The 60948-nt window shown below is 33.8% G+C and overlaps 3 protein-coding genes and 2 long non-coding RNA genes across 6 annotated transcripts; 1 reads left to right on the top strand and 4 right to left on the bottom strand.

Annotated features, from left to right (window-relative positions):
• Positions 1-8666: 8666 nt before the first annotated feature.
• Positions 8667-12369, top strand: LOC114400491. The gene is made up of 2 exons (XR_003663970.1): positions 8667-8850; positions 11746-12369. It is a non-coding gene; the product is annotated as an uncharacterized LOC114400491 (long non-coding RNA).
• On the bottom strand, positions 10892-12166 carry LOC114400489 (early nodulin-like protein 1). The gene is made up of 2 exons (XM_028362960.1): positions 11938-12166; positions 10892-11309 (listed from the first exon to the last, which is right to left on the bottom strand). The coding sequence occupies exons 1-2, from the start codon at positions 12128-12130 to the stop codon at positions 10990-10992; spliced, it is 513 nt and encodes a 170-aa protein (XP_028218761.1). The 5' UTR covers positions 12131-12166; the 3' UTR covers positions 10892-10989.
• Positions 12370-12819: 450 nt separating the features above from the next.
• LOC114400486 (uncharacterized membrane protein At3g27390-like) lies at positions 12820-19158 on the bottom strand. 2 transcript variants are annotated; one of them, XM_028362958.1, is made up of 10 exons: positions 18367-19158; positions 17534-17686; positions 17234-17429; positions 17018-17145; positions 16075-16363; positions 15041-15147; positions 14815-14959; positions 14492-14687; positions 13234-13474; positions 12820-13126 (listed from the first exon to the last, which is right to left on the bottom strand). In XM_028362958.1, the coding sequence occupies exons 1-10, from the start codon at positions 18426-18428 to the stop codon at positions 12895-12897; spliced, it is 1749 nt and encodes a 582-aa protein (XP_028218759.1). In that variant the 5' UTR covers positions 18429-19158; the 3' UTR covers positions 12820-12894. The 2 variants fall into 2 exon arrangements, with proteins under 2 accessions (XP_028218759.1, XP_028218760.1); XM_028362959.1 differs by having other exon boundaries at positions 17534-17642; positions 18367-19156.
• An 18967-nt stretch (positions 19159-38125) lies between these two features.
• On the bottom strand, positions 38126-39202 carry LOC114398579. The gene has a single exon (XM_028360760.1). The coding sequence runs from the start codon at positions 39200-39202 to the stop codon at positions 38126-38128; it is 1077 nt and encodes a 358-aa protein (XP_028216561.1).
• Positions 39203-52924: 13722 nt separating this feature from the next.
• Positions 52925-53393, bottom strand: LOC114398406. Its single transcript, XR_003663594.1, has 3 exons — positions 53248-53393; positions 53050-53145; positions 52925-52968 (listed from the first exon to the last, which is right to left on the bottom strand). It is a non-coding gene; the product is annotated as an uncharacterized LOC114398406 (long non-coding RNA).
• Between the last annotated feature and the right edge of the window lie 7555 nt (positions 53394-60948).

Raw genomic sequence — 60948 nt, 5'->3', positions numbered from 1 at the left:
AATAATCTTGTTTCCTTTAATTCATAGAAAATCTTTAATTATCTGTAAATATTTCTTTCAAGAATTAATACATGATTTATTGTTTTTATTTCCTTTCATGAATTTATGATATTTTTATTTATGGGTGCGATATTTAGTTGCCATAATTTAATTATAAATCAATAATAACGTTAAATATAATTTTAAGATACGATATTTACTTGTCGTAATTAATGTTTTATACTTTTTTACTACCATGATTCGGTGTAAACTTAGCAATAATAGATCCTCCTCATTTATTTGCATGTCTAGTAATGTCTTTAATTGAATTGATTGACACAATATATTTCCAAAGTAATCCCTATTGTGAAAATTAATTTGATTAAAATTACATAGATATTCGTATGAGATTATTTATGCAAATTATGTTCCACCCAAAGGATGATGCTATTTGGCCAAATAATAACATGTCTATGATGATAAATATGTGACAATTATAAAGTATTTTCATGTGAATAATAGTTAGTCTAAAGATACATAATTAATTATCAATATTTAATCATTGCGTTGAGAGTACCAATTACAAATTAATTTCTCTATCCAAAGACTAGGAATTAATGTTGTGTTGGTTATTTTGTAATGGGTCTGTTATGCAAAATGCTTGCATGTCTTGTTATATATATTATATGACTTACTTGTTATTTATGAACATTTTATTAATTTTATGTTCTCTATTCAGTTAATATTGCTAGTGTTGCAAATGTATTTGCTAAAGTGAGTTCTATCCCAATGCTAATTGAGACTAACTTTAAGGTCTGGAAGGAAGCCATAGAAATTGTTCTTGACTGTATGGATTTTGGACTTGGCATTGAGGAAGGAATGAACCATTTCCACTTCAGAAACCTTTAATGAGGGAAAACTTGAGAAATGAGATCGGTCTAACGGAATGTGCCATATGATCATGAAGCACTCTATTCTAGAGGCGTTTTTGGGCTCTTTCTGAGGGTCAAAGTGCAAAGAAATTTCTCAAGAAAATTGAGCAGTACTTTTCCAAAAATGAAAAGGTAGAGATGAGTAAGCTTTTGGCTAAACTTATCTCCATAAAGTATAAGAGAAAAGGAAACATCAGGGAGTACATTATGGAAATGTTCAATCTTGCACCAAAACTCAAGTCACTTAAGGAGCTTGGTGAAGACTTGTTCATGCACTTGGTTTTGATCTTGCTTCCTAGACACTTTGTGCAATTGAGATTGTGTTATAATACTCAAAAGGATAAATGGTCCCTCAATGAGCTTATATCTCACTATGTGTAAGAGGAAGAAAGGTTACAAAGAGATAGGATTGAGAATTCTCACTTGACTTCGACCTATCAAAATATGAAAAGGGAGAAGACTAAGGATGTTATGGAAGGGCCTTATCAGCAAGGGAAACAAAGAGAAGGTTGTGGAAGGGTCCCAAGTATGCCATTTGGCATGTAAAGAAAGGTAAATTTCTTACTTTAGTTTGTTCTAAAGTTAATTTGGTCTTTTTATCTGAGGATACTTGATTGGTGGATTCTGGTGCTACTACTCACATAAGTATGTTTTTATTGGGTTGCTTGTGGAGTTTATCACCAAGTGATGATGAAAGATTCATCTTTATGGGCGATGAAAAAATGGTTGCAAATAGAAGCTATTGGAGCATTCATATTGCAGTTGAAAAGTGGATTTTATTTTGATTTATTTGAGACTTTTGTTGTACCATCTTTTAGTCAGAACTTGATTTCTATTTCTAGTTTGGACAAATTTGGATTTTCTTGTTCTTTTATAAATAATAAAGTTAGTCTCTACAAAAATTCAAATATGGTTTGGTCTGGTTCTTTAATTAATAATCTTTACATGGTTGATATTGTTAGTTCCTATAATGCAATACTGCAAATGAGTTCACATGGTACAAAATGAAATTGAATGAGAATTCAATCACCTTATGGCATAAGCGCTTAGGCCATATTTCTAAAGAGATAATTTAGAGACTTGTGTTAAATGAGATTCTTGATCCCTTGGATTCATCAGACTTTGAAGTTAGTATTGAATGCATAAAAGGAAAACAAACAAACATAAGGAAATTAAGTGCTAAAAGAGCTCAGGATGTCTTAGAACTAAGTCATACAGATATTTATGGTCCTTTCCCTATGGCTTCTTGGAATGGACAACAATATTTCATTACGTTCATAGATGACTACTCTAGATATGGCTACCTATATTTGATACATAAGAAGTCCTAATCCCTTGACATTTTTATGACCTTCAAGGCTGATGTTGAACTTCAACTTGGAAATAAAATTAAGATTGTCAAATCTGATCGTGGTGGTGAGTACTATGGCAGATATGAAAGATAAGGAGAACAATGCCCATGGCCTTTTGTGCTTTTCCTAAAAGAGTGTGAAATTGTTCCACAATACACTATGTCGGGAAAACCTAGCATGAATGGTGTAGCAGAACAGAGAAATCAAACTCTTAAGGATATAGTTAGGAGTATGATTAGTCATTCTTCTTTGCCAGAGTCACTTTGGGGAGAAGCCTTAAAGACCACAGTTTACATCCTTAATAAGGTGTGAAGTAAAGCAGTTTAGCAAAACCCTTTATGAACTTTGGACTAGAAAAAAGCCAAGCATTAAAAACTTACACATTTGGGGTTTTCTAGTTGAGGCACGATCTTATAGGCCACATGAAAGAAACCTGGATTCAAGAACAATTAGCTACTATTTTGTTGGCTATGTTGAGTGCTCTCAAGGCTATAAGTTTTACAATGTCACTTCAAGGTCCTTTTCAGAGATGGGAAATGCAAGATTTCTTGAGGAAGTTGAGTTTGGGAGGGAAAAGAACAAAAAGAATGTTGTCTTTGAGGAAGAACTATTATTTACAATGATCAAGCCCTCATACCTATTACTGCTCAAGACACAACTTTAGTAATAGAAAACAATGTTCAAACTATTGTTGATGACATTGTTCCAAAATAAGACAACAATGAGGTTCTCCCTCAAATACCTATAAAGCAACCTCAACAACCTCAAGAAGTATGCATGAACATGTTAAGGATTAATTAACATGCAAGATTTAACTCAAATCAAATAATAGGCTAAAAAAATTTCATACATTCATGAACAAATGAGTTAGACAAAGAAACAAGAAAAATAAAATTCAGCATAACATAAAGAATCTTATGTGACAAGTTTCATGACTAGACATGACTTCTATGACAAAACTACAATAGATGAACATGTCACTCTAGATTTTTGAGGTTTTCTTCTATTTTGATGTTTTTGAAAAAATTTTATGGTTTAGGTTTCAACCACAAAAAATAGCAATACAAAATTCAAAGGAACCTAAACTCGACACAATTCATGGTTCAAGAACAAGAACAAGAAATTTGAACCATAGAAAATCAAATCTAGCTTCTATAGCAAGTTTAATCGGTGGAAATTCTAAAAATTCATGTTAACAACATTCAGCACAAGACATGTGATGAGATACATGGAGAAAAATGAAGAAATAACAATGGAAGATAAGGTAAAGCTGAAAATTAATGGAGGTTTAAGGAGCACCTACTTGAAGCTCTTGTGCTCTATTACCACTTGATGGAAGCTTGATTGAGAAGCTTCTATGGAGGTTGGATCTTTGAGCTTCAATAAGGTCCTTCAATGGTGATTTTCAGTCTTGGATTTGTAGCGAAAGATCAATAAAAGAGAAGAGGTGAGAGGAGGTGTCATCCACTAGAGAATAAGCAATGGAAGGAAAAGATTAGAGAGGAAATATCAATGGAGGAAGAAAATGAGAGAGAGAGAAGGGCAGAGGGGGCATGGGAATTGAAGGAGATTAGGGAGAGAAGTTAAACTTTGAAGTGTATCTCACAAGTTTCTCATTCATCAAAGTTATGACAAGTGTTACACATGTTTCTATTTGTAGCCTAACACATGGGAAGCTTCCTTGAGAAGGAAGGAAGGTAGCTTCCTTGGGAAGCTAGAGGAAGAAAGCTTCCTTGGGAAGCTAGAGGAAGAAAACTTCCTTGAGAATACATGAAAATACAATGGGAAGCTTCCTTGAGAAGGAAGGAAGGTAGCATCCTTGGGAAGCAAGGAAGAAAGCTTCCTTGAGAAGCTAGAGGGGGGCTACTTGCACCCCTCTAATAGCTAAGCTCACCCCCATGCCAAAATACATGAAAATAATAAATAAAAAATCCCTACTACAAAGACTACTCAAAATGTCCTAAAATACAAGGCTAAAACTCTATGCTACTAGGGTACCCTTAATTTGTAGGGTACCCTACAAACCTAAAATGACCAAAATACAAGTCCCAAATGAAGTAAACATATTCTAATATTTACAAAGAAAATTAGACCCAATCTTGACCCATGGACTCAAAAATCTGCCATGTTGTTGATGAGAACCCTAGGGCCTTCTTCAGCAGCTCTAGTCCAATCCTCTTGGAGTCTTTTGCTCATGGCTCCGGTGATTAGTCCCTTCCTAGGGAGGATTGCATCACACTCTTTCTGCTAAATGGAGATGGTATGGTTTTTCACCAAAATCAAGCTTTGTGTGTGAATATCCTAAAGTCCAAGTATGGGGCGGAAAAATTTGGAAGGGGTGAGATTCCTAGTGAGGCTTCTATATGATGGGGGGACTTGAGGAAGGTTTATGGGAGGAAGTGTGAATATAATTGGTTCAATTCTATGAAGGAGTGAAAAAAGGGTGATGGAGGGGAGACAAGGTTTTGGATGGACTGTTGAGGGGGGGAATTAGAGCTTAGTTGATAGATTTCCTTGAAAATTGCAAACAACAAATGGAATTAATGAAAAATGTGAGAAGATGGGAATTAGGTAGGTGGTCTTGGGTTTTAGCTTGAAGAAATGAGTTTTTTGTTTGGGAAGCACAGTTTAGAGATTCTTTGGATTTAATTTTGCAAAATATTAAGTGCTATAAGCATGTGGAGGACGAGTGGAATTGGTTACAAGATGGGTCAGGCGCATACCCAACTTCTTCGTCATACAAGGCAATATATGCATAGAGGTTCGTAAGTCAACTTAATGAGGTGATGGATAGTATTTGGAAGGTAAATATCCCATTCAAAGCTATAATTTTATCCTAGAGAATACTTTTGGGGAAGCTGCCAACTACGGATAATTTGTTGTCAAGAAACATGGTGCTCAAATCAGAGGAAATGTTGTGCCTTTTTTGCAAAAGAAATAATGAATCTGCACAAAATGTTCTTTTAACTTGTGATGGGATGTATAGAGTGTGTTTGAGGTGTTATCAATGGTTAAACTTGTCCACTGTGCTACATGAATCAACTGCTGTTAATTTCAGGAATCATTTGGGGACCCTTAGTGATAAGGAAGGTATAGAAAGATGGAAGATAGTATGGTTTGCTACCTTAGGTGCACGTGGTATTTTCGCAACAAATGCATCTTTGAATACCTCTGTTTTGATGAAAACAAATTGTTGTAGAATATAAGCTTCACATAATGGTCGTGGCTAAAGCACAAGGAACGAAGGTTCTCGTACATATTCGTGCAGTGGATATGTAATCCTTGAGCTTGTATCAAAGTTCTATACTCTTCGTCTAGGGATTAGCCAAAAATTAGATGATAGAATATGTTGTGCATGTTGGCGGTGGTGTGGTGGCATTTTCATAGTGAGATTTTATGAGAATATGAACATGCATTTGAGATGGAGGACAAGATAGTTATGGAGTGTCAAAAGGGCCGGGATATTTATTGCTTTGTCCAACTGGCCTGCTAGGCACACAATGATTTTCTGGGGATTATAATTTTGGGCTTTTAGAATATGTTTATAATTCTGAGAAATTTTAAATTCTAAGAATTTTAAATACTTCAATTGAAATTCTTTTATTTTCAAAATTTTGTGTTTGGATAAAAAAAATTAAAATTGTGAGGGTGAAAGAAAATAAAGTGAAAGAAAAGAGAAAATATGGTTGGTGTGCTTCCAAAGAGAAAAACACTGATGCAAAATAGGAAGTAGTAGGGGAATCGGAACACAATGGTGTGTCTCATCATACTCGACCATAACATTCAGTCAACAACGCAAGATATGACATGTTTCAAAACTAAAGTAACAAGTCTAATATATTATCTAGGTAAATAGGCATGACATGTTTCAAAACTAAAGTCCAAGTCTAATATATTATCTATCAAAGGTTGTGTTTTGTTTGGCCTGACCTTTTTAAAAAGTTTGGCCTATTAATCTATTTAAAAGTTTATTTTATATTCAAATCTAAATTCTATATTTTTTCTATGTATTTGATCCAAAAGTGAAACTTACAATTCATATTAGTCTTTCAATTATGCATAAATACTATTTTTCTTTTCGGTATTTTTATTTTTTATCTATCCATATGTTCATGTCAAGATTAAAAGGAAACAAAAAATTTACATTCTTCCCAAAAACTTAACCACAAGAAATAAAAAAATTAGCATGTAAGATATTATCACCTTCACATATTACATATTTGTGATTCACGAACATGAAGTTATAATTTACGTTCATTTGTTTTAAAATATTTTGTTTATGATATGAGATTATTAATTTATGAAGATATTAAATTTATAAATGTAATATATAAATTGATTGAACTAAATAATTTTGTTTTAAAGCTTAAGTCTAATCTTTTTTATTAAATGTAGAAGCAAAGCTTCATGGTGAATCAAAGGTGATTCAAAGGTGTTTTGATGATAACAATGATGATAACAAAAGATGATGACAAAGGTGATGACAAAAAGCTCAAAGATCAATCAAGAACAATTCAAGGGTTCAAGATCTCAAGAATCAAGATCAAGATTCAAGGCTCAAGATTCAAGAATCAAGAGAAGACTTAATCAAGATAAGTATGAAAAGGTTTTTCTCAAAAATTGAATAGCACATGGTTTTTCTCAAAACATGTTTACCAAAGAGTTTTTACTCTCTGGTAATCGATTACCATATTGTTGTAATCGATTACCAGTAGCAAAATGAGTTTGAAAAAGTTTTCAAACTGAGTTTACAACGTTCCAATTATTTTCAAAAGGCTGTAATCGATTACAATGTTTTGGTAATCGATTACCAGTGCCCTTGAACGTTGAAATTCAAATTTAAATGTGAAGAGTCACATCCTTTCACTCAAAAGCTTTGTGTAATCGATTACCAGTGACTGTTTCTGAAAAAATCAAAAGATGTAACTCTTCAAAAAGGTTTTGACTTTTTCAAATGGGTTTTAAGTTTTTTTAAAAGTTATAACTCTTCTGAATGGTCTTCTTGACCAGACATGGAGAGTCTATAAAAGCAAGGCTTTGTTTTACATTTCAAATCTTGAATAGACTTTTGCTTTTCCAATCAATCCTTTACAAGCCTTGAAATCTCTTTGAACTTCTTCTTCTTCTTCTTTGTACCAAAAGCTTTCTGAAGTTTTCTGATTTTCTAAACCTTGAAAACTTGTGCTATTCATCTTTTCATTCTCTTCTCCCTTTGCCAAAAAGAATTCGCCAAGGACTAACCGCCTGAATTCTTTTTGTGTCTCTTTTCTCCCTTTTCCAAAAGAACAAAGGACTAACCGCCTGAATTCTATTGTGTCTCCCTTATCCCTTGTCAAAGAATTCAAAATGACACAATCTGAGAATTCTTTTGATTCTTCTCATTCCCTAATACAAAAGTGTTCAAAGGACTAACCGCCTGAGAATTCTTTTGTATCCCCATTCACAAAGTATCAAAGGTTTAACAGCCTGAGATCTTTGTCTCAACACATTGGAGGGTACATCCTTTGTGGTACAAGTAGAGGGTACATCTACTTGGGTTTGACTGAGAACAAGAGAGGGTACATCTCTTGTGGATCAGTTCTAGTGGAGGGTACATTCACTAGGTTCAAAGAGAACAAGGAAGGGTACATCCCTTGTGGATCTTTGCTTGTAAAAGGATTTTTACAAGGTTGAAAGAAATCTCAAGGACCGCAGGTCGCTTGGGGACTGGATGTAGGCACGGGTTGTTGCCGAACCAGTATAAAAACTCTTGTGTGTTTGTTTCCTTCTTCCCTACTTTTTACTTTCCGCTATGCATTTAATTTTTGCTTTTACTTTCTGTTAAGTTTCTCTTCTACTCCTCATTCTCTTAACAATTTAGTAAAATCCTTAAAAGAGTAATTTTTAATTAGTAAAGGTTTATGAATAATTAATTCAACTCCCTCTTCTTAATTATTCTGAGGCCACTCGATCCAACATTAAATAGGCCACACCAGGCCATAGGCTCCTATAGGCGGTCTAGCCTATTCTCTTCCTCGTGTAACCCCATATGAGGAACTTTTGGGAAGGAGCATGTTACATAAGGACATTTGTAATTAGTGTTATCATAATCAATCTGATGATTGATCTGATCGATATGCTACATTAATGGGTTAGAGGTCGAACCAATTGGCTACTTATTGGCCTGGTTGACGTGGTATATATATTAAAAATTAAAAAATATATAATATAACTAACAAAATATGATCAATTCATAGTCCATATTCAAAAATTAAATTCATTGTCATGATAAAACTATAAATACTATATAATCATTTATTATTAAAAGTTGTTTTGTTGGATATCATCATTAAATTATTAAGAAAACTCTTATTTTTAATAATTAATTATAAAAATAGACAGATATAAATAAATCTAGTGAGCATATATAAAACAGATAAATATAAATTAAAATAACTTAAGTATATTAATTTTCGCTTCCATTTAACTAGTTTTACCAGAACCAGGTTTTGCCCAGTTTGGAGCTGGTTTGATGACATCATATCTGGTCTGAATACTGACTCAGCCCGGTCATGGGTCCGGTTCCCAGCCCAACAAGTCTGGTTGAGGTGAGTTTTATAACCATATTTATAATCATTCGGATATTACTTGTACCCTCTTTATATATATATTATATACTTATCTTTACTGATACAAGAAATAAAAAAATAACTATGACCAATGTTTTAAATTCTGAAGTGGTTACGGTTTATTTGCTTGATGGCTGGTGGCGGTTTTGAAAAGTTGCAACAAATTATGGACAAATGCGGCTAAATTACCAATGTAGGATGAAAATCCTCTGTCCCATAATCCTTTCTCAGGCCATGTCGCCCAATGAAATATTGACATGTCTGTAATGAATCTGTGTCACTACTCCATCACTTTAACGAAGGATTAACAACATTGTTTTTGGCACAATATGCTGAATGATCATGTTTTGTGCTATTCTGACCCGGTTGGAGGTTGTTCAAAGCATCCTAGATATGTCTCCTCCAAATTTTGATTGATCGTATTGCCTGGAAAGAAGCTTCTGGTGGTGCCTTTTCAGTGAAGTCAGCGTATGCATTGGTTTCTCAATCTCATGTCAAGCCTGAGATAAAATTGTTCAAGTTGATCCACACTATGGCTAAACAAGCTTTAGACTGTGATAAGGGCCTTCACATTTTTGAATTTGCCCAAGATTGTATTTATGTTGCTTTAAGAGCTGATATAGCTCATAATAAATCTACTAGAGATAGTTAATCCTCTGGTTCGTATTCACCAAAAAAAAAAATGATTTGGCCCAATGTTCTCCTCTTCCATTCGCAATTCTCGTTCCAGTGCTTCAACTAACTGCAATAAAATTTCTAACAAAATATCATGATTCATTTTAACAACTCTAGCTACCATTCATTTTTTGGAGGAAAAAATGAATAAAATTCTGCTCCATTCATTCAGTCCAGCGTTGTTATCTAGAGTTTCAAGCCAAAAGATAAGATGTATGCATATTGGAAATTAGATTTTTATCACTAAGGTTTAGGTGGCTTAAATGCAAAGTGAAAGATTGCATTTTACTAGATGAAGATTATTTGAATGAATGGTCTTGATCAAGCGTTAGAAGATGAAAGACCGACTTCTATAAATGAAACTGACTGGACTAAGATCCAAACGAGAGTCGTGAGCACGATTCGGTTAGCCTTGCTCCTAAGATAAAACACAACATGTTGAAGGAGATAACACCAAAGAGAATATCTATGCGTCAAAATCACTAACCAATCGCCTTTGTCCGAAGATGGAGTTGTATCAACTCAAAATGGAGATGGGAGGAGATCTCCATGACCACATCAACAAGTTCAATTAGCTAGTAAGTTAATTGTTGAATCTAGATGATAAACTCTTTGATGAGGAGCAGGTGCTAGTGTTGTTGGCCTCACGACCAAGGTCCTTCAAAGCTTTGGTTCAAACATTGCTTGTGGAAAGATCAATTTTGAATTTGGATGAGGTGACTGCCGCTCTTAGAGAAAATGAGAGAATGATAATAACTTAAAATGTTGACGATGAAGACAATGCAATAGCTGTGGTGGAGTCTGAGCAAGGGAGAAATCATTCAAGGAAACATAATGAGCGAAGAGAAAGATTAAAATCTCAATTGCATCCGCAAGGAGATATGAGTAACATGCAATGATACTGTTGCAGTGAGAATGATCATGTTTAAGTGAGGTATAAACAAATGAAGAAGGACTTGAAGAAATTAAGAGATATAATCAAAGATGACACTAACTCTCAAGCTAATGTAGTAAAAAGTGTTGAAGATGAAAATGATTTATTTTTTGGCAACAAACGATCAGTTTTGAAAACATTCATGACATCCAATGCTTCATTTCAAAAGACAAAAAACATTCCTAGCTTGATTTCTCATTTTCAGTTGCACAACAAATGCAAAAATTGCATGGTCAGAAACATATTTTACTTTTATACTCACGTCCCGTTACAAAGTTCAGTAGTAACGAATTAACACAAGCCCCCTTAAGGCAAATCCGGTGCATTTCAAGTATAGCATTAAATAAACAAACAAGTTGAAAATAATATAATGTTCAATAACCTTAATAGAGTTTACACTACCTTGCAAGATTTATGCAAAACCATAATAATTATATAAAAACACATGGACAAATTAAAGAACACATTCGATTCCTAGCTAATACACCTATTGAATTTTCCTAAGCATTTCAAACTACATAAGAAGCAACACATGTCAAAACAAACTGAAGGTAGAGCATTTGAGAGACCCCAATTGGCGAAACTGGAACATGGTGACCAGAAGACTTGGCATGCTGAGAAAGAGACTCATCAGCCTTGACCCTCACAATCATCTTCTGACCCTTCTCACAGTGCCCTGATGCACCACTGATGAAGTAGAAGGTCCCTGAGTGGTTAAGCTTGAACACAGTGTTGCCATTGTTGGAGAAGAGTGTGGGGTGTGTGGCGTTGCAGTGTGTGTAATCTCCCTCTCCCACCTCCATCACAGAGTCCTTCTTGTACTTAAACCCTGCACACACAGAAAAAAAAGCCAACCACTTGTTAACACATGCACCAATTTTCTCATTAGGAAAAATTTGTTTCGTGAAGATTTTTTAAAAAAGGGTCCGCAACCATAAGATTTCAGCAATCACAATTGCGGCCGCATCAACATCTGTCTGCAGTTTTCTACAATATTAAAGATAACGATGAAAACTGTAACACATGTACCATGTTTTTAAACAGAAGTGCTAAATAGTAGGAAGACGAAATTCTTAAGATAATCTGATTGGTGTTTTAATTTTTTTCTCTCCTACTGATTATGTCTAACCCTTACCTATCATTATCAATGCTACTTCTTGTTGGTTAAAAAAAAATCGTGCAGATCAATTAGTATTAAAAAAGTTTATAACGAATAGCACTACTGTTTTTTAAAACATGCATGCTTAAAAATTTGTTTCTTGCAGGTTTTATAAATTGGTATGTGATCGGAATTGCAGTCGCATCAAGGATTCTGGAGTTTCTTAAGATCACATTAGCACAGCTGTCTGCAATTTTCTGTGATATCAAGGATCACGATAAGGCTATAACTGCAATTTAAAATCTTTAGTATTAATCATGAATGCGGAATTTAAGAGATCGAGTGATATAGTTCTTACGAATGGTGTCACCAGCCTGAAACCTGTTTTGGGAAGCCCAATCATTGAAGAAGTTGGTGTCGTTAGCAGGTGGAACAATCCACCCTTTTGAGCCACCAACTTCGAACTCATTGGAAGCCACAGAGAAACATAGAAGAGTCGAGGAAATGACAAAGAGAAGCACTAGTAGTGAACCGGAACAAGAAGAAGCCATTGGAGAGAAGCAAGAGAAGAAATAGAGTGGAAAAGTTTGTGGTAAAACTGGCACGTTATGGTGTAGTTGTATTGTAATGTGGATAAATGGGGTTAGTTTTTATATATAGATGTTAGTGGGGAAGTAGGATTTGAATGAGTTGGACGAGAAATGGGAGTAGTGGGGTGATTACAGTTATTTACAAGTTACACGTCTTAACTTAGAAATTTTGTTTTTTGCTAATAAATTTGACTTGGTCATTTGGGTCCAATCCTCAATTAAGTTAACTCGGTTGAAAAATTCAGATAGGAATTTTGGCGGGCAAAGCAGAAATATACACAAGAAGCAAAAGAAGAAGAAAATTGCTATAATCACGGATAATGGGTAATGGTGGTTTATTGGGTTATTCACCTCGTACACTCTGTATGGTAATTAGTATATTGGGAATTATAATTTGCCAAAAACAATGTTTTAAGGTGCTACATTTATTGCATTTCAAGAATATAAAGCACGTGGAGAATGTTCACTTCATGTATTGGTACCTTTCTAAATAGAATAATTGATCTCATAAGTGAAAAGGAAATTACATTTTGCTTGAATAATGGCATATACACACATATTGTTGATATTTTTTCTTTGTCATTTCCGTGAATAAGTGTAGGGTGTAGAACAAACAGGCAGGGTCAGTATTAATTATCAGTATGACACTATAACAAAAGCAGACAAAGTAATGATTTGCACTTGCTTTTCAAGATAAAATTATGTGACAATATACCATGATGTTCCTATGATGAAGTTTCCAAATCTATTATTGTATGTTTAGACTCTTGATCAGAATCATTAGATTTAGGTGTTTGGCATTTCAAACTTAAAATCCGAGGAAAAGCACTCTTTGATCTAATTATTTTGGTAGTTCCATGCTTCTCAGAAAGCTCATCAGATAATGTGTTTAAGATAACATCAAAACGCCTCTTGTAGGTAGGGAACCTTGTGATGAATTTGGTGATCCCTTGAAGCCTTTGTTATAGATATGAAGACAAAAATGAGAGGGAAAAATTCCTTAGTGAAAAATCAGTACAAAAATTATTAAAAACAGATAATTTGATTTGGTTTGAAATGTATACCTCCTTGCCAATGCATCAAGTTCAGCACGTTTGCGGTCAGATTCAGGGGCTGCGCCAATAAATGATTTTTTTATCCTCTCAGGATCACCATTGAAGAGGACTAATTTGCCAAAGTAATTCTCTTCTGACGGATTAAGATTTTCAGCTTTGATTTGTTCTTTAATGATTAAAAGGGGATTAAGAAACCATTCAAAAAATTGTTCCTTCGGTTTGTTTGAGGTAGTTAGTTCAGTATCTTCACCTACATGGAGGAAGTGTAAGCCTAATGATATCTTCAAGATGAATTAAAGCAATTGATCATGAAATACAGAAGCAAAAGGGACAGAGTAGAGAGAGGAGAAAAGAAAAAGAAAATGCTGACTTTTGTAAGATTGTCATATAATAACAATACATGAATCAAGGGTGAATGCTACCTAGTCATTTATAGTCATATATTTATGTTTAAAAAACCATGCACTCTTGGTATAAACTTTTTTCTTAAATATGTTTTAAATCCCTAATAAATATTTGATTTGTGTTTTTTCTCTAATCAATTTTTGTTTTGCATTAAATCTGTAATAAAATAACATTTTTTGGTGTTAGTCCTTGATATTTTGTTTTTATTTACGATAAATTAGTGAATTTTGTGTTTGCTCCATAATAAATTAGTAATTTTTTTTTATTTTTGACTAATAATAAATGAAATTTTTTTATCAGAAAACAAATATAATATTCACTAATTTATAAGGGACTAAAAATAAGTGTCAAGAATCAAAAACAAAATTGTTATCTTATTAGAGATTCAATGCAAAGCAAAAACTTATTAAAAGCAAATACAAAAATCGAATATTTATTAGAGATTAAAAATATATTTAAGCCTAAACTTTTTTACATTGTCAATTAGTGAAAAATCATCTTTGGTATGATTTAAAGATAATTATTGTAAAAGTCAACAGCTTACGCATATATTATTTAGGCTTAAATATGTTTAAGGTCTCAATTTTGTTCTAGATTCCTAATAAATTTTTTTCATTGTTTTAAATTTTCGATATATTAAAATTTTGGTTGAGTCCCTAGTATTAATTAAATGATGATATGTCAACTTATAAATTGATCCTTCTAACATTATCAATAGTTATAATGGTGTCACATCATCACTTAATATAAAAGTTTTAATATATTAGGGATCTTAAACATATTTAAACCTATTATTTATTCTATATAATAATTAGAGGGAAGAAGGAAATTACAACTAGTTCTGCAACAAGTGATCACTTACTTATCAATATACCAGGGGAATTGGCTTTTGCAGAACGCATGAGTACTTGGAGAAGGCAATATGCTGGCAAACCAATTCTAATGACTCTACTCCCTTTACCTGACTTTGCTTCTTGTATGTCTTCATGTGTTATCACCCCTTCAGAAACCAGTGATTCTCCAAGCTGATGACATTCCTTGAACAAGCCATCCAACAGCTACACAAGTCACAAGGCATGAACAACATTTATTTAGTATAGCCCCTAAAGCCTAATGCAAAACATGAACTCAAAAAGTAACATTTGAGTCAATGGCATGCCTCAGTGGACATATCAAAGAGAATACCTCAAATGGTTTGAACTCGGGTATATTATCTTTCAGTGAATATGCATGAGAAAGTGTCTTTGTTAAGGACTTTGTTTTTGGGAGGGAAATTGAACGGGAAGGTGTCCTTGACAATTTCAATTCAGTAATTTTTCGATATCGTGGCCTATCAAGCACAAGTCAAGAGCAATATTAACTGCAAAGTCACAGTAACAAGCTAGTATTAGAAAGCATGGCTAAATGAAACCTTGGGAAGCAGGATCCTTCTTTCATGTCAAGAATATCATTGCTGTATTCATCATAAAGGGACACAGCTGCAACAATGTACCCCAGGCCAAACAAGAAAGAGGATTCCTGCATTTCAAAGAACAAAATAAGCATGTAATGCCTAGGAGAAACCGATGCATCGTCCAAAGTTTAAAAAAGGCTTGGTTCTTATTGTTGTTTATACCATGACTCATTCAAGTTTAATACCATGAATGAGGTATTATTCATCAGTGCCATAGATAGCATATTTAAGAATTTGGGCATAGAAAACATTACAAAGTAGGCTGCTTAAAATCCAGATTTGAGTAGAGGATCTAAGGTTGGCAGAGGATGTGACCATGTGAGCATACAAGAAATATTTTTTATTCTAATCCCCAGATTTCCTACAATTCATCTCTTAGAATTTCGGTTTAGGGGACTCAACCCTATAAAACAGCATTGTAGGGTGAGGACTGCCAAGCCTTAGAAGAACTACATTAATCATATCTCTAATCCATGTGGGAGTCAGCAACCTCCTAAGAACAGACAACTAAAACAAATAAATACTGATTGGATCTAGGATAAGATTTGATACAATTTTAGATTTTAAGCTTACAACCTAACTCAACTCCACAAACTTAACTCATAAGGTGAAAACTGTCTAAGCCTTAAAAGATCTTGAAACTGCTGAGTGTGTGGATCAACTGGCATGGGATTGTTTCAATTTAACCAGTAGTCTTGAGTTTTTGCCTTGGATATGTAGTTGCGTTAAATACTCGGAGGGAGAATTTTGCCACCCATAAAGGTCCTATCTAGCTTGAGCATAATTCTCTCCAATGCAGAATGCATAACAAAAGGATATAAAAGCAATGACATACATGAAAAGAAACCAACTAAAGTCTCCCCACCAAACTTATACATGTGTCAGTCATTAGAAAATTATTGTCTTACACTAACCTAAGCATAGCATAACAGGCTACAATAAATTAGTAACAATAGTATCAATAGAAACTTAAAACTTGTAAAAGGATTGACCTGATAAGTAATAAAACCTGCATATCCGCCAAGAACGAAACTGGCTAACACAGATGCCAGAACTGCCCCAACAACAGCCAGTGGCCACAGAACAATAGCAAGGCCAGCAAAAGGCACACATATTGTCTCCAAGAAAGGGCCTTCACGACCCATGAGATCATGAAACAAACGCTTCCACCCTTTGAAAAGCATGTAAGGGCCTTTAAATATGGCAACAACTGATATAACAGGCATGTCAATAATGATCCCAAGAACCGCAGCCACAATAGCACCAGGAAGATATCGCAGCCTGCATTGAAACAGATAAAAGAAACATCATTGAAATTTCAATTAAAATATGGAATCCCATTATTCATGTGTTAATCTAACTAGAAGACATTTTTATAGCCACTATTTTTTGTTTTTGCTTTGAAGTTCCCAAAATCTGCCAATGCAAGTCAGCTCACTAGTTGGATAATCATTTGTTAAATCTAGCATAGACCAAACACACAACTAAAAAAAACAAAAAATGCACAAGAAAGAATGAAAGAAAAACAATTTAGTTTCACCTTAGCCAAATTAGTAAAAAAGGAAATTTAGGCAGTAAAATTAACAATGAATCATGCTGGTAACTAAAGTTTCCATACATCAGATTTTACTTGTTAATTGGAACTGCTTATCCCATGAGAATTGCCATTTAAAGATGCTACCTGGTAATAATGCCTTCTGTCAATATTTTATATGGCAATCTACTTTGACTTTGCCATAGTGATATTTGATATGCATACGATGAATGATTTAAATCACCATTTATAGCATTCATTTAGGCCAAAACATGAGCATAATACCACTTACTCCCCACTTGGTTACCCAAAAACAGAAAAATTGAATCATATAAAAAACAAATTCCAAAAATGATACAATGGTATAACAAAAATGAAACAGAAATATAATGACACAAAACCTGATCTCATAATATTTCCCGTTCGGTTGTAGTAGATCATCCATAAACGAGAAATAAGAATCATAGCATTCATTTTTCACATCGTTGACAATATCAAAGGTCTTTCTAATGGTGCTCCATGTTCCATCCTGAGGATAAAATATGAAATTCTGTATTGAGTAACAACAGCAGGACAAAAATAACAAGGATTTTAATAACCACAAAGATGAAACATACAATAAAACAGTGGAAAAGTTTGTTCTCTTTTCCTCCCTCTACAGCTTCAAAAGTAGCAAATATTGGTGCAAAAAATCCATAGGCAGCTCCACCTATAACACTCCCAACAATGCCAGCCACTGGCCATAAAATCAACACCGAGGGTAGTATACATGTGCATGTAACAAACTTCAGTGCAGGTCCTAATTTTTTAGATCTGTAGTTAAGTAAATCAATATAAGGAAATCAATACAAGGAAACAATTACAAATCTTAATCAAATGAAAAAATCAAATTTGAGTCTTGAAGCCAAGGAAAGCACCTCACTACACAGTAATATGTCCAAACACAATGTATGGGCCAAAGACCATGTATGATAGCTGAGTTGCCTATTGTCATTACTAAGCATACCAACGGGCAAAAAATGACACCTGAAGTCATAATGCAGTTTGAGTAAGTTTGATTGATTGTAAACCTGAAGCAGAAATTTCACTTAGCTCTATTCTAGTATGATAAGAACAATAAGTAGGCAATGATCAAAGTTAAGAGAGAGAGAGAGAAACAGAGAGAATAAACAAAGCAGCTATTACATATTCAGCAGAGGAAAAGTAAACTGTTTAATTCCTAGTCATGGTTGGAAATTTAAAATACCACATACTTGTTTGTTATGTCATTTAAATAGTTTTCCTTTCTTTATCTTTTTTTAATTTTCAAAAACTTAAAATTTTGTTGTGCTTAATGTTCAAACCTACAAGATTGATCATCCGCAAAACAAACAAATTTTAATTGTTTTGCCTTATTAATAACACCCAATCATGGATGGAAATATGTATTTGTCACCAGCTAATTAAAATGAGTAAATCTCCAACAAATATCTTTCAAAATTGAACACATGCTAGATTACATACCAATGTTCACTCCACCATTGTCAAAGGAAAAGATGGCCTAATAAATTTTACATTAAGATGAATAATTATATAAAAGAACTTGTAATTAAAAAAATGCATATATAGATGTTCCATTGCAGTACGACAGTTTGAAAAGTGATCAGCTAGAAATTCCATTTCTGAAGTTCAACTTGTGTTTCTCAATCAAAGCATACTAAAAAGCAGCTCAGATAACAAGAAAAATGAAACCATAGTAATTGGCATTCACCTTTGATGTTGCCAAGAAGCCAAAGACCAACGAAAAATGGCAGAAAGCAAACAAAGTTCCATATTGAAGCCCAAAATCCTGTTGGAGGTTCCATTGCTCCTCCACTGAGATCTTTAAAACCCTCCACTACAAACTCATCTTGCTTTCAGCCCCTCAAGCACAAAAGATTCGAACTTAGACCACTCTAGAGATGATAAAGATTGAAAACCACACAGCCGGATGCTAAAAACCAGTTTTCTCCTAGCACAACTAGTTAACTAAACATCAACACCAAAACTCAAATTGCTCCTCATTCTGTGAATGGCCATAGATGCAGAAAAACAGCACTTGGGTCAATCCTAAGCCCCATTTTGTTCCCTTTTGTAGAACTTTAAGGCTTTAGCCTTAAAATATTTGAAAAGGGTACAGTGAAATGTTGTTCAGTTTTTATTTTGAGAATGGGAAAATCATGACACAGTCAAGCCTGAAATTAAGAAGAATCGTTATGAATAGAGTTGGTTATGTTACAAGCAAAGAATGAAGCATCATCACATGATCGATGCTTTGCTGAATTCTCATATATCTTGTAGTTTCTAATCACCCCTTTATTCTGAGCATCTTTATATTCTTTTGTGCTCAACTTTGGCCTAAAGCAAAGGAACGAGTGCGTGTTCTGGTGACTTGTGACTTGTGAGGTGCGATTTGTTCTGATTTTAGAAAGGGAAAAAGTAAGAGACCACTTTGAATGTGATCCAACAAATCATAGACATAGACTTAGTTACAAGGGACCTGATGCTGATATGAGAATACATGAATTTCATGTAGATACGCGGGTTCGTTAGTTTTCACATTATTGTTACAAGATTTTCTTTAAAAGAGAATCTATACCCTGATACACGGTATGTTGTGTGGTGAATTCGCGTGCAGCACGCATGTAGGTTATTTGTCTACGTGTGTACTAAAATAATTGTTTTGAACCAGACTGATTTTTAAGAACCAATTATACACAATAAATTATCATCTGGACAATGAAAGATATATAATACACATTTTTCTTAAATGAGATTTTATTTTATTTTTCGGAATTTTCTTATGCTTTTATCTCTCTTGATCTACCCTTTTATCTTTATTTTTAATTTGAATTTTAATACTTTTTATCAAAAAATATTAATAGTTAAAAATAATATCCAATCACATATAATTGTTTATTATAAATCAAAACATATAATTTATATGTTTCCAAATATTTATTTATTAAGAATTTTAATTAATTGCTTGAGTCCGACAAAATAATCGTAGTCCTTATACTTATATATCGACAATTTCATCTTCATATTTAAAAAAATGTGAATTTCATCTCGTATCATGCTTTTTAAAGTTAGGAATATTAAATCCTTGTTTCTTTTAAATTTTGAATCGTCAATATAAAAGTACAGCAATATTGACCACCTTTTAACTAAAAATATAAGTATACACATAAAATAAATATTTAGGTTTATATGTAACTTTGATTTCTTAATTTATTCTATTTATAATTTGGGTACCTCTATTTTAAATTTGAGACATTTAATTCTCTTAATTTTAAAAAAAAAATATGATTTTAGTTCTTTCATTTTAAAATAGAGACATTTAGTTTTCATATTTTAAAAAATTCATAATTTTGATCAAATTTTTAATTTTATCTATGTTTTAGTTCTTTTCTTTTAGTTCAATTGAATGTTAAACCTAACATATTTATTTGAGATATTATAAAAAATTATTTAATTAATTACAGAGCAAGAAATAAAACAAATAAAACGTGACAAAATTAAAGATTAAACTAAAATTATGATTTTTTTTTAAAATATGAAAACCAAAATTACAGATTTTTTAAAAAATGAGAACTAAGTGTTTGTATTTTGAAATAAGAGGTGTGGGTTTTTTTTAAATAGAGAATCAAAATTAGAGCTTGTTTAAAGAAGAAGAACCAAAATTTTATTTAAGTCAAATATTAATCTTGTTAGATTCCAAGAAATATGGAGATGGAAATATGTTTTTCCATGTTTGCTAGAAGGTAAAAGATTTTATATTTTTTATTCTCAGAAAAAATGAGATTCACATGCTCATTTTATTTTTGTATCGATTTGATTTACATGGAATGTGAGAATGTGAATTCCTACTGAAAATATGATTTATTGTGTAAAAAATTATTCTATACTCCTATTAATATCCACTATCATGCTACTTCTCTACTTACCTATCAATTTTTTTATTCCTGCAGTACTCTGTAAATCAAAATTCCACTTTACATCTTTTATGATTCTTCTTAATTTATTTCCTATCTATTAGGTGAAAATTACACAACATGCACAACATTTTCATTGTGTTTTAAGTTTGAATTTAATTTCATATATGTACATTTGAATTATGCAAGACATTGGCTGTCATGTAGGATCAATTCATGATATAATTGATTGTTGATAAAAAAAATATAATAATTTTTTTAATACAAAAAAGATATTTTGATAATATAACATATATTTCTAAAAAAATAATATAAATCAAACATATATTTTAAATATTCCTTAGAATATAAAAAAAAATCAATAATTAAGCAAATACATTTTTTCTTAAAATACCTAAAAATATCATTCTCTTCTAATATTCCTAAACATAACATGTTAAAATACTTGTTTAAAGAACTATGCAACAAACTGCGTATACCTATATGTACTCAACAACTACAAAAACAAAAACAAAAAACATATACTTGTATGTTGCGGTAAAATACGAATATCTTTTGTTTTTCAACTGCATAAAATATGAATAACTGGATACCCAACATCCATCTGAAAACGTTTTCATGGAAACGTTTTCTGATTTCATATTCCTTTTTCAAAAGAAGCAATTCAACAGTAAAAATATTTTTTAAATATTTTCTGTTTTCTCATCTATCTTCACTCTTTCGTGCATAAATTTCGGGAAACATGAAGCAAAATTAAAATAGAACTTGGAAACGATCTCTCAAATCAAACTATGCTTCCAATTTCAACAGGGCCATCTGTCAATTTGTCTACTTCTCCCTTTGTTAACATTATATATAGTTGAGGCTTATTAAAATTTGTGAATATTTATTTATAGCGAGAAATAAACATTTTTTTTACTTGACAAGGTATGTAAGATAAAATCATCAATTCTCGAGAAAGACGTGTCATGTCAACCATGTATTTGGGAATATGTCTGAACAAATTATATTTGGAAAGAATCATGTTTGTCCGTTGTACTTCACAAGGGAAGATTCATGCATGCCTTTAATGGCGGTCAATTGAAATTCTTTAATTCAATATTATTTGATTATTTTTTTAGTTTTAAAGTGGTCTTTTATTATTCTTACTACTTCTTATACAAATGTTTAATAGTAAAAATAAATAAAAATACAAACAACTTTTTATAATTGGTATAAACATCAAATAGAAATAAATAATATTTTTTTGGTTGCATTTTCTGTTACGAAGACTTATGAAAATTGGAGGAACATGATAAGCTGCCCTAACATATATATTTTTTTATTGAATTAATTGGCAATATGCCAAGATGAATTGAACCAAATTGTTATGTTTCATTGTATGAACTTTGTGTGTGAATCATAAGCATTATGTTTTAATTAAAAGATAGGGCAAATCCAGTTGGCGTCCATGGGGTACGAATTAAAGTTAAGCTGTTGTTGCCTAGTTATAAAAAGATAAGTTTTATTTGTTTATTTGTTTTATTTTAATTATGAGAAGTGCGATTGCGATATGAGTAGTATTATCCAGATATGTGGTAGGGTCTGCTTTTCTACTAAAAGGAAGAAGAGAAAATTAAAAATAAGGGATCACCTGGTTGATTGTTAAAGAATTATTGGGTCACGTCGTAAGGCTAGCTAGGCACTAAGTATTTTATTTTTTTGTCGAAAAAAGAAAAGAATAGAAAGGATTTTGCCTCTGCCAAAAAAAAAAAAGAAGAAAAAAACAGGATGTTGCCTTTAGTAATTTAGCTTATGTATGTTAGGAAAGTGATGCTTTCGATTATTTGGGCTTCAAACGTGCCCTAAAGCTATAGGTTTTAAAATATTACATTTTTACTACTAATTATTTTTATTTGTTATCATCACTAAAAATATTTTGAAAAAAAAAGTTACTAATTATTCAATGTGTAGTATTAGCCATTAGGAGAAAATATTTTTCTCTCACAACATAGGACCGTTCATCTATATATATATATATATATATATAGAAACTATTTTATTTATATTATTAGCGTAAAACCCCTTGTCTGACACAGATATTAAGTTTAAACTTCATAATATATATTTTTATATTATTATAATTTTTAATCTATCATTTCTTATTTTTAATTAAAAATAATAATTTATATTACTAAAGTTGTGATAATTTATTTATTTATTTTTATGAAGTGTGTAAAAATAAAGTAATAGATTAATATTAAAAAAATTTGTCATGTAGTGGCAAATTGATAATAATTTTTTTAAAATTTTAAATAATTACTATTAATAGAGAAATCATGTATTTCAGATTTATATATATATATATAAAAGGACAATGATACAGAACTTGGAGAATAAAAATTGGAAAAAATACATTTTCAAATTGAGAATGTGACTAAGTTGTCTTAACATCAATTTTAGTTATGCTTTTACTTAATACATTAAATACATATTTATACAATGACAACGAAGTAGCAATGGAGGTGGCCAATAATTTTGATTCACAATTTCTTAGTTTTGTTCCTTTTATACATATTTTCTATATACTTTTACTGTCTTCATTTTATAAAATTAATGGATTGAATTTTTTATTTTTTTTACATAAACACGAAAGAGTTTTCTGTTATTGAATCTATTTTTTTAATTAGATTAAAAATATAAAAATATTAATTTAAAATTTTGGATAATTTACATGAAAATTATTTTTTATTATTTTTGTTAATTATATAAGCTTTATAATTTAACTGTAATATTTTGGATATGAATCATTTTAATCAGAATTTGATTTAATATGATTTTAGTCAAAATACTATACAATTAAAATTTAAGAAGCCTAGTTTGATTGAGTAAGTTATTTTTCTGGTATGATAGAATTGTTCTTATTTTTTATTTTTATTTTATTTCCTTTGAATCCTTTTACGCACCTGCAAAAAAAAAGTTAAATTAGAAAAAAGACAACTCATATAATCTCATCTTAGAAAAAAATGTAAATCAAATGAAAAATGATGTAAGGAAAAAATCATATGAAAAAATAAAAGAAAGAAAAGAAAGAAATATTACTATTAAAGAAAACTAAATATATAAATTAAAAGAGGAGAAAAAATATAAATTAAACCTTACATTATAAAAAGAATAAAAAAGGTGAATGCATTTGCTCCATTGAAGCTGAATAAAAAAAATGTCAGTAATTAGATATTTAAAATGAAAATAATAACAATGAAATTGGAAATAATAATAGGTTGAAAGTAAAGAAAATGCAAAATAACAATAACAAATAAATATTCAATACTAAATTTTAAACAAATTGTGTAAAAAAAACATTCAAAAAAATTGAAAAAGATATAAGAAAAAACTACCATAGAGAAAGAATTGAAACTGAATCAAATTAAAGGAATAAAGTGTCAATAATTAAATATTTTAAAAGAGAAAATTAATAATGGATTTGAAAATAATAATATACACTTATTTATAATTGAAACACGAATCATGCAAATCATAGGAATAAGAAATGTGAGCAATAGTTAGTAAGAACAGTAAAAAAGAAGAGAAAGAAGAAGTGTAAAATGGAAGACCAAGAGAAAGGGAAAGAGAGTATTGTGTGAATTTTGGTTTAAAATCTAAATGGATAAAAATTGAGAAAGAGTACAGAAAAAGCCATAACATCCAAATTACATGATAATATATAATAATTACATTATTATTATTGATCAAGTCATTATCAAGAAACTTCAATCCCAGAAGGTTCAGCTTTATAGTGATCCCTTTTAGAAGAAATGTTCTGAAATTGATTACTCCCACTGATCAAGTCATTTTCAAGAAACTTTGTATTCTTTGATTCCACAATCCTAGTGTTGTGGGATGGACAATAGAACCTATACCTTGTAGACTTTTCAGCATATCCAATGAAATACCCAGTAATAATCCTAGGGTCTAGTTTCTTCTCTTGTGGATTATAAATTCTTACTTCAAATAGACATCCCCAAACGTGTATATGTCGCAAACTTGGTTTCCAACCCTTGCTTGAATAACTCAAAAGGTGTCTTTGAGACAGCCTTGGTTAGAACTCGGTTTAATATATACGCAATCATCTTAAGTGCATCAATCCACAAAAATTGAGGAAGCTTTACATTACTCCTCATGCTTCTCACCATGTCTAATAAGGTTTGATTTCTTCATTCTGCCACACCATTCTGATCCGGAGAACCAGGCATAGTGTATTAGGCAACAATCCCATGTTCTTGAAAATTTTTTGCAAATGGACCTGGTGCTTGTCCATCCTCTGTGTATCTATCATAGTACTCCCCACCTCTATCTAACCTCACGATCTTAATTTGTTTTCCACATTATTTCTCAACTTCAGCCTTAAAAACTTTAAAGGCATCTAAAGCTTCATTCTTGGAATGAAGTAAGTAGAGATACATATATCGTGAATCGTCTATAAAGGTTATGAACTATTTCAGACTATTTGTATCCATGTCTGGACAACATATGTCTGTATGTATGATTTCTAATAAATTAGAACTCCTCTTTACACCCTTTTTAGACTTGTTAGTTTGCTTACCCTTAATGCAATCTACACAAGTCTCAAAATTAGCGAAATCCAAAGTACTAAGTACTCCCTGATTCACTAATCGCTTAATTCTCTCAATAGAGATATGTCCTAATCTCCAATGCCGCAACATAGAGGATTCTTCATTCACAATACATCGTTTTAACCCAACAGAAACGTGCATAGAATTATACGTAGCATCGCTTTTCAATTCAATCGAATAAAGACCATCAATTAATTGATCACAACCAATAATTTCATATTTATTCAGTAAATTAAAACCAAAGTCTGTAAAATTAAAATAGAATCCCAAGGGTGCAAGTTTAGAAACAAAAATTAAGTTTTTACAAAACCTAGGAACATAAAAAACTTTCTCCAAATGTAATTTAAAGCCACTACTTAAAACTAAGACGCACGTTCCAATGACCTCTACATGCGAGCTCATCCTACTCCCTAAGTAGATGCACTGCTCACATCCCACTGACTTCCTTAGGCTTTCCATACCCTGCAAGGTATTAGAAACATGAATTGTAGAACCAGAGTCAATTCACCATGTATTATGATTCGCATTAATCATATTAGATTCATAACAAACAAAAGTAAATGGTGTACCTTTCTTCTCAAACCAACTTTTAAATTTGGGGCAGTCCTTCTTTATGTGTCCTTTCTTTTTACAGAAGAAACACTTTGACTCTTTTTTAATTGTTGGTTGAATTAGAATTTTTCCTTTATTGGTGCCTACAGACTTCTTCCTATCCTTTCCAAAAGCAGAAGTAGTCAAATTTACCTTCTCACCCTCTTCCATTACCAATCTCTCATCTTCTTGAACACACATGGTCATCAGTTCATTAATAGACCATTTATCCTTCTGTGTGTTGTAGGAGATTTTAAAGGGTGCATATTGTTGAGGTAGGGTGCACAAAATGAAATGTACCAGGAAGGATTTAGACATGGTAACTTCTAGGGTTTTCAACTGAGCCACTATGTCCCTTAAGCTCATGATATGTTCATGCACACCTCTCGTTCCAGTAAGCTTAACGGAAGAGAATTGCATAATGAGTGTGCTAGCAAGCGACTTCTCAGAGATCGTAAAGTATTCATCAATAGCTTTCAACAGATCTATGACCTTATCATGCTGGTCAACTGAACCCTAGATACTAGTAGATGTGTTGATTTTTATGAACATAACGGAGAGACAATTAGATCTCTCCCACCTTTCATAAAGGTCAACAGCATCAGGTTCGCTAGTTTCAGTAATAGTCGATGGCTCATCCTTCCTTATAATATAGTCAATATCCATCCAGCCCAAATGAAGGAGAATTCTCTCCTTCCAAACCTTATAATTATCACCTTTCAATATAGGAAGGTCACAAGAAATATTCATAGATTGTGAAACTACAAACAAACACACATGTTCATTAAGCAAATTTGAGACTAAACAAATGTCATGTTTTGCCAATGCAAATCATGTCTTAATATATGAATCTAGTGACACAAAACTTGTCTGCGGGCTAAAGTCCTACCCAATTAGATTCATCATGCAACTTTATGATAAAACTATTAAATCATGTTCTTTTCCTTAATTCCTATGGGAAAATTAAGAAATATAATCTAATATTTTATCCTAATTAATCATACAAATACAACAAAATTCTTGTGGGTAGATTTCATCACATTACATATGATTAATTACAATTAATATTTCTAATGTGATTATAAATTTAGCATATAGTTTTACTCAATTAAAGATGTTGTGGTTACTCTCTAATTTAATAAAATTATATTAATCACTTAACATTTAAAAATAATATTTGCATAACATACTTAATAATACAAATGTGCTCAATATTAAATCATAAAAGTTACATGTATAACAATCATACCAATTCAAAATAATATTGTGTGTATATCCATTCAACATGTAATAAACTTTAAAGGATCAAATCCGCATATCAGTATTTAACATAATATTGCATGCTAATTTTTAAATAACTTTTTAAATAACTTGTACATAAATGATTTATCATTACATATTACATGCTTCAGGGCAAGGGTTTGAGACTGGCTGAAGGCGTTTCCATTTATGTGTTTCTTTTTATTTATTAAAAAGGAAAACATGCAATTAAAAGGCTATGAGTGAGATTCGAGCCCGCAAGCCCGCAACCATTAGGTAATATAAAACACATCAACCATTGGATCAAGTCACTTACTTTGTTTAATATTCTCAGAAAATAATATCTATTAACAATTTCATATCAGTAAACAAAAAGCACGCGCATGTGCGTCTTCAACCTCCAGCCGGGTCATAAAGATCCGATTAATACCCGCGAACCCGGTTACCAAAATCCACACCATTATATGCATTTTGGACACTCAAAAACACGTTTTAAATCACAGAAAAATTAGAAAAATCATATTATTCCTAATTTTGATGTTATTTCGAATTAAGGAGGCTAAAAGCACAACACCCATATACTCAGAAAATAAATTCCATAAATGCACAATAGGAATGACCCAACAAACAAGACAGAGGTACAAACTGATACCAAATTTAATAAAAACGAAAAGGATCTAAACGCTCAGCAGAATCTAAAGGAGACATGACCAACCTCCAACCATTGCTACTGTTGTTCTGAACGTTTGTGGGGGTGACGGTTTTGCTCCACGACAATTTCATAACTGATTGTGGTTCCAAACCCTTGCTCACTCGTACTCGATGATGTTAGTATATGAAAGGAGGAGCGGATTCGGTGACCTATCAGAGCAACAACACACACTTTATATAGAGCTCTGGCCATCAACAAACTCAAGTGTGCAACGGGATATGGGAGATAATTGTAGTATAATGGTTACAATAGTTTTTCAAATATTAGAGTTGAACCTGGACAAAATATGGACTACATCAAAAATAGATTTTTCACATGACAACAATTCAGTATCCTAACTAAATATTCAGATAACAAACTGCATATGCTTATTCTTGAAGACATGGGATACGTGAAAAAACTAACAATATGTGCCAAGCATTACAGACAACATGCTGATAGTCCGCATGGGTGCACCATGTAGCAATGAATCTAAAGGGCCTCTTGCCACGAGATTGGGGGAAGCCACCACAAGGAAGCAGGAGGGGATTATGATTAGAGTGAGCTCTCTGAAGGACTTCAATCACTACCTCTAATAAGTTTAATATCCAGGAACTGTCACATAGAGCCCTATCCGGTTACCACAGAAGTTTGGAATGCTTGTTATGGCTGGATAAATTTGTCTGTGGTGCTACCTCATTCTATCAGCGACCATTTTTGTCAACATCATCTTGTGGGAGTCAATCGGAGTAAGCAAATCAGATGGAAGGTCTTGTGGTGCGCGGTGGTATGGATGATCTGGAAAACTAGAAATGACATCACTTTCAACAATTATGAATTTCACTTACAAAATTTGCTGCAGGGGGTACTATTTCATTCAAAGAGTTGGATCAAAGCTTATGATGATTCATTTTGTTACTCCTTCGCACAGTGGTCCCTCAACACCGGAGCCTGCATTTTAGGTATATAATTTGTTGTATGGAGAGAGGTGGGAGAGATGAATAATTATAAGGCCAATATATAGTATTTTTTGGAGGGTATAGGGGAATTTAGAACATATATGAATCTTATGCATAGCACATATGGTACAATGATACTGGGTCTTACATTTGGGGGGGGGGGGGGGGGGGGGGGGGGGGGGTATTATTTTTTGTTGAAATAGTTTGCCTCTGGGTATAGTTTCTTTCACTATAACCAGTGATATATTTGCAACAGGGACTTTTGGGGAGTAGCATGGTTAGTATATTGTGTACTTGGGTACTTCTGGTGCCATTATGTAACCTTTATTCTGGTAAAAATATATTGCTTTGTTTTTGTCGATAAAAAAAATCACCATGAAGGGCCCCCTCTTTGTCATTAATGACACTGATTGTATCCTTAGGGTTTTTTTGGCCTGGCTTCCCTCCGTTGTCGCGGGACTCTATTGTCACCGCCATCGCTTGGACTGCATCACCAATCCTCTCATTTTCTTTCCTTAAAATAACAAAGAATGTATATATGTATATGTGTATGCGCTTGCTTAACTTAATTAATTGTGTATCATTTTTTTTATTCTTAAAAATTGAAGATAAATATTAAAGAATTATAATAATTTGCGTATCATGTTTAACTAATTAAACTTGACCCCTTAATAATTTTAAAGCAAATCATTTTACTGACAAGGTTTCATTCATTTATTGCATGGCCGAACGCATGTACACTATGCAAAGTAGCCAAGGCACTTATCTCACGTCCATTTAGAGTAAGGTGCTTAATATCAAAACACATATTTGTTTCGGATTGAGGTCACTAATTCCCTATATGAATTAATGAATAATTAATATAATTGACTACTTCTCATTAAATATTTTTATTTTATTTTTCAAGCTTAGAATTAAAAGACAAGGAATAAAACTTTGGTTTTTGTTGTGATTGGTCATTACTTAGCCACTTTCTAAATTATCAAGAATATAGAAGTTGTAAATTTTAAATTGGGTGGACGACACTAACACTATTGGCAGAGTATCTAAATCTAATATGCATGATTGCTAAATGTCGTCCATGCTGGCTTCAAGATTAATCAGCTCCATTTGCATTCTGCTTTGAGGACATTGGAATAGGAACAACAATGGCCAAGTGTTATGCATTAAGGTCATTATCAAATAAGCAACAGTACTCACGTCTCTAGCTAGTGCAAACAAACAACACATGTACCACACCCAAAAAGATTTAACAAAAAGTGTGTTAAAAGATATCATAAGACAAGCAATCTTAAATATTACAATAATATTCGTGTTAGTATTTTTTACCTCTATTCTGTTTCATTGTTCTTTTCAATTACATTATATAACTGATCATATTTTTATTTTCTCTGTATTTTATTTCTTTCTCTTGTTGTCTCTTATATCTTAAAATTTGAGTATATAAATCACATATTTTTCTAAATGTTATATCTTAAAAAATGTGATAATTACGTTAGGCATATTATTTAATAATAAATTAATGTATAAATTCTATAACTTAACGTTAAGTTGGTGTTAAAAATATAATTTGATATCAATTGGTCTTTAAACATTATATATTAATGACAAAATAGTCTCAGAAAATTAAGGATTGAACAAAATTATAGCACTTTTTACGCATTAAAATAATTAAGTTAGAATTTTTGTTCTTTCATGAATTAAATTATCACCCGTTTATAAATTGCAGGACAAAAGTAAAGTAGTCATTTATCGTGTTTTTAATGTTATTTTGTTATACTAAATATGTGATGTATCAAAGGTACAAAATTAACAGGAAAAAAAAAACTTGAATCAAACTTCTAAGAATAACGGTTGTCTCAATTTTTTACGAGAAGTGAGATGGGTACGGTGAAAAAAGTAATACAAAAATAAGAAAAAGGGGGAAAAGTGGTAAAAAGTAAATAAAAAAAAGAAAGAATAACAGAAAAGAAAATTAAAACGCATAAGAGAAATAGATACAAGAAAAATCAGAGAGGGGTTCTTACCATAAGCTATGTTGCTTTCAATGGACTTCAACATATTCATTCATTTTCAATATTCAATCTAAACATATTTGTTTGCCCATTTAGAAGCATGAAATACAAAATCAACTTTTTTCATGACCTAAAACAAATTCAAAATCTTCTTTTGTGACCCTCTACCTGAAATGTGGAATTACATAAAATGATTTTATTTAATAAATATAAAGGAGCTCGAGTGAGTAAAAAGTTCATATTCGTGTTAATCACCAAATTAAACACTTATTAATTAAGGGTATGAAAATATTTCCGACTCAAAACAAGGTCGCTCAAGTTTACAAAAGAACTTAAGTTAAGTAGCAAACTAAAATAAAATAAAATGACATGTTTGAAACATCATGTAATTAAAACAAAAATTCATGCCCCAATGTCACATCCTATTAGAGCATTGTGTCCCGACGTCCTCCAGCATGAGATTCCTTAAAGCAATCACCTAGTCATCTACTCCCATGAATACAAGATTCGAAATCATCACAAGATCTAAACACAAACAACACACGAGGAGTGAGTTATCACATTCCTAAACAGATAGAGATAAACGAAAACGCATATATATAGTATAAGTATAACAAGTTTAACTTAGCACAATTCACATCATTTTACCACTCATTACGTAACATCACTTGTCTCAAGTAGGGGTGGGTAAGCGAGCTCGGGTCCATAGACTGGCCCGTGGTCTAGGCGGGTAACAAACCAAATCTTTTAAACAATCCATAGTTATATAGTATTTTGGGCCCGCCCCACATAATCTGTGGGCTGTGCGGGTTTGGTCCGAGGGTCCGCGGGTTGGCCTATGAACCCACAATATCATTAGTTTCCCCATAAACCCGTAAAAACCTAATTTGAGTAAATGCAGTAATGCACACAACACATCGTTTCTTTCTTCTTCTCCTCATGGCCACCGCAACTCAGCATTTCTTCTCCATACGATGCGCCTCACATATCCCTTCGCGTCGCACACCCTGGGCCCTCACATATCTGTAGCATCCTATTTTTATTAGGGCTTTTTTTTCCCCTGAAATTGGGGCTTTTTTTCATGGAATGCATTGTGTGCTTTCAATGGATGCTACAAATATATACATGTACATAGATCCATTCATGTAATTAACTACCTATTGCAATCACAAAACAGTAACCTATTTAAGGATATATACATGTACATTTATAACACATAAAAAAAAAACTGTTTCTAAGAAGCTCCATGCATCGAAGATAAAAAACATACATTGCATCTTGTAAACTGAAGAATTTGGTTTTGTTTTGTTTTGTTTAAAGAGGATATATTATTATAGTCAATGTACATGGGTTTGATTTTGTTTTTATTCTGGGATGACAATTTGAACGCAGTACAAAGAATTTGCTGCATTTCTGTCTTGTAACATTTTCCGTAGATAATGTTGTATACACCGAAATAGGGCCACTCATATTCAAGCATATTTTTTATGACTGAGAAAAGAAAATACTACATTTATGTGCCTTGAAGTGCATTTTTCTTGTTGAAGTGCACACACAAATCAGTTTTCTTTTTCTATTGTTGAAGTGCATTTTTCTTGTTTCCTAAGAGATTCGTTGTTGCTGTAATATGGACAGTTCACATCCTTCAAAGTGCATTTTATATATTGTCAGTGTAAAAAAATTTACATTATTAAAATAAAAACCAGTATAAATAAATATTTGAGTTTGAGTTTGAGTTTGAGTTTTCTTTCTCTTGATCTGCTAAGTTATAAACATGGTGAACTGAGTTTTTGTGTGATTTATTTGAATTTAGAATTGAGTTCATTTAATTTTATTATTTCAGCTTTCAAATATGGATTCTTTTGAAGTTAATATTGATGAGAATGACAATGAGAGTATTGATGTGGATGTGCATGAAAATGTTATTCTTGAAGATGAACCCATTGAGTCTAAAATGTTATTCATGAAAGATTATGTGGGCGGTGACAATAAGAATGCGATGTTGGAAATATTATTCTAATAGTGATGTATATTTGAAGACACATTCTAATAATGATGTTGGAAATATTATTCTTGATCATGCTGGGAGATTAAGAACTTAAAACCTTGATCAAATTATGGTATGTGAGATGATATCTATGATGGTTATTGAACATGATCTTCCATTCTCTTTTGTTGAACATAGGAGGTTTAAAGAGTTATTACAATATTTGCATCCTGATGTTAAGGTACCCTCTAGGCGTGTTGTTACCATGAATGTGAATAATTTGTATGATTTTGAAAAGAAAAAAAGAAGATGAAGATGAAGATGTGGGGATGCAAAAGGCTCAAGCTACTTCAAATATGGAATAATTTGTTGTTGGAGATGTTTAAGTTTCATATTTTAGATTTAATTTTTGAATTTTCTTTTGTTAAGACATTATTTATTTTATTGATGTAATTGACTAATTGTTGAGATTTTATTTACATTTATGTTGAACTTAATTTGGATGTGTTGCATTTTTGTTGAAATTGAATTTTTTTTAAAATTAGGCCCGTGGACTAGTCTGTTTGGCCCGCAGGATCCGCGGGGCAGGGGCAGACCAATTTATTAGGTCTGTGTAAGAGTGCAGGGTGGGCTGGCCCAATCCGCTGCCAATGCGGCCTTACACGGGCGGGCCGACCCACTTATCCACCCTTAGTCCCAAGGATTTAATCACAAAATCACATTTCACACGTTCACATTAATCACGTGTTCAGAACAAGAAATTTCAAGTACTACACAACATCTCACACTCACATAATTCATTACCCACCATCATATAACAAATCACAATGATCATTACACAAACGTTATGTAACAGATATACTAAGACTCAATCCTATATGCAATATGGTACCACGTTAGTTAAAAGTAACACTAGGGCGTCTAGGAGTACATAACAAGGCATGTCACACAATGGGTATGTCAGGTCACTCTTACTAATTGAAATTATAAGGTGACCATTCATGGTCACTCTGTTTTACAAGAATGCTCCAATCATATGGGATCAACATAAGCTTAAAGGAACACTCAAATCAAGTGTATTTACCCCAAGGCCTGGGCTCTGAAGAATTCGTTAGGGTCTCACCTGCCTGATTAAAGTCTAACTCCTAAAACAACTTTTGCATACACACATTGTTCATGAATTATACAATAATCACAACCTCACACTTATTTTCAAACACATTTAACACAATGCGCTATAATTTAACACCTCAGTTTCTTAACTTGGAATCCTAAACTTTCTTTTTAACACCTCACGTATTGCGTTATAATTTAATACCTCAGTTTCCTAACTTGGAACCCTACACTTTCCTTTTAACACCTCATGCATAAACATTTTTCTCAAGGTAAACACCAATCAGGTTATTGTATAATTCACAACTCAAAACACAAGTAATATCACATCAAGTATTAGCCACACACTTATTCACAACCATATCTCATGTCCACAATTTAACACCTCCCAACGTCATAATCTACCATCACATGTTGACGTGTATCTCACAAATTAGCACGTGCTCAACTTGCCACTTATACTCAATCTCAATCACAATTCATAATATACAAATAGTATTACGCATATAAACACACAGTATATAAATAACTAAACACAAATATTCTAATCATGAATTTACAAAGTGAAATATAAGCAAACAAAATTGCACCAATGATTCACTAAAACATTCGAAGAACCTTATAGTTAAATAGACTTTGGCCAATTTTAAAGAATAACAATATGAAACAATATATAAACTCATTCTAAATATTAAAACTAAAACAATAATCGAGAATGTCATTTTGTTAGCTTATTCTAATTCCATATTATAATATTAATTCCAAACTATATAAAAAAAATTAAAAACACCAAAACAGAAAAAATACAAAATCGATTTCTCACTCCCTCTTACGATAAATCTCTCGTTACTCAATTTCATCAATTCACGCTAATTAAAAAAGGCTCAATTTCTAGATTTCACACTCAACACAAGAATATATCAATTTCTCAATAATTTCATATCGTGACATTAATTAGTCCATCAAACACAGTCAATTCATAAATAAAAGAATAAGAACATAATTGAAAATCATAAAACAATATAAAATAATCCAAAATTCATCCTTTAGGGATCACTACACATGTTCATTCTAATACCCAAAAGTGAGTAACTCATCCCTTACCTCTAAGCAGGTTCACGTATGTAGTTCGGCAGTGATAATGGCGTCTATAGCGATTCCCTAAGATTCCTCAAGTTTTTCCTTTGGTTGCTCTGTTAGAATTTCCAAGCATTAGAGAGAAGAAGAAGAGATTGAAGCCTTAATTTCACTATCTTTGTGTGAAGGACATTTCTCTCTACAGACATTATTTTGCAAATCCCAACGGTGGGAATGTGCAAAAATGAGTTCCCAAGGTGGTGTCCAAATTTCAAGACGATCTACTGACTAACGATTCCAGGATTATAGTTTTATTGGGACAAGTTTAGGTGTACGCGAGAAAAAAAAGTTTTGGAAGAGGAAGAGAAAGAAGGAAGAACAAATTTTTGGGAGAAAGAGAGAATGTAGGAACATATCGTAAATGTAAAAATTGATATGTCTCTATTTATAACTAAGGTACTCTGAGTCTATTATTTACTATATATATTTTTATTATTTTATAAAAAAGAACTTTATTTTACTATTTCATTAAATAAATAATCAATTAAGACATCATTTTATTTTCTAAAATATCATTTTACTCTATTTATTTTCTAATACTATGAAACTCTTATTTTAATTAACAAAAACAATTTTCTCTCGTTTATTTAATTTCTAAAAATTCTATTAATTTTTAAATAAAATTCTTTTTATTTATTTAAAAAAATGGGGTGTTACACCTTCCCAGGTGAAGCATGTATAATTCGTTGATATTTTTTATCCATGGAAATTGAAAACAATAAATTTATAATAATTCACGCATCATATTCAACCAAGTGAATTTTAAACCTCCTTGACATATAAATGGTTGATGTGATAGTGATATCTAACACCACTTTTATCCCTAAATATAAAACTCTCTTTTTAATTTTGTTTGTTTTTTTATAAGACTCTTTTCAAGTTGTATTTTACATTAATTATTTTGATCCAATTATACCCTTAGTTACTTTATAATAAATGTTATATATATATTTTAAAAAATACATTATCTCTCTTATAAGGATTAAATAAAAAGATTAACACATATTAATTAATTAAGTGAAAAATTAATTAAGAATATGAATTGTTAATGAATTTAATACTATCAACTATATTAACTAACTTTTGTTAAGAATATAAATTCGTTAAAAGAATTCTTATATTCAGAAACGGAGGTATCAGTTCCCTAAGTTACTTTATTAGCACAAGTTTGGATAGCATACATGATATCTTTAAGTAGAGATAATCTTCATTACGCAGTGTTTGTGGCCTGATGTTCATACTATATACCTTTATGCTCTAATATGAAACCATGAAAGCGTTGGCATTAATAATGAACGGAGAGAATCATGCTCGTCGTGCATATGTTTTTGGTTATTGGACATAGCATGTAGTGGATTTACTTTCCGATATTGTGTCATATTCATCATTGCGAGTGAACAAAAAATTCGGTATGCAAATCCTCCTATTGGGTCTTAGATGTAGATGCACTTGCTTGCGGACTCCATGTTGTATGTTCTATGAATATCTTAATTTGGACAAAATTTAACAATTAAATTATAAAAGAAATCCATAATTCCATAAAAAAAAAGGAAATACATAATCAATTCAAGTAATATAAATTTGAAATCATTAGATAAGGATAAGTAATTTAAAAAGAAAAAGTCTAAAATATCATTTGCATCGTTTTTAATGGGTTGGACAGAATCAGCTTGTATTTAACAAGAATAAGGCTCTTGCTTCCCGCATTTCCTTTTCTTCTAATTACACTTTCCCTTCGTATAACTTCCTTTCTACATTATTTCTCCTTTCTCGTTTGTTGAGAGACTCTTGAGGTGTAGAAGTCACATATACTTCAGGTGAAATGAGTTTTTTTTTTTTTTTTTTCAATTTCCATATATTTCTGGATAGTTGAATAACAACATGCAATCTAAAAATTCATTTCCAGAATTATGATAACATATTTCTGAAATTGTGTTCTCCGAAATGCATGTTGGTTTTCTGAAAATGTTTTTCCAAAAGGGGTGCACAAAACAAAACCAGAGATGCAGGAAGTAACTCTCCTAGAATAAATGCATTTTTGGAGCTAAGAAACTAGAGCATTTGGGATAAATCAGCCAGTATTTCTTCCTACACCCTGTATACTTACCTACCAACAAGTTATTTGTTCGAGTGATATTGGATTCTATTTTCTTAAGCAAGATCTTAGATTCAAACTTGTGTATGCAAGAAACCTAATTGAGAGAGAAGAAACCCAATAAAGATGGTCGATCAAGTTCTCCGAGTGAAACTAATCATCGGTAAAAATAATAAATACTTCGTCTTAATATCATAATACCAATAAAAAAAATATTACTATCTGCACCCCTTTTAATTTTAAAATGACCTCAAATCCTCAAAATTAGGGTGGCCAAAGTTCAATTCAGTTTTTCCCTTTAACTAGATAGTTATTAATAATTGAACTGCTTATGGGAGAAAACAGTTCAGTTCAGTTATTAATAACAGTTCAGTTCTTATATAATTTAAGGATAATAATAACACAGACTTCAGCTACTTGTTGGTCGTATGAAGTATTTGTTCCTAGACCCAAGAAGTTGTTTTATGATATAATGTAAATGTACTACTTGGCTGATTGAAATAAGTTTGTCACTTCATTGACTAGTTGAAACAAGATATCCTTCATTAGATATGAACCCATTTTTCCGTGGAAAACTTCGCTAGTTGCGCATTCAGTTTGCAGGTGAAAAATCTAACATCAGTAAGAGGAAATGTGAAATAACAATCAACCATTGCTCACTATCACAAATCTCAAATCTTAACATATGCAAGGACAAAGACTCTTTGTTTGGCAAAGTGCTCTGTCTTTGACTCTCTGTCTAACTCACGAAAGTGAAAGAGTGAAACATTGCGTTCCTTTTTTTTATTATTAAAAGTTTGAAACAATTTACAACTGAACTGTTCCATACCAGTTCAGTTTATAAAACTGAACCCGTTAAATAATTCAGTTTTAGTTTTTACAGAAATAATTTAGTTATTTACAGTTAAGTTATAATTCAGTTTCAATTAAATTCAGTTCAAAAAAGTTATTTGAACACACCTATCCAAATTACTCTCTTCTTCTTTCTTTGCTAAATCTTATCCTCTCAGCCACCATAGACCACCATCCCCGCTGCGTAAAACTGATTTGAGAAATGAAATTATTGGGAAATATTCAAGTCCCACATCGGCTGCCTCAATCCTTGGAGTGTACGAACCACTGCCCATGAGGATTAGGCGATGCTGCTTGATGTACATAGGCCTGTTGAGGCAGTTTTGGGCCGAGCAAATCTGCCTGGCGCTGTTGAGGAGTATTGGGCCGAACCCATCCTTGATTTGGGAATGGACAAGGAGGAATAGGCCAGGTCGGGTTATACCATCCCCATGGAAATGGTTGCTGTTGCTGCCATTGCGGAGGAGTGGTTTCACCGTGGCCACCAGAGGACTGCCCCCAACCACCGCCTTTACCGCTGGTCGAGTTATGGCCACCACCAGAACCTGCATTCTTCCGACCTCCACCATTGTTGCGCCGTCCGCCACCAGAATGTTGCGCACCATTTTTTCCCTTCGAATGTCCTGATTTCGTAGGTTGTGGGGACCCATAATTAATCGAAGAGGCGATCATAGCAGACTCAGTGGCTGCTTCCTTTGCCATCTCGGCCTCCTCAAGAGTGAGTATGGAACGAGCCTTGTAAAAGGGAGGAAGGGGGTTGCTTTGACGGATCAATGTACCCACTCCACGGTACGGCTGTGTAAGACCCCCAACCAATTGCAATACCAATCGACTATCAGACACCGGAGCCCCAACGTTCTTTAATTGATCTGCTAGAGATTTGAGACATTGACAATAAGAGGAAACATTTGGGAAATTCTCCATAGAAGTGGCGGAGAATTCTCGCTCCAAGGCAACGGCACGAGAATGTTGATTATCTTGGAATATATCACGCAATCTATCCCAAGCCTCCATAGCCGTTGAGTCAGGCTCAATAATGGTGTGCAATAAGTCACTAGAAATGGTAGCATAAATCCATGAAAGAACCGTGGCATCCAAAGTTGACCATAGCTCCCTCTCTTCCTCAGTAGAAGGAACCGTCCCCGTGTCGTTGGCCGGAGGCATGATATGATCAAGCACCTTGGTTGAGCGTGCGTGAATCTTGAAGAGTTCCGCCCACGTCGAATATTGAACATTTTCCATTTCAAGAATAATGGAAACATGATTCCTGATGTTTGATACGGCAAGAGCCGAATGAAAAGAAGATTTGTTGGAAGCCATTGAGAGAAGAGAACAAAGTGAGGAAAGGGAGATTGAGGAAGACGACGGGCAAGGAACACAGAGCTAGGGCAAGCGGAAGACAGCAAAAGAAAAACCTTGGAGTGCAGCTTATATATCTGTTGGGCAACTTCACTTAATGCCAATTGGTTTTAAGATAAAATCTAACATGGTATCAGAGCAGGCTCTGACCCTGGGACCTCGCCTTCGCTTCTGCTGCGACGGGCACCCACCATTTGTGGTTCACGCACCAAGCCTAATAAGTGCTGGGCGTGAAGGGGGTGTATTGGGAAATACCCAAGTCTCACATCGGCTGCCTCAATCCTTGGAGTGCAGCTTATATACCTGTTGGACAACTTCACTTAATGCCAATTGGTTTTAAGATGAAATCTAACAGAAATATCTCGCTTATTTAAAATTATTTATAAGCAAATTTTCACATCTAAAAGAAGTTACAAATGTTGCTTTTGCATTAGGAATTATTGAATGACATGAAGGCTGGTTTATTAATTTACTAACTACCTTTCTATGGCTAGAGTGCTCGTATACAGGTAACCACTCGTTCTCGTTGGTGCATTTTTTGTCTTTCAGACGCGTAGTATTTTACTAATTTATAAACCATCCAAGTCTAGCTAATATTTATTTTTAATCGAAAGAAAAAAGATACATTACTATAGGAGGGCACAAAGGGGTGTCAAAACCCATTACAGAAAAAACAGCTATGGCCCCTCTACAAATGATTCAAATAATTGGTTAAAGTCTATCTAATGCTACAAAACAGAAAAACATAAAGGCCAATATTTGTTGCAGCTGGTCCAAAGAACCAGATTATCCAAGCCCAATTGGTAGCAAACCGGGATAATATAGAGGCTTTTGCTTTGTGTACCCAGCAATATTTTGATATTTCAGAAATACCCGTGTTAGTTCTTCTTCTTCCTTTTACCTTTTTCTTTCACCTTCTTCACTCACTCATTCATTCATTCTATTGGTTTCGTGGCATTCATTCATTCTCATGAGAGGAGAAGTCCATTGTGTCTGCTTTGGTCGAGCTGAAAATCTTACAGAGGTATGTCAGCAAGTGGTGATGGTGGTGGTGATCGGTGTGGTTGTTAACGGTAAAGGTAAGTTGCAACTTCTCTTCGATATAATTTTTATTTTTGCATATAAAACTTACAAACTATGAATCCGTAAGTTACATAATAGTTATGAATTGATAATATGTAAGTTTTATATAACTTACAGATTAAACATTAGTATGTTACTTATGGATTGTTAATTCATAAGTTATTTTTTTTTAGTTTTATAAAAATTATTTTATTGTTTATTTTAAATGTAATTAGTATTATTATTTTAAATATTTTTAAATAAGTTTAGTTTCATAATTTATTCATAAGTATTTGTTTTTATATTTATGAAGTGGTATTAATTGTAAAATAATTTAGACTTATAATTTATTTGAGTCGTTGTACTTTAAAATTGGTTATTTTTAGTGCTTATAATTTGATGAATCGCAATTAAGTTCAGTAATATTAGAGATTTTAGTATATATGGTTATCAATTTTTATGTATTATATGGTTACCAATTTTAAGTTCAAAAACTTGATTTTGATGGTTTTCTAATATATATGGTTATTAATTTTAATGTATTATATTATTAAGTGCAGTAAAAAAATACAAAAATTATGTGATAGTATATGTATGCTGTGGTTAGGTGTCATTTGTTTGTTATTGAAATTTTTCAATGTTTTGTTAAGATGGACGAAGATCATTGAATGCATGACAGTATAATGTTTGAAGAAGTTGATATGAATGTAGAAAATGGAGACGAATCTAGTGTGAAATCAGAACATGTTGATTGTTTTAATTCCCTCAATACTTCTAAGGTATTAAAATTAATTTTTGTTGTTAAAGTAAGCTAATGAATGTCCCTTGAAGACTAAAGATGTTTGGATTGCATTGTAGGTGTTTGCTACCCGTGATGATGTTTTGAATTAGGCTGAGTTGTTGCTTATGAAATTGGTTTTGTGGCAGTGATTATGAGGTCAAACACAAATACTGGTATGAGAGGAAGGACATCATTTGTCTTAATTGGTTGTAAAAGAAGTGGTCAATATAGGGCCAGGAAGAAAGATTTGATAAAAACAATTACTGGCAGTAGAAAATGTGGCTGTCCCTTTAAGTTGTGTGGGAAACCAGTGGTTGGAGGTGAAGGATGGATGGTGAAGTTAATGTGTGGGAGTCACAATCATGAATTGGCCAAGTCATTAGTTAGACATTCATATGTTGGTCGATCGACTAAGGAGGAAAAGATTATTATTGCTGATATGATAAAGTCAATGATGAAACCAAGACATATATTTGCTAACGTTGAAGGAGCACATTGCTAATAGTTATACAAAAATCAAGCAAGTATACAATGCATGAAATGCATACCGTTCTTCCATAAGAGACAGTAATACCGAAATACAACAACTAATGAAGCTTTTTGAATAGGATCAGTATATTCATTGACATAGATTGAAGGATGAAGATGTTGTACGTGATATCTTTTGGAGTAATCCTGATGTAGTCAGGCTATGCAATGTCTGTAATTTGGTATTTTTAATAAATAGTACCTACAAAACAAATAGGTAGAGGCTCTCGTTACTTGACGTTGTGGTGTCACACCAACAAGGATGACATTCTTTGCTGCTTTTCCCCCTATTTGGAGAGAGAATATCTAAATAATGTTGTTTGGGCTCTAGAATGGTATCGAGGTCTTTTTCTCAGATGTGATGAATGCAGTAAAAACCATATTCCCTAAGTGTACCAAATTGTTCTATCCATTTCACATTGATAAGAATGTGAAGACAAAGTGTAAATCCCTGGTTGGTAAAAAAAATGCATGAGATTATGTCATGGAAGCTTGGGGAAGTTTGGTTGATTGTCCTTCTGAGGAAGAGTTCGATGTGTGCCTTAAGAAGTTTGAAATTTCTTGTTCACCATGGTCAATGTTTGTTGACTATGTTAACCAAACATGGATAATTCTCCACAAAGAAAGATTTGTTAAAGCCTGAACGAATAAGGTCATGTATTTAGAAAACACAACAACTAACAGGTATGAAAATTGTAAACTTTTTTTGTTGTTTAGGGTTTAGGATTTAATGGATAAAAATAGTTGTCTTTGTTTATTTTTTTGTGTGTATTTCATATGTAGGGTTGAATCTGCTCATTGAGCCTTAAAAAAACTACTACATAATAGCCTTGGAGACCTATGTAGTATTTGAGAAGCCATGAACAACATGATTACACTGCAACACATTGAAATTAAGACATCTTTTAAGACAAGTACACATGTGGTTGGACATGTTTTTAAAGTTACCTTATACTAGAAACTACTTGGCGTGCTATCAAGGTATGCTTTAAACCAAATTGACGTTGAGTATGAGCATGTGAGTTATGCTGGTATTGACAGTTCTCATTGTGGATGTGTAATGAGAGCTACTCATGGTCTTCCTTGTGCATGCAAGATAGTTAGATATGTTGTGGGTAGCATACCTCTAGGTGTAATCCATATGTTTTGGCGGAGGCTTAGTTTTTCAGACCTAGGGTTATCTGAGCTCGAAGCATAACCGAAGATATGGAAATCATATCGAAGTGGTTTGAAGAACTTGATGTATGTGGCAAAGTTACTCTAAAGAGTAAACTTCGGGAAATTGCCTACCCTGACCAAAACTCTATGTGTGCTCCTCCAGAAAAGGTCAAAACAAAAGGTGCTTACAAGAAACCGATGACAAAGCATCAAAGATCAACAAAGTGTGATCCATCTTACTGGGAGTATGTTGATGCATTATATTCTGTACAAAATAGTATTTCTTCAGTCAAATGTAGTGCATAATCATCTGAGCAAGAAAAACCATGAAGGACTATGCCGATCTTGGATCAATTTCATCCATGCATTCATGATTCCATTGAAAACATTGTTGATGTCAAAACTAATGGTAACTATGGATATCATGCAATTATTGTCTTATTAAGTATGGGTGAAGATTCATGGTCTTTGGTGCGCAACCATTTGGTTAAAGAACTTGCAAAATGGTCTGATGAGTATATCAACCAGCTTGATGGCAAACAAATTTAAGGAATTAAAGCGGTCTCTACTTGTTGATGGATTATCCATGGTATATAAGTTTTTTGTTATGTTTTGATGGAATAATTTTGTTTTAAATAAATCCAACAAAAGTTGTTACGTGTAGGTTACCATGGATAAGTGAATGAATATAACCGACATGGAATATGTGATTGCATCAAGGTATAATGTCATCCTTGTTTCTCTTTCTCTCCAATAAAGCATGACATTTTTTCCTTTTAGAAGTGAACCACCAAGAGATTGTTTTGTACATCGTGTAATATGTATTGGTCATGTGTATGGTAATCATTTTGTTCAGGTAAAAGTGTTATCATTCTATTTGTGTAATTTATGTATTAAATTGTCTTATGATAATTTTAATGTGTATGTCCATATATAATAGGTATTTCTAAGAGATCGTTGTCCATTACTGCCAGTAGCTTTGTTATGGTCTACACATTATCATCATCAGGCAAAGCAATGGCCTACACCATACATTAGTAGAATGCAGCAGTATACAAATTTGTCAAGGTTGAAAATAGACTTTGTTGATTTAGGTGAAGATTGAACATTTAGTTACTTATATAATTGTCATGTAATACGATAATATACACGTGTTTCATTGGACATTCATATAATTATCTATTATAGTTAACTTTTAAACGGTGTACAATTATTTATGTTTGACTGTTATAATGACAAAATTATTTGACTAAAGAGGGTTTACAATTACTACAATGTGTTGAGTTTAGTTGTACATCACTAATTAGGGTTTATGGTTTACTTATTGTTTGATGGTACGCGACTAATTAAGGTTTATGGTTTAATTCACGACCTAGGGTCTAAGGTTATGAGACATATTATATAATAAACATTGTCTAGTTACGAAAATAAATGAAAAGGTTCTCAGATAAAATTAAATAATAAACATTGTCTAGTTATATTGCACACAAAAATCATATAAAATCTAATAAATCCTAAAGGTTTTCATACGTCTTCCATACGTTGCCTTCTTCGTGACCGCACATATACATTGTGTTTTGCAGTCACACCTCTGGTTAGGCAGTCTTTCGTGACAGTGTATGCTTTTGTACCTTCTATGACTATCCTTAGGTTGATCAACCATTCCAACCTTTCAACTATTGCTTGGCAAGCCTTCTAGGACATTGACAACAATGAAAAAGGTTTATACTTAATGCATGTTCAAATAAAATGAGTAACAGAGTTAATTCAAAATATATTTTACAACTGCATGTTGAGGCTATTTTAATCTACGGGTGCTTTGTCTATAGTTGTTGTTGTCACCAGGTGCTCAGGAATATCTGGTTCAATAAATGTGTCATCGTGTAGCACGGGTGGATGTCTAGGAGGATCCCCAGGCTGTGCTGGACTCATGAAGGGATGAGAAATCATGTAGAACCACTTCATGTAGTCTGCTGCACATTATTCATGTGCAACACATATCTGACCCACCAATGCAAGGTTTTCAAAAAACTAAATCCATTTGTCATCAATATCTTTTATGCATAACATTGGAGCAGCAAGGTGTGGAGGAATGGTTTGCACATATCCAAACTATCGCAAAACCCACTATGGTCGATGTATGACAATAGATAGACCCCATCTGATATGTCCGGAAAACAAAGAAATCAGCTTAAATTCTCTAAATGCACGGTGGTCACTATAAGGAATTCAGCACACAACATAAGACGTCAATCTATCCAACCGCTTATGATATGTCAACATTGGTAATGCCTTCCTAGACTTCCAATGGTAGGTACATGGTTTCCTCTCATGATAATCTTTAGCAACAATACACGAAACAACAGAAGGAAAATGCTTGTAGATCCAACACTACACATATTTTGAAAACAAAAAAAATATTCAAAATAATACTCATCATAAAATACATAACAAAAATAAAAAAAAATAAATTAACTTATAATTACCTGTAAAAGTGTGATATATCCTGCAAGTTGTTTGGCGCGGGTCTTAGACGCATCATTCAAATTCTCATACGTATGGACTAGGGCGGTAGCTCTCTATGTGTGGCTTCCACTCTAGGTGACATCACGAAAGGAATCCAAGAATACCACATGCACGTGTGTGACACTCTTGTTAACAAATAGTGTGCAACCTACCAAATACAAGAGATATGCTCGAGCTGCTACAGTCCACTGTGTTGCGTCACATTTGTTACGATAAATGTCTTGTAGTCACGATAACCGAACATATGCCCCATGGCATTGTACTGGCTCAGCTCTTGCTTCTTCTGAACTAACTTCAAGCAATTAAACTTATAGGAACATGGCTTTGTCCATATGAAGAGCCTCAAAGCTATGGAAGGTGCTTGTAATGGACAGATGAAGCAACTATGTCACATCATCAAGGGTGATAGTCACCTCTCCTACAAGAAGATGGAAACTACTAGTTTCCTTATGCCACCTCTCTTCAAAAGCCGATATAAGTCCTCAATCGCCAATGTCCAAGGAACATGCGATCAAAGGACTTAATCATGTGGCAGCCACTAAGCCCTCAATCGCCACTCAGCCTTCCTTCCATGGGAGGATAACTTTAACTCAAGACGTTCTTGGAAATCAAAATTTAAATCATTTCAACAATAATAACAAATACTTAAGAAAACATTATTTATTTAAAAATATAAATACCTCTCCATTCCAAACTGTCACTACAACATGATAAATATAGCCAATCAGAATTGATGTGTCGTGGGGCCCGTCCGAAAAACCCTCGGCATTACTAACTACATCATCAGTGGCTGCTTCTTTAGGTTGTTCATGGACTTTGTCAGCTGCATGATCCGTATGTTGAACATCCTCAACAACAGGTGAAACTTCTCATTGCCTACGTACAGATGTTGTAAATCTTCACCACTAGGGGGTTTCATCAGCATCACGACTCACTTCTCTCCCTAAGGCTCTTCTTATAATCCTGCCTAAAGCCCAACCTAAACCTTTGGTTCTAACCATAACCTGCACATTAAAACAGTCATAACAATTTATGTAAGTGTTCAAACAATACTTCAATCAATTACTATTTGATAATTCATAAAAAAATATTATTTTTTATATAACTGTTTTATTACTTTTATATATTCATAAATGCATATATAAATTATTTTTTCAAATAGATAGAGTTCACATAACTAATTCTAGTAAACTTAAATTAATGACCAAAATGTAACTACAATTTTGGTTTTTTTTTCTTCTAACAAATCACTATTTCATTTTTCAACAAATTACTATGACAATAACTTTAAACTTTTTTAAACTATTGAAAAAAAATTAATTTTATACTTCCAAACACTATTTATATAAATATTCAATACTATGAATGTTGTAATATATATACAACTATATCAATAAAAAAATTGTAATTTACAAATTTACATTTTCTTGTTAAACTAAATTGTGAAATATATACTAATAAAAATTTGAAATTTATGATATCCAACAAATTTATAAAAAAAAAACTTTTTAAAATACCAAATATAATTAAATTACTTATATTTTTTACAAAAAGATTAAATCACAATAATATATTACTTATAATTAAATCAAAATAATTACTTATACGGATTTCCCAATCAACAAAACATTAACATACAAACGGAGGGGGAGGAACCACGACAACTTACGACACAGACGATGGCGGAGCTGCCACTAACAGCACGACAACGACAAAGAAACTAACTGCGTGGTTTCACGACACAGCGGTAGAGGTCTCGAAACTCAAGGAATGCAATGAAAAATAGCATATGTGCGATAAAGAGGGAGGCTGAGGGAGATGCACTTTTTAAATTTTTTTACTGAAGGGCATTTTTGTCATTCATATAACTTGTTGGGTGTACCAGTAATTCTATAGGGTGCATAAAGAAAAATCCTAATATAAATTAGAGAACAAAAGTGGGTTTGGAGCTAATAAAGCCCAATTGGATTGAAACGTCATTTAATTTGTTAGAAACATTAATGAGAACATATTTGTAAAAAAAAAAAATTGAAGTACCAAAGAGTCAATAATTCATGCATACTATTCAATCAACTAAATTAGAATTTTTTTCTCAACCAAATGGAATTGGGGACTTTCCAAAAAGAAAGTAGAGATTAATTAGAGCAGAAAATAGGACTATCTTGCCTATCTTATATCATTTTAAAATTTTAGTTTTAGTCTAATTCAACTTCAAAAAATAGATTGTGATAAGAATTCACTCAATAATATAATACTATTATTTTAACTATATTAGCAGTTAACGTGAGATCTCTCCAATGCATCCATCACATTTTGATAAAAACAAACTCATCTAGCTTCATTCTAGAAGTCATAAACTGATGGATAAAAAACAAAGCATTTTCAAATGTCCATTTTGATCACAACCAACGATCATTAATGAGTGTCCACCACACTACAAGATAAAACTTTCTGCACTACCACCATTGCAGCATGCGAATTGCTATTGGCCCTTACCAAGGGCTGATCACTTTTTTTATTCTCAAAGTGTCTTTCTCAGGAAATCATGATTCTGTTGTAGGTAGGGGTAGCAAATGGATCCATATATCCACCATCCATCCAATTCATCCACAATAATTTCATCTAATCTATCCATTATACAAAAATGTTTTGTTGATTTCGTGGTTGAATTCGTGTTTTGTTGTTATATGGTGTTTTGATTCCATGTTTTGTTGTTATGGTGTTTTCATCCACCATCAGATTTGTCAATAGCATTTCATGATTATGTTCACCTAGTTCTATGCTGTCGAATGCATTCATTTCAACTAGCATTTTTTTGCTTGGACCATAGTAAGTGCTCCAATTTTTATATTCTGAAAATAATTGATTTTATTCAACTAGTGTTCTATTACCGATCCAAGCTACCTATGTGCCTGCTTGACAGATTCTGCTCCTGCTACTACCTTTGTGTTGTGCATTTATTTGCTGAGAGTATTCTGAGATATGGCCTGCCACCTCTTTCTTGGTAATATACTCTAAGTCTCAACTTTCTTCCTTTTTTTAAAAATATTTATCACTGAGCATTGGATAGGTATTCCAGGAATTATCACAAATCTTTGAGCACGTGATGCAAATACTATAAGACTCATGTATTATTGTTTTATATATTGTATACTTGCATTTCAAAAATATATCATATTAATTTGTCTTGGTGGTGATTACACTGCATCCCTTTATACTGAACTGCTTAAGCACTATTAGCCTAGTAAAAAGATTATCGCAAGTCTATCACGGTTAATTAGTGTTTTGTTGTTATATAGTGTTTTGATTCCATTTATTGTTGTTATATAGTGAACTTCACCATTCTCATGTTCAATGTTTGGAGACTGGCGCCCTTGCAACTTGAAGTACTCTAACAAGATGTGGCAGGCAAACTGGATGATAAATCACATCTGCACCCAAACTGAAAATAAAAATATAATAAGAATTGCATCTGAGTTCCGAACATATTCAGTGGAACAGTTTAAGAAAGTATGTCTCAGAGGTTAAATATAAACTTAGTTGAACTCTCACATAACAATGTTTTGTAGGTTGAACTAGTGCATATTCTAAGAGTGGCACAGATTGACCAGTGCTTCTTCTGCTATAAGTATTTAAGTTTCAACATAGTTCCATCATGTTACTGTGTTTAGAGGGTGACACTGACAGGTATTATAATATGACCAGATATGGTTCCTATGTTAAGTTGTTAACATTTCTGCAGCTTTATTCTAGTTTGTAGTGTCCTCTGTTAACACTACAAAAGGAAGAAAAGTTCAATCACTGACTATATTAATATCCCTATGGAATTTGGATAGTTGAGTTGTGTAGGTTAAGGCATTCGTTCTGCATTTTCTATGCTTTGTTTTGTGAAGTTGAGCTGAATTTTATATGTTGCAAGTTGCAGCTGGGTAATGGTATAGCAAACCTAGAAGGGTGATATTCTGGTCATGAATTTTGCTTGTTTAATGTCTTTGTCTCGACAATCCTAGAGTTAAAATCATTAGATGTGTTTGACAGATTTTGTTCATGAATTTTGCTCATTCCTCTAAATATATAAATGCGCCACATTTTATTTTAATATTATTTAATTCCATTTTTGAAGTCCTTCTGTAGATTATAATCAAAGTGAGAATAAATACTTAGTATGCCCAAGCAATGAAAGAAAATCTATGCAAGAACTGTATTTATTAGTTATTTACTTCAGCTTAGAATGGATTGTCTAGACTAGATTGGCTGCTTTTGTCTTATCATGCGTGGTGTTTATAGATTAGTTATTTATAAGAACATGCATGAAAGATATATGCTTTAAAATTGGTTTTGTGGTGCCATGTTTTATAGAAAAGAAGAAAAAAAAAAACAATTGGTTTTGCTAGTTTAATATGCCTTGTGAGGAGAACCAAGGAGAACCAAACCGAAGAAAGTTATTCCCCTAGTTCAAAAAGAATTAGAACATCTGTAGCTTAGGACTATTTCGAGAGACTTGTCAATGATGAAGGGATTCCAAAAGGAAAATGTAAAAAGTGTGGTAAAGAGTATGTGGCAAGAAATGATAGTGGGACTTCAAATATGAAAAAGCATGCAAAGAAATGTGATGTAGATGGGAGAATATCTTCCTATCCGCTTCTAGATCAAGAAAAGTATATGGACAAGGTTGTTGAGCTAATCATCAAACATGGCTATCCTTTTTCTTTTGTTGAACATGAAGCATGTTAAGGATTTGCTTAGATTTTTAAACCCACATGCTAAAACAATATGTAGAAACACATCAAAGTCAAAGGTTTTGAAGAGGTATAGGAAATAAAAGATATTCTCAAATGTTACTTAGAGTCTATTCCTGGCCAAATTGATTTAACTATTGATATATGTGGTCATCAATCACTACCAATCAGTATATGATGTTGACTACACACTATATTACTAAGGTTTGGGTGTTACAAAAAAAAGTGTTAGCTTTCTTTCACTTTCCTTCGCCACCTCATACTAGAGCTAATTTGACCAAGAAGTTATTGAGTCTTTAGAAGAGTGGGGTATCGATAACAAGATATTCACAATTACATTAGATAATGCTCCTAACAACAAAGCAATGGTAAAGATATTGAAGAAACATCCATCATTTGGATTTGGATTGGTTGCTAATGGAGGTTATTTTCATATTAAGTGTAGGGCACATATTCTAAATTTGATTGTTCACTAGGGTTTGAAGGTGATTGACGGTTCTTTGGTTAAAATTTGAGAGTGTGTGAAATATATTAGGGGTTCAGGTTCATGAACCTCAAAGTTTGTGTCATGTTTAGACCAACTTTCACATATGACATCTAAGCAAGTTTATCAAGATGTGCCTACAAGATGGAATTCTATATATCTCATGCTTAAAAGTGTTATAGGTTTTTGTGAAGCCTTTACCATCCTAAAAAATACGGATCCCTATTTTGATAATTGTTTATTAGAAGAGGAGTGGGTTGAGGTAGTAAATTAACAATGTTTTTGAGACCATTTTATGATATCACCACTCTTTTCTCAGGCAACACTCATCTAACCACCAACCTCTATTTTTATGGTGTGTTGAGTATTCAAATTAATATTAATGAAGTTGCATGCTTTTTTCATGATGAGTTTGAAAATGAAAATCAAATATGTTGCGTGGCTAGAAAAGTGATGGTAAAATTTGAAAAATATTGGGATTCTTACAATGTTATTTTATCCTTTGCTGTCATCTTAGATCCTTGATATAAGGTGCAATTTGTTGAATATTGTTATGTGAAGTTGTATGGAAATGAAGAGGTTGTGAGATTGGAAAAAAGGTTTATGAAAGGCTAGAGGTTTTATTTCAATAGTATCTTAATTCCTCACCAAATGAGGCAAATATGTCATGTTCACAAAGATCAAGTAAAGGTAGTCCATGCATTATCTCATCAAGCCATTTGGAGAGTTTTGGAAGCTTTCAAAGCAAGTTTTGTGCATCGTCAAAGAAAGAATTTAATTTGGAAGCTTATATGCTTCAAGATAAACTTGATCATAAGCAGTATGTTGATTTAAATGTTTTGGAGTATTGGAAATCAAGTGAAAGGAAATATCCTGAACTTTCTTTGATGGCACAAGATGTTTTGAGTATACCGATTACTATACAGTTGCATTAGAATTAGCATTTAGCATTAGTGGATGTATACTTAACAAGTATCAAAGTTCTCTTTTGCCTGAAAATGTTGAAGCATTAGTGTGTTTAAATGATTGGCTTCATGGAACTCAAGGTTAGTATCCATTAACTTGTTATTCTTAATCATTGTATTTAATTTGAGCCTTTTTAAGTTATTATTGTTTAATTTTTTTATTTATTTTTACTTTCCTTCTCTTTTATAGCTGCATTGGATCTTAATGATCAAGAACTTGTTGAAGACTTTTCAAGCCTGTCTATATTGAAAACCTAATGATTGTAAGTTTAAATTTATATTTTATTCATCCCTCAATATTTTTGATGAAAACTAATGGCAAACCTGCTTGTGAGAGCTACAGTTTACTCTTAATTCTTAAACTATTACAAGCCCGACTAAGTGCTAACAATAGTGACAAAAGATAGAAAGGGTTATGTCATACTATTTATGTTATAAGCTTATAATTTTGATGTTGATGTTATTGACACTATTAGAAAATATACTTTCTACATCGGTTATTTATGACTTTCAACATCGGTTTTTGAACCGATGTTGAAAGTACCGACGTTGATAGTATTATCGTTAACATCGGTTTTTTAAAAAACGATATTAACGTAAAATTACCAACATCGGTTATATAAATAACCGATGTTGCTAATATGAATTACACCCAGAAAATATATATTAACGTTGAAAGTTAACATCGGTTTTTACAAAAAATCGATGTTAACGAATGTGTTAATGTTAATAGTTAACATCGGTTTTCTGTAAAAAAAACCGATGTTAACGAATGTGTTACTATTGACAGTTAACATCGTTTTTTTAAAAAACCGATGTTAACGAATTTGTTAATGTTGACAGTTAACATCGGTTGTTTGTAAAAAACTGATGTTAAAGAATGTGTTACTATTGACAGTTAACATCGGTTTTCTGTAAAAAAAACCGATGTTAACGAATTTGTTAATGTTGACAGTTAACATCGGTTTTTATAAAAAAACCGATGTTAACGAATGTGTTACTATTGACAGTTAACATCGTTTTATTCAAAAAAACCGATGTTAACGAATGTGTTGCTATTGACAGTTAACATCGGTTTTTTATAAAAAAACCGATGTTAACCAACGTTAGCATCAATTTTTTGAAAAAACCGATGTTGTTTTCAGGAATTTTTTTTAAATAATGTCTCTGTTTTTACAAAAAAACCAAAATTTAACCTGTAAATTTAAAATCAGACCACACAGCACACAACATATATCATTTGCATTCTGTTTTCAAATAGGTTTTAGCAAAAAATTAGCTATCATCAAAGGTTATTCAATGTTAAGATGAAACAACAATTATAAAAAATGTAATGCAAAGTATGTAAACTAATTAAGTAACCTAAAGTTACATAGTTGCCTAACATCCTATGTTTGATTTCTAACTTTTAGATAATACTGTGCCCACTGGATGCGAAGCGCCTTGAATCTCTCTGCTTCCAATGGTCTAACTTCATTAAAATACTGCATGATCAAATAAAAAAATAAATTAATAATGTAATAACAATTATAAGAAAACCAACTTTGTTTGAAATAAACAATTACCGTCTCCCAATTATTCTTGAAAGATCCTAAGATTATCGTGGACAACCAGTGCATCACGTAGTAGCCACATTCTGTGATTCCTTTTTGTCTATTACACTAAATACATAATGAAATTTGGATATTAATTAAACGTTAACTACAATTAGTGTACACACACATAAAATATATATAAGTAGAACTTTTATTTAAATCACGTACCTTAACAATAATCCACCTAGCAGCAGCCTTGGATTTCGGTTGTGAAGTATCATCAAGTCCTTTCAAAGCACTAGTGTTGAATATGAGGAACATTAAAATATTGATGTTGTTGAGTTACGCCAATGAAAATGTATTGAAAACAATATTGACCTTTAATTATTCCCTTAAGGTAGTTGTCTGGCCTGTTATGTAAAGAACAAAACCAGACAACTAGGTTTTCCTTAGGCAGAATGACGACCATTTGCCAGTGTCCGCTGCAGTAGAGACGAATATGAGTTATTGTAGTAGTATAGATTATTTAAATTCAATTATTGTGTTTGACTTACCCATTCAGGTAGGCTCCAAGGTAAACATCTCGTTTTGAACTCTGTATCCAACTCTTGATGTAACTTTCGGATTCAAATTGTGATTGCCCAGATCTCTGAATGGACTGTGGCTCGAGGAGTCCATACACATCATAATTCCACGCTCGCACACTTGTCTCAGTCAGATGGCTGTGTTGTTAAGTTAAAGTTAATTATGTATGAATTTAAAACAATTACTTTGGTAATTAATAGTAATCTAAAATGACTTACAGAATCCACAAGTGTATAACAGATATGCTGAGACATTGACCACCGTGTGCAATTTCAGAGAGATCTTCATGCTTTATATACAATGGGAAGTTTTGATTAAACACCCTGAATATGGTAGCATCCCACATAACTTGGAGCGGCTTCAAAAACAGTTGTGGGATGGTCAATGTCATCAGGTACAGGGGATCATCAACCTCTTCATCCGGGCTTTTTGGAGGTTTTGCTGGAGACACAGTTGCCTGTTGATAAAACATAGTTAATTAGCAAATTTTGATTACAGTTGTTAGTGCTTAGCTCTACTGAGTTTTAAAAGATTGGCTAAGATTTTGTTAAAACATAAGCACTTAGACAATGAAGGAAAGCTGGAATTGCTGCACATGATGTCCAACGTTATGTCAAGGAATCAGATCGGGCTGCACAATGCACAAGGCAAGATGAAATGTCAAATGAAGAATTGAAGCTGCAGGATCCACGATGTCGGATACAATGTCCAGGACATCCTGCCCGAAAATACTGGAGTTGCTGCACAATGCACAAGGCAAGATAAAATGTGAAATGAAGAATTGAAGCTGCAGGATCCACGATGTCGGATACGATGTCCAGGACATCTTGCCCGAAAATACTGGACACATAAATCTGTTATATCTTTAACAGATTATTGTGCAGTTAGCAACAGATTAGACGATCTATCTTTAGGAACGAATTAAAAGATAATTAAAGTTCGAATTACAAACTTGAATAGTTCGTTCAGGGATTAAAGATTAAAGATAAAAACTAAAAGATCAAATGTTATCTTTTAGTTCTTTAAGTGCAGATTTTTCAGGAGAATGATAAATCTCATCCAGCACAAGTAGTTGCAGCCCAGATACACACACTGCTATAAAAACATGGAGGCTGCACGAGTTCTGTACCAAGTCCGAGATTGAAGAGTTATTTTGTGAGTTTTGGGACTTGAGTGTTTTGTGAGCCACCTTGATGTTATCCTAACATCAAGTGTTGGACCTGAGTGTGTAGAGTTGATCTCTATAGTTTGTGTAGAGTTGATCTCTATTGTTCAGAGAGCAATCTCTGGTGTGTATTTGATTTAATTGTAAACACGGGAGAGTGATTGAGAGGGAGTGAGAGGGGTTCTCATATCTAAGAGTGGCTCTTAGGTAGAGGTTGCACGGGTAGTGGTTAGGTGAGAAGGTTGTAAACAGTGGCTGTTAGATCTTCGAACTAACACTATTTTAGTGGATTTCCTCCCTGGCTTGGTAGCCCCCAGATGTAGGTGACGTTGCACCGAACTGGGTTAACAATTCTCTTGTGTTATTTACTTGTTTAAACTGTTCACACTGTCAAATATAATCTGCATGTTCTGAAGCGTGATGTCGTGACATCCTGTACGACATCTGTCCCCAGTATCAGAATTTCAATTGGTATCAGAGCAGGCACTCGAAATCACTGAGTGAGATCTAGGGAGATAAATTCTGATGAACATGGAGAAAGAAGGAGGACCAGTGAACAGACCACCAATTCTGGATGGAACCAACTATGAATACTGGAAAGCAAGGATGGTGGCCTTCCTCAAATCACTGGATAGCAGAACCTGGAAAGCTGTCATCAAAGGCTAGGAACATCCCAAGATGCTGGACACAGAAGGAAAGCCCACAAATGAATTGAAGCCAGAAGAAGACTGGACAAAAGAAGAAGACGAATTGGCACTTGGAAACTCCAAAGCCTTGAATGCTCTATTTAATGGAGTTGACAAGAATATCTTCAGACTGATCAACACATGCACAGTGGCCAAGGATGCATGGGAGATCCTGAAAACCACTCATGAAGGAACCTCCAAAGTGAAGATGTCCAGATTGCAACTATTGGCTACAAAATTCGAAAATCTGAAGATGAAGGAGGAAGAGTGTATTCATGACTTCCACATGAACATTCTTGAAATTGCCAATGCTTGCACTGCCTTGGGAGAAAGGATGACAGATGAAAAGCTGGTGAGAAAGATCCTCAGATCGTTGCCTAAGAGATTTGACATGAAAGTCACTGCAATAGAGGAGGCCCAAGACATTTGCAACATGAGAGTAGATGAACTCATTGGTTCCCTTCAAACCTTTGAGCTAGGACTCTCGGATAGGACTGAAAAGAAGAGCAAGAACCTGGCGTTCGTGTCCAATGATGAAGGAGAAGAAGATGAGTATGACCTGGACACTGATGAAGGTCTGACTAATGCAGTTGTGTTCCTTGGAAAACAGTTCAACAAAGTGCTGAACAGAATGGACAGGAGGCAGAAACCACATGTCCGGAACATCTCTCTCGACATCAGGAATGGGAGTGAATACCAGAGAAAGTCAGATGAAAAGCCCAGTCACAGCAAAGGAATTCAATGCCGTGGGTGTGAAGGCTATGGACACATCAAAGATGAATGTCCCACTCATCTCAAGAAGCAGAGGAAAGGACTTTCTGTATGTCGGTCTGATGATACAGAGAGTGAACAAGAAAGTGATTCTGACAGAGATGTGAATGCACTCACTGGAAGATTTGAATCTGCTGAAGATTCAAGTGATACAGATAGTGAAATCACTTTTGATGAGCTTGCTATATCCTATAGAGAACTATGCATCAAAAGTGAGAAGATCCTTCAGCAAGAAGCACAACTAAAGAAGGTCATTGCAAATCTGGAGGCTGAGAAGGAGGCACATGAAGAGGAGATCTCTGAGCTTAAAGGAGAAGTTGGTTTTCTGAACTCTAAACTGGAAAACATGACCAAATCAATAAAGATGCTGAATAAAGGCTCAGATGTGCTTGATGAGGTGCTACAGCTTGGGAAGAATGTTGGAAACCAGAAAGGACTTGGGTTTAATCATAAATCTGCTGGCAGAATAACCATGACAGAATTTGTTCCTGCCAAAAACAGCACTGGAGCCACGATGTCACAACATCGGTCTCGACATCATGGAACGCAGCAGAAAAGGAGCAAAAGAAAGAAGTGGAGGTGTCACTACTGTGGCAAGTATGGTCACATAAAGCCCTTTTGCTATCATTTACATGGCCATCCACATCATGGAACTCAAAGTAGCAGCAGTGGAAGGAAGATGATGTGGGTTCCAAAACACAAGACTGTTAGTCTTGTTGTTCATACTTCACTTAGAGCATCAGCTAAGGAAGATTGGTACCTAGATAGCGGCTGTTCCAGACACATGACAGGAGTCAAAGAATTCCTGGTGAACATTGAACCCTGCTCCACTAGCTATGTGACATTTGGAGATGGCTCTAAAGGAAAGATCACTGGAATGGGAAAGCTAGTCCATGATGGACTTCCTAGTCTGGACAAAGTACTGCTGGTGAAGGGACTGACTGCAAACTTGATCAGCATCAGTCAGCTGTGTGATGAAGGATTCAATGTAAACTTCACAAAGTCAGAATGCTTGGTGACAAATGAGAAGAGTGAAGTTCTAATGAAGGGCAGCAGATCAAAGGACAACTGTTACCTATGGACACCTCAAGAAACCAGCTACTCCTCCACATGTCTATTCTCCAAAGAAGATGAAGTCAAAATATGGCATCAAAGATTTGGACATCTGCACTTAAGAGGCATGAAGAAAATCATTGACCAAGGTGCTGTTAGAGGCATTCCTAATCTGAAAATAGAAGAAGGCAGAATCTGTGGTGAATGTCAGATTGGAAAGCAAGTCAAGATGTCCCACCAGAAGCTTCAACATCAGACCACTTCCAGGGTGCTGGAACTACTTCACATGGACTTGATGGGGCCTATGCAAGTTGAAAGCCTTGGAGGGAAGAGGTATGCCTATGTTGTTGTGGATGATTTCTCCAGATTTACCTGGGTCAACTTTATCAGAGAGAAATCAGACACCTTTGAAGTATTCAAGGAGTTGAGTCTAAGACTTCAAAGAGAAAAAGGCTGTGTCATCAAGAGAATCAGGAGTGACCATGGCAGAGAGTTTGAAAACAGCAGGTTTACTGAATTCTGAACATCTGAAGGCATCACTCATGAATTCTCTGCAGCCATTACACCACAACAAAATGGCATAGTTGAAAGGAAAAACAGGACTTTGCAAGAAGCTGCTAGGGTCATGCTTCATGCCAAAGAACTTCCCTATAATCTCTGGGCTGAAGCCATGAACACAGCATGCTACATCCATAACAGAGTCACACTTAGAAGAGGGACTCCAACCACACTGTATGAAATCTGGAAAGGGAGGAAGCCAACTGTCAAGCACTTCCACATCTTTGGAAGTCCATGTTACATTTTGGCAGATAGAGAGCAAAGGAGAAAGATGGATCCCAAGAGTGATGCAGGGATATTCCTGGGATACTCTACAAACAGCAGAGCATATAGAGTATTCAATTCCAGAACCAGAACTGTGATGGAATCCATCAATGTGGTTGTTGATGATCTAACTCCAGCAAGAAAGAAGGATGTCGAAGAAGATGTCAGAACATCGGGAGACAATGTAGCAGATACAGCTAAAAGTGCAGAAAATGCAGAAAACTCTGATTCTGCTACAGATGAACCAAACATCAATCAACCTGACAAGAGACCCTCCATTAGAATCCAGAAGATGCACCCCAAGGAGCTGATTATAGGAGATCCAAACAGAGGGGTCACTACAAGATCAAGGGAGATTGAGATTGTCTCCAATTCATGCTTTGTCTCCAAAATTGAGCCCAAGAATGTGAAAGAGGCACTGACTGATGAGTTCTGGATCAATGCTATGCAAGAAGAATTGGGGCAATTCAAAAGGAATGAAGTTTGGGAGCTAGTTTCTAGACCCGAGGGAACTAATGTGATTGGCACCAAGTGGATCTTCAAGAACAAAACCAATGAAGAAGGTGTTATAACCAGAAACAAGGCCAGACTTGTTGCTCAAGGCTACACTCAGATTGAAGGTGTAGACTTTGATGAAACTTTCGCCCCTGTTGCTAGACTTGAGTCCATCAGATTGCTACTTGGTGTAGCTTGCATCCTCAAATTCAAGCTGTACCAGATGGATGTGAAGAGCGCGTTTCTGAATGGATACCTGAATGAAGAAGTCTATGTGGAGCAGCCAAAGGGATTTGTAGATCCAACTCATCCAGATCATGTATACAGGCTCAAGAAGGCTCTCTATGGATTGAAGCAAGCTCCAAGAGCTTGGTATGAAAGGCTAACAGAGTTCCTTACTCAGCAAGGGTATAGGAAGGGAGGAATTGACAAGACTCTCTTTGTCAAACAAGATGCTGAAAACTTGATGATAGCACAGATATATGTTGATGACATTGTGTTTGGAGGGATGTCGAATGAGATGCTTCGACATTTTGTCCAACAGATGCAATCTGAATTTGAGATGAGTCTTGTTGGAGAGCTGACTTATTTTCTGGGACTCCAAGTGAAGCAGATGGAAGACACCATATTCCTCTCACAAAGCAAGTATGCAAAGAACATTGTCAAGAAGTTTGGGATGGAAAATGCCAGCCATAAAAGAACACCTGCACCTACTCACTTGAAGCTGTCAAAGGATGAAGCTGGCACCAGTGTTGATCAAAGTCTGTACAGAAGCATGATTGGGAGCTTACTATATTTAACAGCTAGCAGACCTGACATCACCTATGCAGTAGGTGTTTGTGCAAGATATCAAGCCAACCCTAAGATGAGTCACTTGAATCAAGTAAAGAGAATTCTGAAATATGTAAATGGCACCAGTGACTATGGGATTATGTACTGTCATTGTTCAGATTCAATGCTGGTTGGGTATTGTGATGCTGATTGGGCTGGAAGTGCAGATGACAGAAAAAGCACTTCTGGTGGATGCTTCTATCTGGGCAACAATCTTATTTCATGGTTCAGCAAGAAGCAGAACTGTGTGTCCCTATCTACTGCAGAAGCAGAGTATATTGCAGCAGGAAGCAGCTGTTCGCAACTAGTTTGGATGAAGCAGATGCTCAAGGAGTACAATGTCGAACAAGATGTCATGACATTGTACTGTGACAACTTGAGTGCTATTAATATTTCTAAAAATCCTGTTCAACACAGCAGAACCAAGCACATTGACATTAGACATCACTATATCAGAGATCTTGTTGATGATAAAGTTATCACACTGGAGCATGTTGACACTGAGGAACAAATAACAGATATTTTCACAAAGGCATTGGATGCAAATCAGTTTGAAAAACTGAGGGGCAAGCTGGGCATTTGTGTGCTAGAGGATTTATAGCAATTACTGTTATTTGAACGTGCTCAAACGTTAATAGCGCGTTCTCTACTGGGCCAAGACAAATTCGACCGTTGCTTCACACATCCCTTTACATTCCTCATTCAAACTTATATTGTCGTGGTAATCCCGTCTTCAGCATTTCCCAACAGCTCTCAGAAATTCACGAAACCATTCCAAAAGCTCTGCTTCTCCATGGCTACCTCACCAAAAGAAACTTCAGCTTCTGGTTCACCCTCTGTACCATCATCTCCGCACCAGGAACAACCTGAATTCAACATCCAACCCATACAAATAATTCCTGGTCAAGCCCCTGTTCCTGAGAAACTGGTCCCCAAACGACAACAGGGAGTGAAGATTTCTGAAAACCCTAGCCTTGCAACAAGTCCTAGGGAAGTAGACACGGAGATGGATAAGAAGATCCGCAGTATTGTGAGTAGCATTCTGAAAAATGCATCTGTCCCTGATGCTGATGAAGATGTTCCAACATCCTCCACCCCGAATGTTTCTGTCCCTGATGCTGATGAAGATGTTCCAACATCCTCCACCCCGAATGTTTCTGTCCCTGATGCTGACAAAGATGTTCCAACATCTTCCACTCCAAATGCTGAAGTCCTCCCTTCACCCAGTGAAGAGGAATCAACAGAGGAAGAGGATCAAGCCACAGAGGAGACCCCTGCACCACGGGCACCAGAACCTGCTCCAGGTGACCTCATTGACCTAGAAGAAGTAGAATCTGATGAGGAACCCATTGCCAACAAGTTGGCACCCGGCATTGCAGAAAGATTACAAAGCCGAAAGGGAAAAACCCCCATTAAGAGGTCTGGACGAATCAAAACTATGGCACAGAAGAAGAGCACTCCAATCACTCCTACCACATCCAGACGGAGCAAAGTTGCAATCCCTTCCAAGAAGAGGAAAGA

This window comes from Glycine soja, chromosome 19 (genome assembly GCF_004193775.1).
Source record: "Glycine soja cultivar W05 chromosome 19, ASM419377v2, whole genome shotgun sequence".
Taxonomy (NCBI): domain Eukaryota; kingdom Viridiplantae; phylum Streptophyta; class Magnoliopsida; order Fabales; family Fabaceae; genus Glycine; species Glycine soja.
The sequence above is the reverse complement of the archived record's forward strand: the minus strand, read 5'-3'. Positions and strand labels throughout refer to the sequence as shown.

Bases quoted from the DNA above. Each gene is read 5' to 3' on its own strand.
- LOC114400489 (XM_028362960.1), bottom strand. From the start codon at position 12,130: ATGGCTTCTTCTTGTTCCGGTTCACTACTAGTGCTTCTCTTTGTCATT. The intron at 11,310-11,937 runs GTAAGAACTATA...CTGTGTGTGCAG, and splicing joins TCAGGCTGGTGACACCATTC to GGTTTAAGTACAAGAAGGAC.
- LOC114400486 (XM_028362958.1), bottom strand. From the start codon at position 18,428: ATGGAACTTTGTTTGCTTTCTGCCATTTTTCGTTGGTCTTTGGCTTCT. The intron at 17,146-17,233 runs GTATGTTTCATC...TTTTATCCTCAG, and splicing joins AACTTTTCCACTGTTTTATT to GATGGAACATGGAGCACCAT. The intron at 14,960-15,040 runs GTTTCATTTAGC...TGTGCTTGATAG, and splicing joins GAAGGATCCTGCTTCCCAAG to GCCACGATATCGAAAAATTA.
- LOC114398579 (XM_028360760.1), bottom strand. From the start codon at position 39,202: ATGGCTTCCAACAAATCTTCTTTTCATTCGGCTCTTGCCGTATCAAAC.